This window comes from Miscanthus floridulus, chromosome 5 (genome assembly GCF_019320115.1).
Source record: "Miscanthus floridulus cultivar M001 chromosome 5, ASM1932011v1, whole genome shotgun sequence".
NCBI classification, from domain to species: Eukaryota; Viridiplantae; Streptophyta; class Magnoliopsida; order Poales; family Poaceae; genus Miscanthus; species Miscanthus floridulus.
Window position 1 is genome coordinate 135,409,108 of NC_089584.1, and position 70,257 is coordinate 135,479,364.

The 70,257-nt window shown below is 48.0% G+C and overlaps 5 protein-coding genes and 2 pseudogenes across 6 annotated transcripts; 3 read left to right on the top strand and 4 right to left on the bottom strand.

Moving 5' to 3' along the window:
* Positions 1 to 3,618: 3,618 nt before the first annotated feature.
* On the top strand, positions 3,619 to 6,418 carry LOC136455414 (uncharacterized). The gene is made up of 4 exons (XM_066455449.1): positions 3,619 to 3,783; positions 3,940 to 3,953; positions 4,646 to 5,065; positions 6,322 to 6,418. The coding sequence occupies exons 1-4, from the start codon at positions 3,619 to 3,621 to the stop codon at positions 6,416 to 6,418; spliced, it is 696 nt and encodes a 231-aa protein (XP_066311546.1).
* A 4,170-nt stretch (positions 6,419 to 10,588) lies between these two features.
* Positions 10,589 to 11,479, bottom strand: LOC136455415 (uncharacterized). Its single transcript, XM_066455450.1, has 2 exons — positions 11,334 to 11,479; positions 10,589 to 11,018 (listed from the first exon to the last, which is right to left on the bottom strand). The coding sequence occupies exons 1-2, from the start codon at positions 11,477 to 11,479 to the stop codon at positions 10,589 to 10,591; spliced, it is 576 nt and encodes a 191-aa protein (XP_066311547.1).
* An 11,935-nt stretch (positions 11,480 to 23,414) lies between these two features.
* On the bottom strand, positions 23,415 to 26,548 carry LOC136453733 (uncharacterized; annotated as a pseudogene).
* Positions 24,112 to 24,775, bottom strand: LOC136455417 (uncharacterized). The gene is made up of 3 exons (XM_066455451.1): positions 24,443 to 24,775; positions 24,230 to 24,333; positions 24,112 to 24,160 (listed from the first exon to the last, which is right to left on the bottom strand). The coding sequence occupies exons 1-3, from the start codon at positions 24,773 to 24,775 to the stop codon at positions 24,112 to 24,114; spliced, it is 486 nt and encodes a 161-aa protein (XP_066311548.1).
* Positions 26,549 to 30,881: 4,333 nt separating the features above from the next.
* On the top strand, positions 30,882 to 34,208 carry LOC136450881 (PHD finger protein At1g33420-like). Its single transcript, XM_066451541.1, has 5 exons — positions 30,882 to 31,376; positions 31,744 to 31,867; positions 32,200 to 32,415; positions 32,525 to 33,133; positions 33,217 to 34,208. The coding sequence occupies exons 1-5, from the start codon at positions 31,043 to 31,045 to the stop codon at positions 34,061 to 34,063; spliced, it is 2,130 nt and encodes a 709-aa protein (XP_066307638.1). The 5' UTR covers positions 30,882 to 31,042; the 3' UTR covers positions 34,064 to 34,208.
* Positions 34,209 to 35,500: 1,292 nt separating this feature from the next.
* Positions 35,501 to 37,642, top strand: LOC136455418 (uncharacterized; annotated as a pseudogene).
* A 27,422-nt stretch (positions 37,643 to 65,064) lies between these two features.
* On the bottom strand, positions 65,065 to 66,569 carry LOC136453734 (uncharacterized). 2 transcript variants are annotated; one of them, XM_066454291.1, is made up of 3 exons: positions 66,307 to 66,569; positions 65,600 to 66,034; positions 65,065 to 65,453 (listed from the first exon to the last, which is right to left on the bottom strand). In XM_066454291.1, exons 2-3 carry the CDS (start codon positions 65,927 to 65,929, stop codon positions 65,295 to 65,297), a joined length of 489 nt encoding a protein of 162 aa, XP_066310388.1. In that variant the 5' UTR covers positions 65,930 to 66,034; positions 66,307 to 66,569; the 3' UTR covers positions 65,065 to 65,294. The 2 variants fall into 2 exon arrangements, with proteins under 2 accessions (XP_066310388.1, XP_066310387.1); XM_066454290.1 differs by having other exon boundaries at positions 65,600 to 66,173.
* Between the last annotated feature and the right edge of the window lie 3,688 nt (positions 66,570 to 70,257).

Genomic DNA, 70,257 nt, shown 5'->3' on the forward strand with positions numbered 1-70,257 from the left:
CACCTCTCCCGTGGGCTGCACCTCCTAAACCTCTGGTGTTGGCTGCTGCTGCTCGCTCGGTTCCTTGAATTCCAGCAATGTCACACCTTCCGGTACACCTATTGCATGTTGATGCACAAGATAAATATCATGGATGCATAAGGAATGACATGATGCTCATGATGAATGGGTCACAGTAAGTGTCTAACGAAACATCACTGGACACTCGTTTACCGATTAAGAATAACTCTATTCAAATCACTTTAAAGCATGTATCTAACTTAACTTGAAGAACAAGATCAACTTACCTAACTTGAATAACCTAAGATAAAGATGCTCATCTTCAGTTAAAGGCCTAACACCTAAGAACATTACCACAAGCTTAGGAAATAGTAAAGGCATACTTAAATCAAAGTTAAGGTTTTACATGCAAACGAGTAGTTCCTTAATTCAATCATAACCAGAGTTCTATAAATTCAAATGACTTGCAAAAGGACATTCTGGAAAGCTTATGAAATTCTCTACAATTCATTTATAAACATCAAAGCATGATTCTTATGTTAATCAAATCAAATTCAAGTAAACCTAGAATCTATCCAGAAATGACAGGTCTACTAAATTAATTATTTAGTGATGATGCAAAAGCATAATTGGATCAAACCAAGTTTACCAACTTGTTGTGCATACCAGAGGAACATCAGAAAGTATAGTGCCAACTTCTAAATAAATTATTTAATATCCTTTTCTAATTTATTTAGTTAATTAGGTGATTAAAGCAATATATAGTAAAACTATTCAGAAAAATCTACAAAAATTACAGTAGCTATCTCATGCTTCACATAGACTACCATAAAAATTTCAAAGCCATTGGGCAAGCAGAACTTGTTGTATCCAAAATAACTGGTGGCATGTCTATTTCTAGCATAATTAGGAAATCCTAATGAAAAGTGTCAAGCAACATATTTCACATTTTTCCGAGCATCATTTTAGCATAAGAATATCAGTCACCAAATTTTACCTTTACTAGATCTATAGAAAAATTATGAAAATTCACACAAGATCCATCCATGCAAACAAGAGAATTTTTTATCTCCTACATACAGAGTCCAAAATATATGAAAATTTAACTACAAGCTATTCATGATATGAGCAGTACACCATAAAAATTTCATACCATTTGGAGCTACATACAAAAAGATATAATTACCCCTATTTCCTTCATGATTAAAAGAGATATTTAGCAACTCCATTTTTCATAACAGAACATGGCATAAGTTATATTTTTAATAAAAACTATACATTATCATGAACTCAACAAAATTGGAACCACATCATTTGAATCTACCAACTAGGAGATACATATTTTTGAATCTACACACAAATTTGTGAAAAGAATAAACAAAACAAATTTGAAACCCTAACTCTACTGCTGGACTGGCCTGAAGGACACGGCGGCCCACGAAGCATGCGCTGGCGTGGCCTAGACTCAACGTGGCCCACGCTGGCTCCCGCCTCTGCTTCAGCGACTGACAATGGGGCCCCGCAAGACAGGGAGACAGGTAGGGGAGGAAGAAAAGACGGCAGCGTAGCTCGTCGCCAGTGACAGCTCTAGCGAGTCCAGCGGTGCTACGGTGTTTGCCTCACCCATGCGCATCTAATGGTGCCATCTATTGAAGCTATTGTCATGGCTACAGGGGGTGGCGATGATCATGGCGACGCACGACCACGACTTGGCTGGCTCCGGCGAGGAGACGGCATCATGGCCCTAGTGGGTGACCCTACGAGCATCAGTAGCATTCACAGTACCTAGCACAAGGGAGAGAGGGGATGGGAAGGCCACAGTGGCAGTTGGCCACGTGGAGCGCCAACTCCGGCGAGGTCCCGCCATGGCGGCGGTGGAAGAAATGGCGAATACGCCCTTACCAAGCCTCAAATGACCCGACTAAAAGGTGGAGGTGGTAGAGGAGATCACGACAAAGCTATGGGCAAGATGGCCGACGTATTTTTGCAGTGGCGAGCGTGCAAGGCGATGGCAACGCTCGGTCGGAAATGAAGGAGTTGCTGTGGCTCGTCGCTGCGCGTGGTGGAGGCGAAAGAGAAGCAAATGGAGCAGACGACTCGGTCGGGCAGGCGCGTGCGAGTTCAAGGCGTGGCTAGCAGCGCCAGGATGCTCGCGGCATGTGGCAGTGTGAGCAGAAGACCGGCGACGGGTGGCAAACACGTGGTGTTCATTTTCTAAAGACTGTCAGTTACTATAGTTCCCATTCAGACGACTTGAACCGCCTAACAGCGCGACTTCAACGTGTCAACACGGCTAAACCATTGATCCATTGCAAAAACTATGTACATGAAAAATGTAGGCCTACCATCCATCTACAACTTATTTTCAAGGACCATCATCTAATTCGCCATGGATCAGAAGTTACATCAAGCCAAAGTTGGCTCAATCAAACTGAAAATGCAGTTAGGACTTAGAAATATTTTTTAGTGTTGAATCCACCATCAATAATGACTTGTGGGCCATGTTTGAACATGTTCTAGCCATTTTCATGAGTTGATCATAAAACAACTTTTGTTCCTTGATAAATTGGCTACAACTTTGGTAAAGGGTGCACAGCCATGCAAGGTCTCTAAGTTGGTCTTTTGAATCAGTCAAACAGTGGCACTCTAAGGGTCATTAAAAGTCAAACCTCCACTTGAGGGCATTTTTGTCATTTTGATCCACATGAACAATGTCCCATCAATTTCCCTAAGTGTAGTTAAGGTGTATTAGACCATAATCAACCACTTTACACAAGTGCTACACCAACTTCTACTGATCACATGTGATGAAGCAACAAAACAATCCATTTCACTCTAATGTTGCAAATCCATGTTTCACATGTTTCATGACTTTGTTGTTATTTTATACTTGTCATATTACTACCATGTTGCCATGTTTCAAGGTATGAGAAACTCATGTTGCATTCACATGTTTCACTACTACCATTCACAAGCAAATCAAGTATGAAACAAACAGAATCGCGAATGTTGCATATGTATGTTTCAGTGACAATGGCATGATGAGATAAATGATGCATATGTTTATGAAATGAAATGCAATTTTGTGGAAGCCAAACACCTAGGGTGTTACATCGTGAGCTTCATATCCTTTCACGAGCGCGGCCTCGGCCTGTCGGCAGACCGATTCATACGGGCGCTCCCGCACAACTACAGAGTGGAGCTCCACAACTTCAACCCCAACTCCATCGCGTAGGCGGCCATCTTCGTCGCCATCTACGAGGGGTACCTAGGGATTGCTCCCCATTGGGAGCTATGGCTCCACCTTTTTCGGGCAGGGCATACCACCAAGCCGACAGGCACGTCGGGCACAAGGAAGACAGTGAGGGCTAGCAGCTGCACTCTCCAAGTGCGCTAGGACCGTCAACACCTGTACATCCCAGCCTAGCTCGCGTCAACCAATCGCCGCTGGTACACCAGTTGGTTCTATCTCCGCAACGATGATGGTGGACTTCCCCCTACACCGAGCGGATCATGGAGAGCTGTCCGAAGAAGTGGAAGTATGGCGTCCTGAAGGAGGATCAGCCCAAGCTGCAGCCGCTCCTGGAGGGGCTGGAGAGGCTATAGAGCCGCTGCCTCATGGCGGCTGTGGTCGTGGCTGCCTTCCACTACCGGAGGGTGTTGCCGCTGATGGCTTGGCGGTGGCACCTATTCGAGATGAGACCGGATGAGCCGATCAAGGGCATCCGGATGTCCGCCTCCGCCCTCTTCGACGAGGAGATTCTTCGTCGGGTGAGGGAGACGGTAGAGGAGAAGCTGAGGAGCGGTGGCCTAACCCCATCGTGATGCGCTCGTCATGGAGGTAACTCACCCTGGTAAGTCATGCGCCATTGCAGCCCCTGAGGCCTCCCCGTTCCTCAGTGTTTCCTATTCCCTTACCTGTGTTTACCATTCCTGTAGGGGATGAGGGACGTGTGAGCCTCTTCGCCGCCTATTCCCGAGGACACAGAGCGGCGAGCGGTGAACCGGGCGCACGCCGAGGCGCAGAAGAAGCGGAAGGACACCGAGCAGGCAAAGCGCAAGAGGAAGACCCTTAAGCGCGAAGAGCTGGAGAAGCACCGCTGGCGGCAGAGGTAGGAGGGCCTCTCGGTGGAGGCGTCTCCATCATCGTCACTATCGACGGATTCTTCGGGCGGTGATGACACGAGCGAGCTAGGGCGGGGTCCCCTGGACCATCTCCCTGACGTCGGGGAGACTGTGCTCGGGGCATCGGTGAGCAGCCCGGTACTCCTAGGAGGAGGAGGAGAGGGCGCCTTGGGGCCGGTGATCGCCCACCCTGGGGCCGAGGCCGACATGCCCAAGGCGCGGGCGTTGGGAAAGCGCACCATCAGCCCAGTGGGCTCGATGGCAGAGGTGGAGCGAGCAGGGTGGGGGCGACGCAACCGCCCCCGTAGAGGGTCGAGGGGGCACCGGGGTTCGGCGAGGACCGGTCGGCACCGATGGATACAGAGGCGTGCCACCACCGCTGCCACCATCGTTGCAGAGGAGGGTCGCAGTGCCGAAGTGGTTGCAGCCCCGCTCGAGGTAAGCATTTTTTCGATAGAGTTGCAGCATCTTTCGTTCATTCTTTGGTCGCATGCTGAACCCGTAAGTATCTTGTCTTCAGTCGGAAGCGTCCTGCGGAGGTGCCTGCCTTGGCGCCACTTAAGGCGCTCAAGGTGAGCCCTAGCTCCACCGCCCACTGGGTGGTGGAGGCACAAGCCGCCATACAACGTGGTGCGGCGTCGACGAGGGCCGACCCGAAGGAGCCGGTCACCCAAGGAGAGGCTGCCAAGGCAGCCCCAACACAGGTAGGGGAGGGAGCACCTACGCCCCACGAGGCCGAGGCCCGTGGGTCAGGTGAGGCCGAGGCATCCTTGGCCGCTGAGGCCACCGAGGTCAAGGCCCCCTGGACCTCTGAGGCCGAGGCGACGGAGGCCGGGGTGCCCAGGACCGCCGAGGCCGTGGTGGTAGAGGCCAGAGCCCCCAGGACCACCGAGGCCACGGTGGCGGAGGCCGGAGCCCCTGGGTCCACCAGTGCTGGGCGGTGAAGGCTGACGTGAGCACAGCGAAGCCCGCAGCCCAGGAAGTGGAGATGAAGATGGCAGAGGCCTCGATACCGCCCCTGGTCCAAGGCCTACCGCTGTTGCGGGAGAGTGCCCGAGAAGTGGAGGTCCATTCGATCTCCGGCGATACTTCCTGGGGGAGGGAGGGGGCAGATGCTGAGGCGGTTAGCACTGTGGAGCAGCCTGCTCCGGCCTTTGGTGAGGGAAGCTCGACCCTCGTGTAGGTGCAACCCGAGCCTCGTGGGTGGGATCACCCACGTGTCTTGTGGCAGAGCCAGGACGACCCTAAGGGGGAGCCTCTGTTCACCCTTGAGGACACGGCCAAGGGGAGGCACTAGGACACCTTCGAGCAATACCACCAGCTGGTGGCGCGGTCGCTGCGGATAGCACTGTCCGTCGTGGCTGACGATCTACCTAGGGTCACCCAGGTACGCGCCTCCTTTTCTCATGCGGTGTCGTCCTTTTCTGAGTTTTTTCGCAGTGCATGACCCCTATTCTGTCTATCCAGGATCTTGAGACCTAGTCCCTTGGGAAGTCAGTGTTCCTCCAACAGGAGAGGGATGTTTGGGACCAGCTCTAGTGGCAGAAGGACCTGCTCGCTTGTGCCAACTAGCTTCTGTCGGCACGAAGCGTGGAGGTGGAGGACCTCTGCCTATGTGGTGCCGATATGAAGGCTACGACGATAGTGGCTCAGGAGCAGGTCACCCCCTTGGTGGCGCGGGTTAAGGAGTTGGAGGAGGAGCTGACCCACGTAGCCAGCGATCGGGACGCCTTCAGGTCCTAGGCTGGAGAAGCCATGGCCTTTGTCAAGGCCCTTGCTGGATAGCTAGGGATAGAGTAGGGTGCGCACCAGCTGATGAAAGGTGCCTTGGATGAGGCCCTCAAGGTGGCTGAGGCCTCCCAGACCGAGGTTGTGGTCTAAGGGGAAAGGCCGAGGGTGAGTCCTATTCCCCTTGTTTTATTTGTTTTTCTTGTGTTCGGCCCCTAACTCCCTGGTGTGATGTAGAGCTGGAGGAAGAGGCTTCCAAGGCAGCCGAGGCTTCCTGGGTCGAGGCCCAGCACCTAAAGGAGAAACTCGAGGCCTCTTAGGTCGAGGCCCAGCACTGGAAGGAGAAAGCCGAGGCCTCTCGGGTTGAGGCCCAGTGCTAGGAAGAGAAAGCCGAGGGTGAGTCACGTAGTTCTTTGCCCTTGTCTAGCTTATTTCCTTTCATGCTTAACCCCGTCCTGCTTGTCTCAGTGCAGGGTTGGAGAAGGAGGCTTCGCAGGCAGCTGAGGCTTCTGTCGCGGTGCAGGTGGTGCTCGAGGCCGAGATCGAGGGGCACAACACGCTGTGAAGCACTGCCTGCACTGCCTACGAAGCCCTAGAGGTCGAGGGGGTCTAGTCAGGCAGCTCCCTTGGGAGCCGCCTGATTGCGTTGAGTGGCCAAGTGCGCAAGCGACTCCTAGGGGTGCTGCACATGGGCGTTAAGCGTGCCCTGGCCGTCATTGCCTCGCACTACATCGGCGTTGACCTCAAGGCCATCAACGATGGCTACGTCCTGTTCGATGATGATGGGGAGGCCGATGAGGAGGTTGCGAAGCTGATGGAGGTGGCAGAGGGCCCCACCACGGTGCTGGCCAAACTGTTTGAAGATGAGACAGTCCCTCCCACGCCATCCGCCAATGCTGGAGACCCTGAGCCTTGACCTGGTCCCAAGAGGCCATGTAAATAGATTAGGGATTATGTTACCCTATCATAATGCTGGTGGCCATCGAGGCCTTTTTAAAGTAATCGTGCATCTATGCTTCTTTAATCGTTTTTAGTGTATTTTCGAGCCTCTGCCCTCTGTCTCGTCTCTGAACAAATCTCTTGCAAAAAACTTCCTCGGAGCCTAAGCTGCCCCTCGGGCAAAAGGTGGTGAGGGAGTGCCGTAGCCCGAAGGCGTAGGCCATCTCATGACTCAGCCAACCTTTTGGCCTTGAGACAGTCTTTCGGTCCTTAGGTTTTTTTACAATCGATTTGTTAGAGAGCGCTAGAGAGTTTGGTGTATAATTTTTTTTCAAAAAAATAACTAAAAAATGGTGCGTGGGACTTAGGGGGGAGTCCCCCCTTCTAGCCCCCGAGGGAGGCTCGGTTCTGTAGAGGTAGAGCCGAGTCTCGCTAATGGAGTTATCATATCGCTGAGGCCCTTGATGGGCCCGAGGGGTTTCTCGAAAAATTTGAACTAAAGAACATTTCTTAATTGTATTTCGAGAAACAAGGTATACAGTGCTTGGAAATTTAAGGGTAAAAGTGACGTAGCTGTTCTATGTTCCAAGTGTTGGTGAGGATTTCACCCTTCTCGTTGGCTAGCTTGTAGGTCTCGGGCTTCAGCACTTGGGTGACGATGTATGGTCCTTCCCATGGCAGGGTCAGCTTGTGGCGGCCCCTATTGCTCTGCCTCAGCCTCAGCACCAGGTTGCCCACCTTTAGGTCTCGGCATCGAATGCATCGGGCTTGATAGCGTCGTAGGGTTTGCTGGTACTTGGCCGAATGTAGCAGCACAACGTCTCGGGCTTCCTCCAGTTGGTCGAGGGCGTCTTCATGGGCAGTGCGGTTGCTCTGCTCGTTGTAGACCTAAAGCCTCAGGGAACCGTATTCCAAGTCAGTGGGGAGGACGGCCTCGGCTCCATAGACTAGGAAGAACGGTGTGAACCCCGTGGCTTGGCTCGGGGTGTTCCTCAAGCTCCAGATGACTGACGGGAGTTCAGCAAGCCATTTCTTGCCAAACTTCTTCAATCGGTTGTATATTCTTGGCTTGAGGCCTTGTAGGATCATACTATTGGCTCGTTCTACTTGGCCGTTTGTCCTAGGGTGTCCTACGGCCGACCAGGCCACATGGATGTGGTGGTCGTCGCAGAACGTCAGGAACTTGCGACCGGTGAATTGCGTCCCGTTATTAGTGATGATGGTGTTTGGAACCCCGAACCTGTGGATGATATTAGTGAAGAACATCACCGCTTGCTCGGATTTGATTTGATTGATCGGACGAGCCTCGATCCACTTGGAGAACTTATCGATCACAACCAACATATGGGTGTAGCCCCCGGGGGCCTTCTATAGAGGCCCAACCATGTCTAGCCTCCACATGGCAAAGGGCCATGTAATGGGGATGGTCTGGAGGGCTTGAGCCGGGAGGTGCGTTTGCCGCACATAGTACTGGCATCCCTCACAGGAGCGTACTAGCTTGGTGGCGTCGACAACCGCCGTCGGCCAGTAGAACCCTTGGCGGAAGGCGTTTCCGATGAGTGTCCGAGGCGCTGCATGGTGCCCATAGGCCCCTGCGTGCAAGTCCCAAAGTAGGGCTTGGCCTGCCTCAGTGGTGATGCATCGTTGGAGGACGCTAGATGGGCTTTGTTGGTACAACTCGCCGTTGCTGAGGACATAAGTCTTGGCTCGTCGCGCGAGCCGTCTAGCTTTAGTCCTATCTACAGGGAGCTCTCCTCGAACGAGGCAATCAAGGAATGGGACCTGCCAGTCTGTGCCTTGGTTGGCCTCAAGAGGCTCCGTGTTGACTTCCATCACCTCAGGCTTGGCCGAAGGGGTCTCGGCGACAGAGGGGGCCTAGAGTCCTGTGGTGGGCTCGACTGGTGGGCCCTCTTCCACCATTGAGGCGTAGTTGATGGAAGGCTTGTGGAGGTCTTTAGCAAAAATGTTTGGGGGACCAGGGCCCACGCCGATGCCATCTTTGCCTGTTCATCCGCGGCCTCGTTGAATTTATGCGCGATGTGGTTGAGTTCGAGACCGTCGAACTTATCTTCAAGGCGACGTACCAGCTTGCAGTATGCCTCCATCTTGGGGTCGTGGCAGTTCGACTCCTTCATCACCTGATTGACGACGAGCTGCGAGTCGCCCCACATGTCGAGGCACCGTACTCCAAGTTCGATGGCGATCTGCAAGCCGTTGACGAGGGCTTCGTACTTGGCTGTGTTGTTGGAGGTGGCGAAGTGGAGCCGAATCATGTAGCGCATGTGTACCCTGAGGGGCGAGATGAAGAGCAGACCCGCGCTCGCCCCGGTCTTCATCAGCGACCCATCGAAGTACATGGTCCAGCATTCCGCCTAGACTAGGGTAGGTGGCAGTTGGATGTCGGTCCACTCTGCCATAAAATTGGCCAAGACCTGAGATTTGATTGCTTTCTGAGGCACAAAGGATAGTGCCTCCCCCATGAGTTTGATGGCCCACTTGGCTATCCTACCCGAGGCCTCCTGGTTATGGATTATCTCCCTAGGGGGAAAGACGACACCATGGTTACTGGGTGGGATTCGAAGTAGTGACGTAGCTTGCGTCGAGCCAAGACTATGGCGTAGATTAGTTTCTGGATGTGGGGGTAGCGTGTTTTGGTCTCGAAGAGTACTTCGCTAATGAAGTAGATAGGTCGTTGGATGGGTAGAGCATGCCCCTCTTCCTGCCTCTCGACTACTATGGCCGCGCTGACCACTTGGGTCATTGTGGCAACGTAAAGTAAGAGAGCCTCGCCCTTGGCTAGCGGTACTAGGATGGGAGGATTGGTGAGCAACACCTTGAGTTTGGCGAGGGCTTCTTCGGCCTCGGGGGTCTAAGAAAAGTGCTCCGATTTCCTCAAGAGACGGTATAGAGGCAAGCCTTTTTCGCCAAGGCGCGAGATGAAGCGGCTCAGGGCCGCAAGGCATCCCATAACCCTCTATACTCCCTTGAGGTCTTGGATCGGCCCCATATTGGTCACGGCCGAGACCTTCTTTGGGTTGGCTTAGATGCCGCGTTCTGAGACTATGAATCCTAAAAGCATGCCTCGGGGGACCTCGAAGACACACTTTTCGGGGTTAAGCTTGATGCCCCTTTCCCTAAGGCATCTAAAGGCTATTTCCAAGTCGCTGACAAGATCACTGGCCTTCCTAGACTTGACCATGATGTCATCCACATAGGCCTCGATGGTCTTCCCAATGTGCTCACCAAAGACATGGGTCATGCACTACTGGTATGTGGCCCCTGCGTTTCGGAGGCCGAATGGCATAGTTACGTAGCAGTACATGCCAAATGGTGTGATGAAAGAAGTCGCGAGTTGGTCAGACTCTTTCATCTTGATCTGATGGTACCCGGAATACGCATCAAGGAAGGATAGGGTTTCACATCCCACAGTAGAGTCGATGATTTAGTCAATTCGGGGTAATGGGAAAGGGACTTCTGGACATGCTTTGTTTAGACTGGTGTAGTCTACACACATTCTCCACTTCCCATTTTTCTTCTTAACTAATACGGGATTAGCTAACCACTCCGGATGGGACACTTCTTTGATGAATCCAGCTGCCAGGAGCTTCTGTATCTCTTTGCCAATGGCTCTACGCTTTTTCTCATCAAATCGGTGTAGGCGCTGCTTCACCGGCCTAGAGCTGGCCTAGATGTCCAAGGCGTGCTCGGCGACCTCCCTCGGTATGCCCGGCATGTTCGAGGGACTCCACGTGAACATATCGGCATTCATGCGAAGAAAGTCAATGAGCACGGCTTCCTATTTGATGTCGAGGGTGGCACTAATCCTCAATGCCCGGTCGTCGGGGCAAGAGGGGTTGACCGAGACAAGCTTGATGGTCTTCGTGGGCTCAAAAGTCCTGGCGTGACGCTTGGAGTCGGGCACCTCGCTACTGAGTTGGTCGAGGTTGACGATGAGGGTCTCAGCCTCTATGATAGCCTCGGCATACTTGATGCACTCGACATCGCAATCGTATGCATGCTTGTATGTGGACTCGATGGTGATGATGCTATTGGGGCCTGACATCTTGAGCTTGAGGTACGTGTAGTTGGGGACCACCATGACCTTGGCGTAGCTCGGCCACCCTAGGATGGCGTGGTAGGTTCCCTTGAACCCAACCACCTTGAAGGTGAGGACCTCCTTGCGGTAGTTGGAGGGAGTACCGAAGCAGACGGGCAGGTTGATGCGCCTAAGGGGCCACGTGCGTTTCCCCGGCACAATGCCGTGGAAAGGCGCGGCGCCACCCTAGAGCTACGACTGGTCGAGCTCCAGGAGCTCCAGGGTGTTGGCGTAGAGGATGTTGAGGCCGCTGCCTCCGTCCATCAATACCTTAGTGAGCCAGGTGTTGCCGATAATGGGGTCGACGACAAGTGGGTACTGCTCGGGGTTTGGGACATAATCGGGATGGTCGTCCCGATCAAAGGTGATTGCCTCCTAAGACCAGTTGAGGTATCGAGGAGCGGCCACCTTCATCGAGAAGACCTCCCGGCGCTCCCTCTTCTACTGTTGTGCCGTGAGGCACGCCGAAGGCCCGCTGAAGATCATGAAAGCATTGTGCACTTCGGGGAATCCGTCGTCCTTGTCGCCGGCGCCCCTCTTCTTAGCATCATCGTCGGGGAGCCTGAGCTTGGCGTAGTAATGCCAGAGCATGGTGCACTCTTCGAGGGCATGCTTCACCGGGCCCTAGTGGTAAGGGTAGGGTTTCTTGAGCATGTTGTCGAAGAGCCTGGGGCCTCTGGGGCCTCAAGGATTTTTGCGCTCTGTGGCCACGACTAGGCCAGCCTCGAGGACTTCCTACTTCCCCTGGCGACCCTTTTTCTTTTTCTTGGGGAGGTGGGGAGCCGAGGCCCCAAGGGCCTCATCCCTTTGCTTCCCCTTGGCGTCGTCGTCGAGGAAGATGGCCCTAATGGCCTCTTCGCCCAAGGCAAAGTTGGTGGCGATGTTGAGGAGTGCAGCCACCAAGGTTGGTATGTTCCGACCTAATTCTCAGACCAGGTCTCAGTAGGTGGTGCCGGAGAGGAAAGCCTGGACGATCTCTGAGTCACCAACGCTTGGCAACTCAGTGCATTTCTTGGAGAAGCGCCGGATGAAGTCTCGGAGAGACTCGTCTGGGTCCTGGCGACAACTTTTGAGGTCCCAAGAGTTCCCAGGGCGCACGTACGTGCCCTGAAAGTTCTCGACGAAGACCCTTACCAAGTCGCGCCAGTCGTGGATCTATGAGGGAGGGAGATGTTCAAGCCAGGCTCGCGCCGAGTCTGACAGGAACAACGGGAGGTTGCGGATGATGAGCAGGTCATCGTCCACGCCACCTAGCTAACAAGCCAGGCGGTAATCGGCTAGCCAAAGTTTGGGATTGGTCTCGCCACTATACTTCATGAGGTTGGTCGGTTATCGGAATAGGACCGGAAAATGAGCAGCGCGGATGGCTCTGCTAAAGACTCGAGGACCAGGTGGCTCAGGGGAAGGATAGTAGTCTTCCCCGCTATCGTAGCGGCCACCTCGATGCGGATGGTAGCCCTGGGTAGGCCCCTCATTGTCATGTTGCCATTGCCTGCTGACCACCTCGTGGTCGCCCTGTGCCTCGCATCGGTTGCCGAGGCGGTCGTGCAGCAAGGGGACCCTGTTGATTGTTGGTGCCTGAGCGGGCTCGGGACAAACCGAGGCCTCCCTATCCTACCAAGGCGGTGCCGTGGGAAGGTCCGAGGTGCCTCCGCGCCGTCGGGAGGCAGAACTCTCAGCCTACTGCACCACGGCGGTCACGAGGAGATCTCGGAGCTTGCCGCGGACCCGTTGCCTCTCCGTGGTAGAGGGCTCAGGCATCGTTCGGACTAGCATCGCCGCAGCCGTGACATTCTGGCTAGCACGATTGAAGATTGGGGGTTGCTCACCCCCTTCGTCATCGTTGATGCGGTGGTGGACATCGCGGGCCCTCCGCCGGGCTCCTCCGCCATCACCGCGACCCTGCTGCAACTGCTCAAGAGTGTCTCTGAGCTGTTGTAGAAGGAGTTGATCTTGCTCGACCTTGGCCTGAAGCTCATGGAGCTGCTCCAAGTCCGGGCGTCGAAGTTGTCCGAGGGCGAGGCTCTCATTCCACATTACCGGTGGGACAACGCGTGAGGGTATAGCATTGCCTGCTCCCTAGCGAAGTGGGGTACGATTGCCTACCCCCTCGTCCTCATCGCCCGTGCTTGGCATCCCGAGTCTGACGTGGAAGCACTCACGAGTGGGATCGTAAGTGCCTTCGTCATCAGAGTCAGAGTAGCCGAAGCAGTAGTTGCTCGTGGCCAGGAAGCGGCGCATGGCTTCAGGGTCACGAAGTCTGGAGAAGTCTACTCCGGCCCATGCCTCATCATCCTCCGAGGAGTCAGCGTGGGTATGAGTCGAAGTCGTGGTGCTAAAGTCGAGGGCGAAGCATTGGTAGCGTCCTAAGGGCTCCGCGTGAGCAGAAGCATATGCAGAAGCATAGGTGGCGGTGGCATTTCTCAACCCGAAGGGGTATGGGGATGGTGCCATCGCCAGGCTTTGCTCCATCGAAGTGGACTCCTCAGGACATGGCGGGGCAGAGCTTGATGACGGGGCGTCGTCATGCGCCATCGGCGTCTTTCCCTTGTCTAGGCTCAGGCTAGACAGGTCCCCAACCAGGGACCTTGTGCCAATAGCTAGGCGTGGGATACCGGTGGAGCGTGGCATGTTGCCCTGAGTTCGCGTGGTGTCGGGGTGGCCCCGCTCGCATCATGCCTAGCAAGCGCGACGAGAGCGGCTGCCCGGGCGCCGCCTGCGCCTGGGCTGCGGGTGCGTAATGTCGTCATCGGTCGGTGGGGCTCAGGGTGTGAGAAGTACCATATCATACTCACATCCTAGAGACATGAACTCTAGGCTCCCAAAACAGATCACCGTGCCGAGACGCAGTGGTCGTACAGGATCTGCCATCCATAACTCATTAGGGAGATAGAGCTGACACATAGAGCCCCTACCTGGCGCGCCAACTGTCGGTGTTTCGGACCGGCAGGCCCTCAACCAACTAGTAAAAATGTACTGCGTGCCCCTAATCCCGGATGGTGATGCAAAGAGACACAAGGTTTACACTAGTTCGGGCAATGGGTGCCCTACGTCCAGTCTAAGATATCGATCTTGTATTCCTTGCACCGAAATGCTCGTAGTAAGGGGTTACAAGCAAGGCGAGAGAGGGAGCTAGTCCCAGGTCTCTGCATGGAACGACGTGGATTGCTTGAGACGTTGGTCTCAGGCGGTGGGGAAGCGTGCGCGTCACAAAGTGTCGAGCGTGTGTTCGTCTACCTCGTGTGCTTGTCTATGCCTGGGTGTGTGCGGGCGTGAGAGTAAGTCGGTTCTCCTCTACGTGTTCATCTATCTCGTGTGCTCGGGGCTTAGAAACGGCCCCGATCCCTCACTTTTATAGTTGAAGGGGGACAGGGGTGGTACATGTGTCAGCTACGCGGTGTCGTGCGAATAGAGGTGGCGTGTCCGAGCCCTGTAGCCTATTACTGTGGCGGCATGGTCGATGGAGTGGTCCTACCCTTGAAGTGCTGGAGCAACGCGCTGGTCACATCCGATCCTGTACGACGTGGGAGCTCCAGTGATGGCTTGACGCAGGGCCTGGCAAGCGACGTGCTGGTTGCTGTGCGTTGACTGCGTGAAGAGCCGAGGCTCAGTTGATGCCGAGGCCAAGCCGTCGTGGGGGGCTTGGCGGGCGTGAATCCCGAGGTTGCCGAGGCCCCGAAGTAGACTGCCGAGGCATGGAGGGAGCAGTTGGTCCTGTACACTGACTCCAAGGCTATAGTAACCCAGACCTGACTCCGCACGCCGCGTTGTTCCTGGAGTAGGAGTTAGGTGGCGCAGCGCAGTACGGGCGCCGGTCATGGGCACAGCACCGAGCACAGCGGCCGGTAACCCCTGCCCTGTCCTGACCTGGATGGTATGGCTTCGATGTGACTGGCGTCCAGTCGGCCACTCCGCTGTGTCGAGCCATCGTTCGGCTGATATCGCGGGAGCGGTTGAACGCACCGGGGGGACGTGACATCTTGTCCGAGAAGTTGGTCGAGGCGGAGGCGACGGGTTTGTTTTGCCGAGCCGGCCTTGAGCGAGGCGGAGAATCGGCGTCTCGTCTGAGGCTGTACGCGCGGGGCCTCGGGCGAGACGGAGAATCGGTTCCCTGGTCGAGGCCTTTCGCGCGAGGCCTCGAGCGAGGCAGAAAATCGGTAGGTCGTCCGAGGCCTCTCGTGCGAGGCCTCTAGCGAGGCGGAGAGTAGGTGGCCTCGGACGTGGCCGAGGTTTAGCCAATAGTTGTCTCTTGGCTTTGATTTTGACGGGGTATAAGCGATTTTTTCGATAGTTGCTTAGGGGACTCCATCTCATGGTACCCGACAACGGTCCTGCGTATACCTGGACTAATAAACGTTTTGCCACTAACCCAACTTATGAAAGGCTTGATCGCGGTCTTGGAAATGCAGAATGGTGTGTAGCTTTTCCATCAACTACGATCTACCATCTCCTGATGCTTCGCAGTGATCATGCTCCTATTCTGGCTGTTCTTAGTTCTAAAAAAAAGGGCAGCCCCAGTGCACGTAGCTCCCGCTTGCGCAGGGTCAGGGGAAGGGTCCGACCACTTGGGTATTTTGTACACAACCTTTCCCTGCATTTCTGCAAGAGACTGTTTCCAGGACTTAAACCCGTGACCTCATGGTCACAAGTCAGCAGCTTTACCACTGCGCCAAGGCTCCCCTTGTTTTAAAACTAACCGACCGTTTCGTTTTGAGAATTGGTGGCTCAGGGAACAGGAATACCACATGGTTGCTCACCAAAGTTGGCAGCGCTCAGCTACTAGAACTGTTACCCAGAAAACCAAATTCCTGGCCTCTGATCTTCGGAAATGGAGAAAAAGCAAACCAAGAATTCCTGATCAGCTTGCTGCAATTGAAACCCAACTTCTCCAGCTTCAATCTAAGCCTCCCAATCAGCAATACCACTCTCTGCAAAACCACCTTACCCACCAGCACCACGAACTCCTTGCCAAAGATGAGATTTATCACCTACAAAGAGCTAAAAAGGATTGGGCTGCCAATGGAGACCGCAATACTACTTTCTTCCACCTCTCCATAATTAAAAGGAATAGGAGAAACCGTATAACCTATCTCCACAATCTTGATGGCTCTCTATCCACCACTCCTGACCAGTTAGCCAACACCCTCATTCATTACTTCCAGTCCATTTTCACTTCGCAGAGCCAGCCCACCAATCAACCTACCAGTACCCAGCAGCTCCCTCCCTCCCCTGTTACTTTACCTAGCCATGCACCCAATGCTAATATCAACCACCACAATCCTGCCTGTGAGAGCACTGCTGTCTTTACAAGAGATTCGCTGGTTTCCCCAGCTAATGACACTTACACTAACTCCATTCCAGATATGCAGGAAATATATGAAATTGTCAAACAGATGAAGAACAATGCCAGCCGGGACCCGATGGTCTCAATGCAGCTTTCTACAAATTGGCGTGGTCGTGGATCAAGCAGGATGTTATTAAACTGGTAACAGATTTCTACTACTCTGGACATTTCCGTGATGACATCAATAAAACTTATATTGCCTTAATTCCTAAAAAAGACCAACCTCAGATTCCGCAGGATTTTAGACCCATAAGTCTTTGCAATGTCATATACAAAATTATAGCTAAGTCCCTAGCTAATAGAATTAAACCTCACCTTCCTAACACCATTAATCATGCTCAGGCGGCTTTTATTACTGATAGGCATATCTCTTCTAATGTCATCATCACCCAGAAAATAATTCACTCCTTCAACCTTAAAACCTGGAATCAGAAAGCTTTTCTTTTAAAATTAAACCTTGCTAAAGCTTTTGATTGGCTAGAATGGGGTTTCATAGAGACGACCCTCCGACGTCAAGGGTATCATGATTATTTCATTAACCTCATCCATGAATGCATTTCTTTGCCGTCTTTTTCTGTTCTGGTTAATGGTGAACCTTCTGCCACCTTCTGCTCAGAACGTGGCATTCGTCAAGGCTGCCCCCTGTCACCGTATCTTTTTGTCATAGCAATTAATGAATTGTCTATTCTCTTGCAAACTGAACTGCAGAACAGGAATCTTTCAGGCATCAGCTTGGGGCCCGGCTGTCCACCCATCCACTCCCTCCTTTTTGCCGATGATCTGATTCTCTGTGGACAAGCATCTGCTGCTGAGGCTTCCACTATTAATTCCCTTTTCCATCAATTCTCGCAGTTATCCGGGCAAATTCCTAATTACCATAAATCCTCCATCCTCTTTAGCAAAAATGTTGACAGTACCACCAGATCCCAAATTAAAAGCATTTTTCCTGTTCGGGACTTGCTTCCTAATACTATGCACCTTGGTCATCCAATGATTTTTAGTCACAGGGATAGGAATAAGGCTTATGATTTCATTCTCAACAAGTTCCGCTCCAAATTCACCACTGTCAAAGCCAATAAACTTAACCATGCTGGCAGACTCACCTACATCATATCTGTTCTTGCCTCTATTCCTATATACTACATGTCCACTGTTCTTTTCTCCAAAACTTTTGTTGAAAGGATCACTGCTATCATTCGGAGGTTCTGGTGGGCTGGAATCCAGGATGATAACTCGACCAATCCTATTGCCTTCCGCTCCTGGGACGATATATGTCAATCCAAAGAAAATGGGGGTCTCGGAATCAGAGACCTTTTCACTGTCAACAAGAGTCTAATCACCCACGCTGCATGGAACATTGCCACCAATAAAAATCCCTTTCTCACCAGCATCTTAAAAGCCAAATATTTCCACTCCAACTCATTTTGGACGGCCAGAGCTGATGGGCCTCGCTCTATCTTCTGGTCTTCTATCCTCCAGATTAAAAATGACCTTGTCCAGAATGTGATCTATCAAATTCATAATGGCAACATCTCTATTTGGTCCTCTCCTTGGTGTCAAATCTGGAATACCATCCATGACCACCTGCTCTTGCCTGTCACCCACTCTCCTCTTCCGAGTGTGGTTTCTGATCTATGGATCCCTAATACTCATATTTGGAACATGGATCTCCTTTCCACCATCTTTGATCCTCAGGCCGTTCAAATTATTTCCCAAATTGTGACGGTGGACAGCCAGCACCAGGACATCCTCCGATGGACTCCGGCAAGAAAAGGAGACTGCAGTACTAAAAATATTTACAGATTTTTACGTTCACAGGATCAGGTTCAACTTCCACTCACAGGATCAAGGAGCCTACAGCAACAGGCTAACCAGATCCTTCAACGGATGTGGAAACTGAAAAACCTTCCTCCACTTATCAAGACTTTCACCTGGAGACTTATTCGGAGAGCTCTTGCCACCGGATGCCGAGCTGCAAGATATTCAACCCATATCGATGAGCATTGCAGTGTCTGCGGACTAACTGAAACTGATGCACATTTATTTTTTTCACTGTGATTTTGCCCGTGCAGTTTGGTTCTCAGCCACTCCGCCTCTACGCGCTGACACTACCAAATGAGGAGGATGGTGTACAGGTTATTCTTTCGGTGCTTGTTACTGATTCAACTGAAAACTCCTTAATGCAAAAAATACTGATAACTATGTGGTATCTATGGAAAGCCCGAAACGATCAAAGATCTGGCAGGAAAACATGGAATACTTGGCAGGTACACCATGCTGTGGCGGCATTTATCAACACTGCAAACTCAGCAATCTCCACACACGATGAACAGGACAATCCAACACAGGAAGCAATACACAACACTGAAGCTGTAACCTCAAGCATCAACGCTTCCATTCCAGGCATCAACAATGGAATGACAGGTATGACCACCTTAATTGCAGGACATAATATTACACCGATAAATCAGATGTATAGGAACAACAACTTGGTGGACAGATTCACAGTTCATCTCCCAAGGCTATTGACAGGAGTAAGGTGCTACACTGATGCATCACTAACACCTGATCTTCAATCACTCCAGCCCAGACCTGCAGGTATTGGTCTCTTTATTATTAAGGGCCTGTTTGTTTCCACGATGCCGTATCGCGCGTTCGCGTTTGAGCGAACGCGGCTCCGAGGCCGCGTTTTGGGAATCGCCGAGCCGCGTTCATTTTCTGCTGCGAAACGGGCGAGCGCCGCAGACCGTTCGGCGGGATTATCTCGCGTTTTCCGCGCATCTCGGTCGCCAACGCGCTTATGAGCGGAAACAAACAGGCCCTAATACTCAAGTTCAACCTACACCAACCATCTACATCAAGGCGAAGATGACAGGGGCTACATCTGTGCTGATGGCCGAAGCTGCTGCAATTGCCCTTGCTGCAATTGTCACTGATCGGCTAAATCTACAGCAAATACATTTCCTCTCAGATAACCAGCAGCTTGTGCAATTCCTTAATGCCGTGGACCAAGGAAACCCACCAGATTGGAGGATCAAGCACTTTACTCTAGTGTTCACTAATCACACAAGGCATGGAGACAAAAGGATCCTCAAGGTGCACAGATCCCAGAACCAAACGGCTGACAACTTAGCTAGGCAGGCACTATCACAATCTCAGCCAACTTCTTTTGCATTGGCTTGTACCTGCTCTAATAGAGCACATGTAACTCAGTGCCCATTACTGGATGCACTTATGTCTGTAGCCTTGAACTCTGTAAGGCTGTTATCAGCTTCATGCTGCTGAAAATAAAGGTGTTTGTTGTCAAAAAGAAAAAAAAAACAGCATCCTTGAGCCACGTGTCCCGCTAAATTTAGGCGCGAGGGAGAGGAGCCCGGATGGCCAGAAGTCCTGGGCGTTTCGGCTGGGCGCCCGGCGATGCTGCAGGAAAACTGGAGACGGGGCAGCTTTTCATACTTTGCCGGGCATTTTCGTCCATCAACGGACCAATTATTTTGGTCCGTTTCAGTTTCCACATCTGCCCTCCCGTGCTGAACACCTCAACTCCTCTGTTGCAGCTTTCCCTTCTGAGTTCTGCAGCTCCGGGCGTGCATAACTAGCATGAATTTCAGTGCCTTTTCTAAATAATATTTTCTATAAACCTTGTTAAATGTAAGAATCTGTTTTTTAAATAAAAATAGTACTGTTTTATTAATTAATAGAAACATAAGTTTCGGCACCGAATTGCATTATCACTACATGTGCCATTGTTCATCACCCCCCGGTTAGCCACCTATGAAAATATGGCTTCAAGTACTTTCTTCTTCGATCGAACATGTCACTTATGACTATAAGTATAGCTCGTAAAATCTTAAAATAAATCCAGAAGAATGAGTACTCTCATAATCACGTCAAGTCAATGATTTGAATCCGAGTAGGCAGATTCTAGTTCCACCACATGAAACAGGGCGTGGTTGGGTCTTCGGTGAGGCTTCCAACTAACGTTGTCCAGCTAGTAAATACAATGACACAAGGTGTTTGGTTTTCAGACTATGCTCCTCGGGGTCTGAGCTAGCAAGAATTTTGCTTGCTTGCGTAGGAGAGGGATTTTAGCTCGCTTGGACTAGCAAGTCGGGGCTCGCTCGCACAAGCGAGGTGAGGCAGCGCAGCGCTTGCCTAGAAACTGAACATGAACAACTGAGCTGTGATCAATTCACGGTTAGCGGCCTTTACAATTCAGCTTGTAAAAGTTGTAGCCGATGAAAGCAGGTCTAACTTTATGATCCCTTTTGAACACAATAATTTTATAGAAATTTAATATGAAGTTCTTATAAATTTGTTTATTTTCATAGGAAAAATGCATTCAACATGGGAAATCCCAGGTTCCAATAGAGACTATATTCCAGGTTTTAAATCTATAATTCTCTCTCTCTCTCTCGGTTTTTATCCGATTGAGTCCAATAAATGTTCCAACCAATACAGACAGTGCTGCCTTTGCTTCAGTTTTTAGAATCCACGAGCAACATGCTAGCTTTTATTAATCTCTGCCTAATTTAAATGGACCTAACCGTGTACTAAACTACCCACTATTCCCTTTGTTTATGTTTATTTTTAGAGTCTTTACCACGTTCTGTCATTTTATCAACGTATATACAATTTGACGTGGTACAATGTTCAAAATATGCATGTCCATAATATGAGTAGACGTAACCCGTTCTTCCCCATTTACTAACCGCATGGAGAACGATGCTGTGAATAATTCGGCTAATCTATTCACCTCCTGAAAGAATTGGTTAGATAGTTCAAAGTAAGCTATAAGCTAGGTTGTTTGAATCAGCTAGAGCTTTTTCAGCGGCTAGCAATTTATTTTAGTCAATCTAAGCAGAGACAACGTTAAACAAACTTTGTTTTTTCTTGAACATTAATTTTAAAATCAGAAATTGCAAAAAAAAAAAAACACTTTGCTTGTTAGTTTAGTTACAATTAACTAGATCAAAAGCTGAGATGATTGGATATTTCGGTGATTTTTAGCTACTCACGTCATATACTAGATATCACGATTTGAAAGAAATATTTCTTGGGAGTCAGTACAAAAGGAAGCAGTGCTGAGATTTAAGGTGGATAGAATTGAAGAGCAAATTGATATCTATTGGAAGCAGAGAGCCCATGTGAATTGGCTAACGACGGGAGATAGAAATACAGCTTTTTCCACCAAGCTTGTAAAAGGAGGAGGCATAATAGAATTGGAAACTTGAGAAAGGAGGATGGGGATTGGGTGGAAGATGAAGTACAGAAGCAGAATTTTATCACTAACCATTTTAAGCAACTTTTCAGGTCTAATGGTTTGAATGACTCCCAACAATTGCTGAATGCCGTTGCACCTTGCGTCACAGAGGCAATGAATGAGTATTTGTTGGCTGAGTTCAAGGAGGAGGAGGTCGTGGCAGCCCTGAACTCCATTGGCGATTTGAAGGCTCCCGGTCCTGATGGGATGCCGGCTTCTTTCTACAAATTTTTTTGGGATATTGTTGGTGTTAAGGTGACCTCTGAAGTGATGCAAATTTTGAATAATCGGCATGAAGTTCTTGAGGAGTGGAATCAGACAATAATTTCTCTAATTCCAAAGGTCAAAAAACCAGAGAGGGTCACAGAACTACGGCCATCAGTCTTTGCAATGTGCTCTACAAGATTGTATAAAAAATTTTGGCTAACAGGCTAAAGGTCATTTTACCGGAGATTATTCCCCCTACCCAAAGTGCGTTTGTGCCAGGCAGACTAATTTCAGATAATATCCTAATAGCCTATGAGATGACACATTATTTGCTCAACAAAAGAAAGGGTGTGACCAGCTACGCGGCCATTAAGCTCTATATGAGCAAGGCTTATGATCGGGTTGAGTGGTCTTTCTTGGAGGATATGATGATGAAGATGAGTTTCCACAGAGATTTTTTATTTTATTTTGAGTAAACTGCACTGTGGGTACCTAAACTATTAGGTGTGTAACACATAGGTATTAAAACAAAAAAACGTAACTCGTAGGTACTGGATCTACAATTTTGGCTCTCCAATGGTACTCGCACGGAAAGGACCCAAATAAGGCTGGACATCTCACGCGGGCCTCTAGGCTGTTTTGCGAACCCCCCCCCCCCCCCCCCCCCCCCCGCTGAATCATCTCCTTCTCCTCATTCTCAGTCCCGTGGCCTTGAAGCTCTGTCTCCCTCTCTCGCCGCCCGTCTGCCATCACGCCGCCCGTCTGCCTCCCACTCACGCAAGCTCGCCGGATCCATCTCCCTAAGCTCGCCGCCGCACCCTCCCCCAAGTCGTCATGCGAGCGTCGTCCGGCCATAGCGGCGCTGGGAGCTCTGGTTACCAGCGCCTGGCGGACCGCGGGGAGAAGACTGGGCTGCCGCTTGTGCCCTGCCCCACATGCGGTGCGGAGGTCTTGGAGCTCGTCTGTGGTCCCGGATCTAAGGTCCCTGGGGCCGTTTTCTTCAAATGACGCTTTCATGAAAGAGATGTAAGTGCATAGTGCCATTTTTTGTTGTAGGATTGGTGTTCTTGCCTTGTGATGTGGTGAACAATTTGCCTTGTGATGCAGGTGCCAGGAACGTGCCCGTGGTTCTTGTTTCAAGACAAGTATGAACGTTTGCTCGTTGCAAGGGGACTAATTGGAGGCACCAGAGAGGGAGGCCATGAACAACAAGTTGTTGTGAATCATGATGAACTTGGAGGATTGCAGGGAGAAGAACATGATGTGGAGGCACTGAAGAGTGGGATTGCTGGTTTGGATGCAAAGCTGAAGAAACTTGTAGACCTAGGTCAAATTGGAGTTGTGTGCTATGTGGTTGCTTCAGGGTTTGTTGTTGTTGGTGTCATCGGCATGATGCTCAAGTAGGAGTAGGAATTGTAATGTAAATTTGGTGCAATGAACCTGATTCAAATCAGTTTGGCAATGAAATGGAATGTGTTTTGTCCATTCAAATCATTTTGGCTCATTGAATTGTGATGCATTGGTGTTTATTCAGTGAATACAATTGACAGATGTGAGCTGAACAAAGTGAACTCAAATAGCTTTTTTCACAGGAAATTTTGACAGCAACATTTGGCAAGGCAAGTTAAAAACAAGAGTAATTCACAGGCACCTAAATATGAGTAATTCACAGGCACCTAAAAACAAGATAATTCATATTTACCAACATTTAGAGATTGATCCAGTGACATATAGTCACTAAAATAGCATCCGTACATTAGAGATTGATCCAGTGACATATAGTCACTAAAATAGCATCCATACATTAGAGATTGATCCAGTGACATATAGTCACTAAAATAGCATCCTACATTAGAGGTTGACCTAGTGACATATATAGTCACTAAAATAGCATCCATTACATCTTAGTTTTGGTGCTTGCAGTACACATCCTACCCACCAGTGCACTACACCATACTAGCTACATATGACCTATACCTATATGATCACTGCACAAAAGAAGGCAAACTTCAGCTGCTGAACAAAAGGCAACTGTATTTGCTCGACAAAAGCCAACTATCTGTGATGTACAAAAGGGCATCGACACACTCCATAATCCTTCCTACTGTCCAGCTGGACCTTTCTTGGCATTCACTGTCTTCTTTTTTTGGTTCACTGCTTTCTTGGTCCTTGATGTCCTGCCAGCTTTGGTAGCCGTTGTCATCTGAATTTGCCTTGCTGGTGGAACATTGGAAACGATGTAGGCTGAATCTAGTATAGGTTGACTGACTGGATGCTGTCTCATAGTCTGTGAGGCCTGGAAAGGGTCCAAACAAGTTTGTAAGCTAAATTGTGTGGGCCAAAAACAAAAATGATGATAATGAGGGAGTTGTGGTACCTCATCCAGTAGTTGAGACAACATAGGGTTGTCTACTTGGGACATGGTTGCTTCTGTTTCAGCTTCTGCAGTATAGACCTCCTGAAACACAGATTCTAGTGAAAATAGGTATTTTGTACCAAATAAAGGGGACAGTCTGGTTGCACATACCTAATATTCTTCTTGATGCCTTGCTTCCTCATGTGCTTGTTGAACAGCTGACCTTTTCCTTTTCTGGACAGCTGGTTCTCCTGCTTCCTTTGCCGCACATCTTGCTACATTATGGTCAGGTTTTCCATAGCGACTGCAGTGCATTGTTACTCCATGTTTAGATAGCCTTGGTCCATTTCTGCCTTGTTGTTCATGTGGTGCTTTCTTCCTTGCCTTTGCTGGCCTACCTGGTTTCTTCTCATATTTAGGTGGCTTCACTTCTGTGCCTCCAACATTTTGCCAATTAGTCTTGTCAGAGCATGGAAAAATTTGGAAGTTGTATGCATTCTGGAAAGCTTCAATGGAGTAACAGTGTGGGAGCACTGAGTCTTCTGGAATTCTTTCATGCTTAAGGCAAGCAATTGCATGACTACATGGTATGCCTATCAAGTCCCATCTTCTACATTCACATTTCTTAGCTGCAATGTCCACAACATACTTCCATTCTCTGTCATGAACCTCAAAAATTCCACTCCCACTAGGTAATGGGTAGCATGTGTTGGACATCTCTGCATGCCTAGCTAGCTTCTTTCTAAGTTTTGGGCATATGACCATGTGTCCCCACTTCTCAGTAACCTCTTTCTGCTTGGTGTAGTGTCTGGTCATAAGCTAGACCTTGATCTTTTGTAGCATGCTCAAAATAGGCAATTCTCTGGCTTCCACTATGTAATTGTTGAAAACTTCATAAGTGTTGTTCAAGAGGATATCACACTTTGGGTACTCACTAAAGAAAGCCCTAACCCATGTATTTGGTGGCATCTTTTCTAACCATGCATGGGCATCCTTGCTGAAAACTCTCATTTTGTCCATCTCCTGGTTCCACCTCACCACTGTACTAGCTCTTGCACACCTCCAAAGCTGATTCTTGAAGTTCTCTCCTCTGAATTGGCTTGAGAAGTTATGGTACAGATGTCTAACACAGAACCTATGTTCTGACTCAGGAAACACTTGCTGAACAGCAGGGATAAGACATTTTTGTTTATCTGTCATGATGGTCCAAGGAGTTGTGTTTTCTATGCCAATGTCCTCTTTTAGTGTCTCTAAGAACCACTTCCATGATGCTAGGCACTCAACCTCCACCACTACTATGGCCAAAGGAAAAATGCAATCATTTGGGTCTATACCTATTGCAGTTAGCAGCTACCCTCCAAACTTTGTCTTGATGTGGCAGCCATCTAGACAGATAACAGGCCTGCAACCAGTGAGGAAACCTCTTTTGCATGCATCCATAGACATGTAAAGTGTACTGAAGAAACCATCAAGGCATGTTAGAAAGAAGGTACTACCAGGATTTGTCCTCCTAAGTTCATTCCCATAATTCCTCAGCTCATTGAATTGCTTCACTTCATCCCCATAAATGATCTCCCATGCCTTCCTTCTTGCCCTACACAGCTTCATCCTAGAAATGGTCAGGTTTAGCTCTAGCTGAACAGTCTTCCCAAAATTGGTCAGGCTCATCTTCTCATCAGCCCTAAACCTATCCAAGTACTTGTTAGCAAGCCACTTTGCAGTGCACCTCTTCAGTTCCCACTTCTTCTGGCATGTGTGATTCCCAACAAAAGATTTGATCATGATACAACTCATCCTTGTGTCCCAAGAAGCATACAAGTACCATGGACAATTTACATCACAATGAGCTTTGATTCTTTTCTTGTCATTCCATGGCATCTTTATCTCCACCCTCTCTTTGATACTGTATTCTGAAATTGCCTTTCTAAGCAGTTCTATTGAATCAAACTTCATTCCTAACTTGAAAATTGGGTTCTCAATATCCTCTGGCCTGAAGGATGACATGTTAGCCCTAACCTTACCCTCTCCATTAGAATCAGGTAACTCCAACTCATCCTCATCAGTTGATATCTCATCACATTGCCTTTCTGCCATGTTCTCTTTGCCAACTGGGGCATTTCTCTTGTACCCTTTGCTGACTACAATGCCCATACCTGCCCCCTCATCAACCACCCCATCATCAACATTGTCCCAGAAAAGATCATCATCCTCATGATCAACTTCATAATCACTATCCACAAAATCCCCATCCACACTACCATCATTGTCACTAGCCACAAAATCCCCATCGTCATCATCATGCCTTTCAGCTGCTGGCTTCCCTGGATTGACCACATTGTCATCCCAGTCAGATGTCTTGAATGACTTGTAGATATCAAAGTAGAGAACAAAATACTCAAATTGTTAACATGGTATGCAACTTGCTTCATGATGAGTGTTTCTGCATCTGAATCTATCTCTACATCAAATTGAAGCATTACGACACCACAATGATCCAGAATGAACTACATGGACAGGAGAGTAGCCTTCGTGGCACTAATCGTAATTTGGTGCTGGTGCTCCTTCCAATCGACGGACACCGGCCATGGTGCCACGCCGCTGCGCACCGCGCCTCACCGCACCGGATGCGGCGGGGCAAACCCCCCAGCGGACCTCACCCTCTTAATGCGACGGATGGGCGGCGAGAGTGGGAGGTAGACGGGCGGCGTGATGGCAGACGGGCGGCGAGAGAGGGAGACAGAGCTTCAAGGCCACGGGACTGAGAATGAGGAGGAGATAATTCAGCGGGGGGGTTTTCGCAAAATAGCCTAGAGGCCCGCGTGAGATGTCCAGCCTTATTTGGGTCCTTTCCGCGCGAGTACCGTTGGATAGCCAAACTTGTAGATCCAGTACCTACGAGTTACGTTTTTTTGTTTGAGTACCTATGTGTTATACACACCTAATAGTTTAGATACCCACAGTGCAATTTACTCTTTTATTTTTAACACTTTTTTAAAACTATTTTCAAATCTAACATTATTTAATTTTTTTTTTCAAAACTAACACTTTTGACCGCGCCTGTTTACATAGCGCGGCAAAATCACTCCGCCGCACCATACATGGCGGCACGTCTGGAGTGACTACGTGGTAATCAGCCGTGACATTGGCCGCTAACATGGTAGATCTACCGCGCCATCCATCAGGGCGCGGAACTGCCGCGCCATTCATCACGCGCGGCAAAAGTCTGCAGCTGCCAATTATTTGCACTCCTGAATGTGATGTGTCGAGGAGCCATCCGTCCGGTGTCCGCGTTCCCTCCAAGCTAGGAACTTCGTCAGTTTATGGAGACGTGAATGGCCATCTGACACCTCGTTCATCGTTTCCCATGACGACGTGGGAGTGTAGGTGGACAGTCTGAGGCAGCAGACGTTGCACCAGATTAAAGATGAGAACGCCCCGATACCCGATACCCGACGGGTATTTGATCCATTAGGGAACGAGGATGGGATCATATCTTTACTTGTGGGCATCTAAATGGACAAGAATCCATCCCCGACGGGTATAGTAGGTATGAGAACGTTCCCTGTTTACCCGTCCCCGTTACCCATTGAAGAACCCGACTATTTGAGCGGTCATACGAGTATTAGGCCCAAAGAAGCTCAACATAGGTATTTTAGCCCAAATCTGAACAATCATATATAGTTTGTGTGTTCTAGGAACCCTAGTTCAATTTTTCCTCACCATCTCCGCTAGCAGCACAAGCACGCCTGTCTCACGAGCGCTCGTGCCCCTCGCTTCCTCAGTTCGGTCTCTCTGCCACCTTTGCTTGTCCTCCTCGCAACCTCGCTCCTTCTCCTCGGCATCTCCGAGACTCCAACACTTATACCCGGGTGAAGAAGAAATGTCTCCGATTGTAAAATTGCGACCCCAAGTGTCCTTGTTTATCGGGTATGCAGTACCTGTCGGGTATCTGTTACCTGACCCCCGACGGGTACGGGGATGGGCAAGAATCTATACTCGAGATAGTTAACGGGGACGGGGACGGGATGAATTCTCCGTAGCGGGAAACAGAACGTTCCAGCGATACCCGATGGGTACATCCCCGTTGCCATCCTTACACCAGCTACGGCGGATCCTGACGACTCGCCATACGGCTCGGTGCTTCCTCTCCATCAGTATCACCGCCGACTGACTACCTCTATGAATACATACATATCTTTGAAAAACTAAGCTAAGAAAATATGGAGATTCACACGTGATCACAAATGTCTCGCTATTGACAAGTATGTCGCTGTCAGGTTCAGAGTACCTGAGCATTCGAACAGCTCAATAGTTCTAAAACCCAACAGCTACACAGATCATACACTTTAATACTTAGCGCACGTTAGAGCACCCGTCACTCTCGCCACTTCGGTTCAGAGTTCGACCGGGCCTCTAACACCCCCTTTCTCATTCGTACTCGTTTGTAACCCCACAACAAACTTCGAGCATCTGGGCTCAGGAATAAAATCACCGACTGACTGAAACTGGACGTAGGCCACGTTGCCTGAACCGGTATAAATGCTATGTCATTGAGTGCTAGGTCACATCCGATCACAACGCACGGCAAAACTATAAATATTTACTTGTTGTCACTTTTCGCATCGACAGTCGCTTACCACAGAAAAATCACTATAGATCATTAAACAAATCTAGAAAATACGAACGCTCATGTCATGTCTCGTAGTCGACGAGAGGTAAAATTTAACTCCCCACGGATGAAAAGCGAGTATCACCGCCGGCTGACTACCTCTATGAATACATACATATCTTTGGAAAACTAAGCCAAAAAAATCTGAAGATTCACAAGTGATCACAAATGTCTCGCTATTGACACATATGCGCTTACCACACAAAAATCACTATAGATTATTAAACAAATCCAGAAAATACAAACGCTCATGTCATGTCTCGTAGTCTAGAAGAGGTAAAATTTGACTCCCCACGGATGAAATCTGGTTTGAGAGGAAGCACCGAGCCGTCTGGCGAGTCGTCAGGATCCGCCACATCTGGTGCAACGTCTGCTGCCTCATACTGTCCGTCTGTCCGCCTGCACTCCCACGTCGTCATGGGAAACGATGAACGAGGTGTTAGATGGTCATTCACGTCTCCATAAACTGACGAAGTTCCTAGCTTGGAGGGAACGCGGACGCCGGACGGACGGCTCCTCGACACGTTGCATTCAGGATCACAAATAATTGGCAGCTGCAGCCTTCTGGCGTGCCGTGGCGCGGTTACCCCAAACGCATCGCCATGACGCATAAAGTGATTTTGTCGCGCTATACGAATAGACGCGGTTAAAAGTGTTAGTTTTAAAGAAAAAAATAAACAATGTCAAATTTAGAAATAGTTTAAAAAAATATTAAAAATAAAAAATTCTCCACAGACGATGGATTGATTTAATCATGGGTATCATACTATACTATCATGGGCCAAGTAGCTAACTTATCGAAAAAAAGTAAAGTGTACCAGCGGTCTCTAAATTTATACCGCTGTGTTATCCCGGTCCCTAAACTCGTAAATCGACCGTTTAGATCCTCAAACTTGTTCATCTATGTCATCTCGGTCCCTAAACTTGTTCGCCTATGTCATCCCGGTCCCTAAACTTGTAAATCACCCGTTTAGATCCTTAAACCTGTTCAGTTGTGTCATCCCGGTCCCTAAACTTAGTTTTGAGTCTCATTTGGGTCAAAACATGGTGATATAAAAAATTTATATCAAAAAATAAATCATAGCTTTTTCATATGAACTCGAATGAAGACAAACTTTATATTAAAATTGTAGCCCTCGATGCGATCTACAACTTTGCAGTTGAAAAGTTTTTGAATTAAAACTGTTTAAGGTCCCAAAATATTATTGTATGTTTATAGATTTTGAACTTTGAAATTTAAAATTATCAAACAATCTAGGAAATTGATATGGTCTATATCAAAGTTATAGTTATCAATACGATCTACAACTTTGTAGTTGAAAAGTTTTTTGTTTAAAGTCATTTAGTGTCCCAAAATATAATTTTAAATTTCAAATTTCAAAATTTATAAACATACAATAATATTTTGGGACCCTAAACGGTTTTAATTTAAAAACTTTTCAACTACAAAGTCGTAAATTACGTCGAGGGCTACAATTTTGATATAAAGTTTGTCTTCATTCGAGTTTATATAAAAAATTATGAATTATTTTTTATATAAAGTTTTTAGATCGACTTAGTTTTAACTCAGATGAGACTCAAAACCAAGTTTAGGGACCAGGATGACACAACTGAACAAGTTTGAGAACCTAAACATGTGATTTGTAAGTTTAGGGACCGAAATGACACAGCCGAATAAATTTAGAGACTAAGATAACATAGATGAATAAGTTTGATATCCTAAACAGTCGATTTACGAATTTTAAAATAGAAATGACAAAGCCATATAAGTTTAGGCACCGCGGCCTTTACTCGAAAAAAAAATAGCTCTGCGAACGAGCTCTGCGAACGATGGGGCAGTTGCGTAATTTGACCTACAAGGGTACGTTGATGTGACGTACTCGACCTCCCATCGAGCCATGCGTCCAAAATGACGATACTGCCCCCGAGCCTTTATTCCCTCCCATTTCTCGCGCTCTCTTTTCGGAAAGGTCTCGAACCCCACCACCAACCCCACCCCACCCACGATTAACCCTGGTTAGCGCTCTGCCACGACTTGACGAGCCCATCCCACCATAACATGCATAGACCCACTCCACTGTACGCCCTGCACGATTACGTGGACCCGAAATTTATTTCATCCCTCTGGTGCACAAAGACCAGGCGTACCTGATCGTGCTTCACCTCGAAGGAATCGACCCCATCACCTTCCTCCTCGTTATCTCGCAGCCGCCGCCGCCGCGAACCCTAACCTGAGTTCCGATCCGGTTAATCGACGACGAGGAAGACGACGGTGAGTTGCAGATCTGAGGGATCCGACGGCGGCGGAGGGGGAGATGGTGGTGAACGGCCGGCCGCTGAAGAGGGCGAGGGCGCGGGTCGAGGCCACGGACTTCGCTAGGTTCCCGGCGGCCGGAGACTGCGGGGCGGCCGGGACGTTCAGGGAGGCGGTGAGGGGGTTCCTCGCAAAGCATGCGAGGCTGCTCCCGTTGCCGTCCATCTTCTCTCCGGCGGCCGCGGCCGCCCCGCCGCACCTGCTGATCTGGAGGGTGTCCCTAAGGGTCGGGGAGGCGGGGGAGGAAGAGAGCGGCGGCAGGGTGGAGCTCAACGTCGTTGAGGAGGATGTGCTCCGATCCCGATCCGTGTATTGCGACCAGTGCAGAGTCGTGGGTAAGTTGCTTTCCTCTCTTTTTCGTCCTTTTTTCTCTGATATTTCTCTGATTTTTTTGAAATGGACTTAGCCATTCGGTTTTTTTTTCCCGATCTGCTCTTTTTTCTTGTCGGTCGATTTATTGAGCGCTAGATTTTGAAATCCAACGACTCTCAATTTCCTTCGAAATTTTATTGATTTTTTGCGGAGGGGATAACACCGCCTTCGGCCAGTTTTTTCATTGAAATTTCTGCTAGCTTTTCGTCTTGTCAGCCAATCGTTAGGCTGTTGCTTTCAGTGTGCAACACCCATTAGAATGATAGATTGAATTGTCACATACTACTGTTACAATGGAATCTTGCGTCTGATTTGTTTGTTTGGTTGCAGGTTGGAGTGGGCACCCGGTCTGCGTGAAGCGGTACCATTTCATCATCGAGAACGACAGCATTTCTGGCCGCCGGCGCACCTGCTGCCTCCGCTGCGGAACACCCATGGCCGCTGGAGAATCAAGGTGGGAGGCACATTTCAGAAAAAAATATACATTCTTGCATAACAGCGAAGGGGAATGGAACATGCTTGTGCGTTGGATGTGTATAATGCCGAATCTTAATACATGACCACTGGATGGATCCAATCTGAATGTAGGGAACTTCATATAGGTTTGTGTTTGGATGGGTCGGGCTTGTTTGCATTTGTAATATAAGATGAGAGTGCAGAAGTGTTTCTATTTCTATTCATATAGGCAGCATAGAAAATTCCTCAGAATGAAGGATTCACCAAGTAACCTTGTGATGCTCCAGATATGCAACATACTCTTAACTCTGAATGCACTGTCTTCTCCAGGTGTGCTCTGTGCAATTTCGATATGGATGGTGAGGAGGTCGAAGAGTGTGCATATCTGCATCTGGATGACTCATCTCACTTGTTGCACGCTGTGGTGCATGCAAATGGTTATGGGCACCTTCTCAGGGTAAATGGGCGTGAAGGTGGCTCAAGATTCCTCACTGGCCGTGACATAATGAGCTTGTGGGATCGCTTGTGCAAGGTGTTACATGTGAGGTAAATGGAATTTTCGCTGGCCCAAATAGCAGAACAGTTGCTTGATTGGGATTGACCTCTTTCCATGATGCTTTTTTCAACCTAATAACCATCATTTCTATTACTGCAGGAAGGTAACTGTCATGGACATATCCAAGAAACATGGAATGGACTACAGGCTTCTACATGCAGTCACATCTGGGCACCCTTGGTATGGCCAATGGGGATACAAGTTTGGTGCTGGCAGCTTTGCTCTCACCTCAGACACCTACCAAAATGCAGTAGACATGCTTTCCAGCATAAACCTGGCGCTGTACTACTCACACCGCAGCCCAATTAGGACTGCATTGCAGAACACAATTGCTCTTTATTGGGCGCTCTCTAATCGCCAACTAGTGACCCTCCGGGATCTTTTCCGCTTCATTATGCACCTCCTTCATCAAGGTCAAAAGATGTCAAAACCCTCAACTGACAAGCACAAGGAGCTTACATCTAATGAGCTATGTGCATGGACTAAAGAAGATTTACATCGAGCAGAAGGTGCAATGCTCAAGGTTCTCCAGGTTGTCCAAACTGGACAGTGGGTATCTTGGCGCGCACTTAGGGGTGCTGCGTCAAAGGCTGTTGATTCGCAGGAGCTGCTTGATTATTCTCTCCGAGAACTGGGTGGGAAACAACTGGATAATGGCCTTTCTGTTGCTGTCCGCTGCAATGCTGAGACTAGTGCAATTGAGTACAGGTGAGCACTGTTTGCTTTCTCTTTGTAAATTTGCTGAACTTGATCTGGAAACTTTCTTGACTAAATTTTTTCATGACAAGCAGGCTGGAATCTTCATCCATTCGGTCTCCAGCAAATGCAGCTACATTTGGACCTTCTGTTGAACAACTGTTGCATGATCTTAGGTTCCTCTATGACGCTTTGCTGAACCCAGAGTCCATGTCGTCACAACCAGAGGTGGTTGGTGCATCAGCTCACAGCGCAGCAGCAAAGATTATTGATTGCAAGCAGTTCATCAAACATTATGATGAGCATGCGCTGCGGGCTCCTTCAAACCCATACCTGCTCTGTGTGAGGTGCTCCATTGAATTGCTTGATCACCCAAAAGATTACACAACACCTCCAGAGGAACTTGTACTTCTACCAGCAAGTGCTACCCTATGTGACCTGAAAGTGCAGGCTTCAAAGGCTTTTCAAGAAACGTACCTCATGTTCCAAAGCTTCCAGACTGAACAGCTCCCTGACTTCCCAAACTTCAGTGACACAACCCCTGTGAATCATGTGCTTGGATCAGGCCAGTTGCTTCGAGTAAGGGGACGTTGCACTGGGGATTACAGGAGGATTGTACAGTTCAGGATGGAGAGGGGTTTGGAGAACTGGACGGTGGACTGCTCATGCGGTGCCAAGGATGATGATGGGGAACGGATGCTAGCATGTGACATATGTGGAGTCTGGCAGCACACCAGGTGCTCGGGGATAAGTGATTTTGAGGAAGTCCCTGAAAATTTCATCTGCAGAAAGTGTGCTGCACGCAAAGGAAAAGGACGTGGGGGTGGGGGTAGCAACGGTGATGGAACAATGGAGGTTAGTGCGGCTGGGAGGTGCAAGGATGAGATTGGATCATCTGTTGGTGGTGCAGGCAAGTTTGGGCGCATGGCAACAGTTGGATGATTGTACATAATGTAGTGAAATGTAAATAGTGAGATGGAGAGTAGTAAACTGCACCTAAAGGCTTTTGTGGACCTTTGAGTGGTTAATGGATCTTGTCGCTGACCACTGATGTGATGATAATCTATTCTCCTTGCAGTTGCACCCATTGCCTGATGTCCATCTCCTGTGATGTTAATCTATTCTCCTTGCAGTTGCACCCATTGCCTGATGTCCATCTCCTGTTCTGCGTTGCACCATTGCATAATTATATCAGATCAAAGCATGAAAAACATGAAGCTGAAAGTGCTGCAATACATAAACATAGCAAACAACCATACATCAACGCTTTCCAACACGAATTGACATTCTGTGGACAGCATTGCTAGCTTGTGACGATTATATGTTACCCAATTCTAGGTGGAAACGAAAAAAATAAAGATAATAGTTATCTTGCAGAAAAAAATATCATACCATGTTTATTATCAATTCAAAATTATACCATGGTTAGGGATAAAGGCTGCCTATTCAGTTTGTTCGGACCTGTCGTTTGGATGTAAAAACCGAACCAAGACCCAACTGAACTAATATAAAACACAACTTATAAAGTGTATCAAAACAAGTAATTAATAATGTTCAGACTTCCATTTCATGTATGCAATGTTAAGACTTACTAATTAGTATACAAGGTTAGACTTAATTACCGAAGCATATCAGATTTCCTTTTCATGGCTGCCTACTAAACACCATAAGAAAATCCAAGCAAATGGTGCCTGCAAATATCAATCAAAAACCTTTTATCGTAAGAAGCATATGGAAATACAAGTGAGACATAAAGCTGAAAAGCGGAGTTGATGAGTGAATGACTAGTGTAAATATGTCGGCAAAATCACCATACTAAGTTATCTATGTTATAAAAACTATTTCCCACTGTGATCGGTTAATGAGGCTCCATGAACAAATAGATCTTACCAAATATTTATGTAGATTAAAACCATGTGTACAAGAGTATATGGAGCATGATTTAAGTAGGCCATTTTATGATCTAGAGGCATTAGAGCTAGTTCAACTTATCTGGTGCACATCATGCTTTTGAAATGTAGCCCAAACATTTCCAAACCCAAATCATGCCACAAAGTTGGAGTATCAGTTGACTGTCACATATACACATTTAAGGCTCCTCTCATAAAAGGTATAGAAACTCAAGACCATCTGTTCTAAAATTGGCAGTGAAGGTAGCTGCTCTAAATATCAATACCAATATATTCATAAACTTTAGTGCCCCATTAATCTTGGATAGTAAGCAGTACAATGCATCAGACTTTGCAAAGGTCACGTGAACTCCAGTGCCTCTTATATTATTTTGTTGTTACAAGAAGGAATCTAATAAAATGGACCTCTACTGATCATAGTAGGTTAATTATTCATACATGTTGCAAGCTTCAATGACAGAATGAGAATATGAAGGTTGGCTGGTAATACACATGCTACGAGAAACTGGCGTCATATTAAACAGCAAGAACTTCAATAAATATATTTACTATTTGCAAAGTGTGATTTTTGTTTGAATAGCCTATGCATCTTTGACACTGGGGCTTTCAAAGACAAGTTGATTTGGCGGTTTACTCTTTGTTGCTCGGCTTTTAGTTGCGGCTATATATCCTTTGTAACTCTGCTTGAACTGTGACCTGGCATTTTAGGATACAGTTGAAGTTCATCATACAGTTGAGTACAAACCCCAGTCAAGACATATAACTAGATAAAATCTTATCTAAGAACATTTTTGGGATTTGTACCATAACATGCTTCCTAATGTTTAGTAGCATTGTAGCTATACCGCTAATCTATGAATTTTGAAATTCATAGAACCATTGTATCATCCTTCTAGATAAAATTAAATAAGAGATAGGAATAAGAAATAACCCCAAGGATTTGACAAACAGAAACTGGAAAATAAGAAGTCCTTTTGTCCAGCATAACTTGAATATAATTACCAGAACAGAAGAGCTGGCTTCAAATATATCCAAAGCGTATTGAGGACATACTCCTCATCTTTCCAGCACCTGTCACAAGAAAACTGCAAAATATTAGGTTCTGAGGCAGTCTGAACAAAATAAACAAGTTTCATCACAGTTAAAGCTTTAGAAACTCAAAATTCCCAATTAGTCCAATGTAGCTATCCATCAGGAATATCAGCACAAGTGATTCAAAATGAAATGCTAAAGACTGAGTTCTACTATTCAAAATACAGACAACAAAAGAAAAAATTTTGAGCTATGATGCTAGCAAGAACCACCAATAGCCTTCAATTCAACCAATCTAAGCATGAAAACACAAAATTTAGTACCAGATTTATAGGTAACCTAAGTTAGGAGATCAGACCAAGCTCAAAATTCGACAGTGAAGAAAAGATCTAACACTCTAGATAACAGAAACAAGCAAACCGCATAAAAATAACCTACTAAAGCAATAGGCATATTTAGCCCGCTGCCAATTGAAGCCGGGAGCCCTATCGCTGGCGCCAAAGTAAGCAATACAGGCTGCAAACCAGAAACTGATACAAGCACGTATTGAATCCAAATCAAAGCCCATGTATGCAGGCACAAAAAAAAAAGGAAACCATCAGGTTACGCTAAAACCAGTTCCGAAACAAAATGCTTCAGATGCAGCACAAATCAAAGCACCCAAGTTACCTAAATGCGATCGGGATGAGCCATGAAAGGTCGGACGCGATGGATTCCCAATTTGCGGCGCCTAACTCCAATCACCCTAAACCTAAGCAGAGAACTCCCCAAATTTCAGCAAGGCCGCAACCATAACAGCTCAACCGTTAGCAAATTCGATCCGGATTAAGCTCAATTCGCAGGCTCAAGCGCCGAAAAATGGGAACTAGGGAGGATACGCTCCAACTTCGCACAAGTCTATCATCGAACGAAGCAAACCTAAATTGGACCCCAGCAAAGCATTCCACCCTGAGAAAACCAGAGTCCCTAAGCACCAGCCCCACCATACACGAAGCAGAAACAGAACGGAATTAAACCTGAGCAGCGATTAGGGCTGCAACCACCAGGCGCCGAGACCCAGCCACCGACCTTGCGGCAGCCGCGAGCTCGAGCTAGCGCCAGCCTCGGGCCCTAATCCGCACCGCCCGCCGGCCCCGATCAGCGCGATTGCTTCCTGGGATCCAATGAGGCGTGGCGAGCATCGGGATGGCGTCGCGCATGGAGCTGCTCGAGGAAGGGAAGGGAGAGAGAGAGAGAGAGAGAAAGAGGAGAGGGAGGTGGGGGACGCAGACGAGAGGGGGAAACCAGTTGTTGCCGCAGTAAAAACGATGGGCTCGTTCGACCTCGTTGTCCCGTGTCTAGGGTTCTCGCCCCGCGCGGCGGCTGCGTCGCTGCACGTGGGACCAGCCTCCACCTTGGCCTCTTGTTACCCTGCACAGCAAGCTGCATGCACCGGGTTGGCGCGGGTCAACACGCAGACGGTAGGCAGTCCCCGCTTTCGGAAAGACAGGACTCGTCAACGTGCCTGCTGATATGGCGGCGCGGTAGTCGGTACCCTCCGCCTCAACGTGCGCGGCGTCGAAACGTCTGCGCTTGCACTTGCACTTGCACGCGAATAGTTTGGCTCGTTTTGGAGACCAGGAGGCGTGCATACAGCTACTACGAGTAGCCTACTGCTACGTACTAGGTTGCCTAACATTCCATTCCCGTGCAACGTCGCAGTACAAGGGCCTTTTGACATGTCAAAGTCGTCTCTCTTTTGGTACCTTGACGCGTGCAACTTTTGTGCGCGTAGAAGGAGCTCGTCGATCACGTTATGCGCAGATGCTTTTTTTTTCCATATTTGTGCAAGGCGTGCATGACGTACGGGCTACGGAGACGCTGCCGTGCACAACTGCCGTCTGCCGAACAAGGTTCGTTCCTTCCGCAGCAGTTTCTGGGCGCGAACGAGCGAGTGCGTTGATACGACGAGCGAGATAAACATCCCGGGATAGTGCGCGTCATGCTGTATTGCTGTGCGCCCTGCCGCTCTAAAAGTGTCCCTTTCTTCATCCATGCAATCTACCTCGCCCCCACGCAGAGATAGTGCGCGTAGGCAGGTAGGCAGTGAACTTTCATGAACGAAATGGAAGATCAGTATCTGGTATTAATCGTAAAAACATGATTAGCAGCAAGTAGTTCGGCTGGCTGATTGCCGGCCGGCTGGCTGGCTCTGTCACTCACGAAATCACTGTTTACGTCCTACCAGAACAGTATTTTTCTCTCACAACAATCAGCCAGAACAGTATTTTTCAGTCCTGCCAAACAGGCCCACGTACGGTACGACAGTGCCATCTCTTTGTCACGTTATGGAACCTACTACTATACTACAGAAATATTGCGATCTCGGGCCGTTCCGATGCCACATTCTACGCGGCGACGATTTTTTGCCACGGGCGAGCGAAGGTCGAATGAACCGCATGGGCGTCTTCTGTTCAGGGACCAAGATTTGCGCGGACCTGTCCTGCTGTCCATTACGTTACCGCCAAGGCACCAACCAACACCAATACACGTACTCGAGCGGCGAAACAAGCGGAACGGGCGTGTGGGCACAGGTAACGACGAGGCGTGGGCGCTTGGCGTGGCCGGGCGACCGCCGCGAGCAGAGCTCCAGCTGCATGCGAACGCGCACGTAACCCGCCGCGCCGTCTCGCGTGCGCTGGCCTGCCTGCCGGCGCACCGCGCAACCGAGCAGCGTGGCCGGCCACCAACCGTTCGGGAGCCGGACCCGCGTGGCGAAACGTACGGTCTAGACCCAACGGTGCGCAGCTGCGCACCAGGCCTTCCTGGATGCCCGGGTAAAGCGGACGACGCGAGGCCGGACGGGAAGAAGGATGGCTGCTGTCGCCCGTCCCGCCGTCCGGTCGGCGGTCACCACTAAAAATGGCAACGGGTATAGAAATCATAAATCCGCACCCACGACAATATATCTGTGCCCACGCCTGCGCCCGTCACCCGCCACGGGCAGCACTATGCGCCCGCGCCCGCTATCCGCGGGCATGCCCGCATATCCGCCAAAAGTATAAATAGATGACATTTAACATCACAGCTATCACATAATGACAAAAGTATAAATAGATCACAACGTTCAATTATTCATCACACGTTCATAATCTCAATTCATCACAATCACAAATCACGCAACACAGTTCAATAGTTCACCACGGTCCACACATTCAACAATACAGTACAGGCCTACCATACAAGTACACATTGTTCAATTGCAAAGTCTTCCAAGTGATGCAAATAAACAAGACATGAACAAGTAATTAGTCGGATCCGCTCTAGTGATGCAAGATTCATCTTTCAGATCTTCTTCATTGTCTTCAAGGCATGACCAAAAGCTATTGAACCTTCCATCACCCTCATCTACATTCAAGTTCAAACATTAGTAGCTGCAGTATACAGTCCATGTATTAATGAAAAGAATTCATTGTAAATGCACATTTTTATACCTTTGAGATTGTGACGAAGCCAACTTTGGCTGCACATCAAAGCTTCCAACATTTTAGGAGTAAGACGACTGCGATGCTCACTTAAAACCCTCCCACTAGTACTGAAAGCCGATTCAGAAGCTACTGTGGTGATTGGAATAGCCAAAATGTCACGAGCAATTAGCCTCAAAGTAGGATAACGAGCTCCATTCAACTTCCACCAGCCAAGGATATCAAAATAATCATTCTCATCATGAGGAAGAGTTTCCTCTTCCAAGTAGCGATCAAGCTCATTCTTACTTCTAACAAAGCTTGTAGTCTTCTTATTTGCAGCAAGTGTTTTAAATATGGACAACACAGCAGTTGCACTAACTGTAGAAGAGGCACCACTAGAGGATGTAGCCACAGACTCTTGGTCTTTCACATGATAATGTTTCATTAAACCAATAAGCAATTTCTGGGCCTCTGTAACATATTTTCCAGCAGACTCTTCTCCAAAAAGGACAATATAGCAAGCATGTAACATTATCATCTTAAGACGTGGATCAAGAATAACAGCAACAGCCACAAGACCATGGATGTCAGCCCAATACCTATCATACTTTTCTATCATGGCAGCAGACATGTTCCTAATAGTTTCATTTTCATCATGACCCCAAGAGTTGAATTTAAGTTTAATCTCACATACTTTAAAGAAGAATAGGTTAGCTGTAACATATTTTGTCCTAAAAAACAGCTCAGTAAGCTCATAGAATAACCCTAATTTCTCACAAACATTAGTAGCAAATGTCCAATCATCTGCTGTTGGACAATCATAGTTCCTATCGAGCTCACCCAAACGTTCAAAAACCTTCCTATAAGGTATAGCAATGCTAAGCATGATGTAGGTTGAGTTCCATCTAGTTTTGCAGTCTAAATGCAACTTCTTGATCAATTCAACATTTTCATCTAGAGCAGTTTTCTCAAACTTTTCATGCCTTTTTGGAGTAGCAATCCAATAAGCAACACTTTCTCGGATGTGCGCAACTGCAGTTCCAATTACTGCCATGCCATCTTTCACAATGAGGTTGAGAAAATGTGCACAGCACCGCATGTGCAGCCATTTTTCTTTCAATAGCATATTAGCCGCCCCAAGCCTTGTTTCCATTAATCCAATCATGTTATCATTGGCACTACAATTGTCAAGAGTCACAGTTGATACCCTCCGATCAAGATCCCAACTCTGGAGGCATTTATGCAATGCGTCACAAATAACCTCTCCTGTATGGGGGCATGGCACATACATAAACCTACATCAAATAATGCAATAATTCAGCTGGACAGTTCATAAAATGTCCTGCACAACAAGCAATAATTTAGTTGGACATAATTAACATAATTATACAATCTGGACAGCAAGCAAAATTAAGATATTCACCTCAATATGCAGCTTCTAAGCGTCCATGAGTCATCAATAAAATGTCCAGTCACTGCCATATATCCTCTCTTTTGATTTTCAGCTGTCCAAAGGTCAGTTGTGATAGCAACACGACAATTTGTCCTTTGCAAGAATATCCTAGCTTTCCTTTTCTCTCCCTCATAGAAACTCACGATGTCCCTTCTAATAGCGTTTCTAGTTGCCATTTTGAACAAAGGTTGTAATGCACTAACAAATTTACGAAAGCCATGGTGATCAACAATGGACAACGGGTACTCATGCAGTATAATAATGGAATAAAGAGCTTTTCTAGCTACATCTTGATCAAACACATAGCTTTCTACATCTACTTTCCCCTTTTGAGTGGTTCCAAATCTCAAATTAGTTTGAACTTTTGTTTCTGCCTTCTTGTTATTGTAGGGACAAGTTTTCAAATGAGTTTTCAAGTGAGTTGTACCATTTCTTGATGTGGCCGAAAGCTTCTTGTTGCAGTGGTTGCGCTTGGCCTTCCAAACTCCATCAACACGCACGTTTTCAAAGTCATTACAGACTACAGAGGTGAGCTTTCTCTTTGAAGGCCTCCCACCATCATCCGAGTCCTCCTCCCCCTCTGATACGTTCATAACATCCACGGCTTTGTCCTCCTCAGTACCAACTACAACAGTTGCATGGGAGGTTTGCACTTGGGAGCTACCAGGGGTCGCCATTGTAGCTGCACATCACAGTATGTATTAAATTATCACTTGATTTGTTACTCCAGTAGATATGGATTTAGGGAAGTTACTTGCCTTCTTTCTTTTCCCCCAAAAATCACCTGTACGCCAGCAACTACTGCAAAAACACCAACGATTCACAAGACATTAGCATCTAGTACAGTACCAAACCGAGAGAGATTCAAAGTGATTAGCGAGATCTGTAGCCTGGACTAAATCGAATACCATGATTACAGGAAAAGGAGAGATTTGAAGGACAGAGGACAGGGGTAGAACTCATCGGTATGGCTGTGCCCTTGCATGCACCGAGCTAAAAGGGCAGCGCGGTTGCTCTAGCACAGTGTGCGGAATGCGCAACCAAGAGCTTTGCGGCGTGGCTGCTCGGGTCCAGCGTGCGGAACACGCATCCAGGAGCTTGACGACGATGGCGCCGCACCAGTCGACCTAGCAGTGAAGGCCTAGAACACAGCTAGAGCGGGAAGGCCGGCCACCGTGGGGAACTAGGGGAGCCGCGCGTGAGGAACTGGGGGCTAGGGATCTGACTGTCTGAGGAGGCCGGAGTGGAGGAGCGACGACGCTGGGGAGGCCGGAGCCCGGAGGTGCGATGCTGGCCGCCTTCCGCTGGGGTCTGGGGAGGCGCAACTCCGATGGGGAGGCCAGACTCCGGAGGCGCGACTTGGGAAGGGATTGGGAATTTGGGATGACGGATGAGTGAACTGAAACCCTAGAATCTGAAGGTTATATAGCTCTTACGCAGTGGCCCCACATGTCAGTGCGAGTTTCACGGGTTTGCGGATGCGGGCATGCTCTTTTTTTACCCATTTACCTTTGCCCGTTGGGCACAACTCTATGCCCGCGCCCGTGCCCGCGGGCACAGATTCGCGCCCGTATCCACGCCCACCGGGTCGGGTGTCCGTGGGTATGCGGATTTTCTTTGTCCGTTGCCATCTTTAGTCACCACTGGACACCCATAATGCGCGTTGCGCGGGCGAATGGGACGGGAGGGCCCCGTTGGTTGGTGCCCAGCCGCATGGTGGGCGTCCCGCGTCCCGGTCTGTGTCCGTGGCGGCTTCGAGGCTAGTAGAAGACACATGACAGGATGGGTGGTGCTGGCGGCCGGAGATGGCCAAGGCCGAGTAGGCAGTCCCGTGCTGTGGCTAAAGCATTTGGTCTTGTTCGTTTGGCTTATTTGGCAGATAAGTCATGACTGAAAGTACTGTTGGCTGATTTGGTGTGAGAGAAAAATATTATTCGTTGGCTGAAAAGGTATGGCTTATAAGCCAAATAAGCCCAAGCGAACATGGTGTTGATTAAAATTAGTACCAAGTCGTGTTTATGAACAAATGACTACCGAAAGTTGCATCCGCACCTCGCACAGCTCTATTTAACTATGATTTTTTCTAGTCTTGAATAAATATTAAGTTTTAGAAAAAGGTCGAGTGGTCCAAAAACCTTAGGCCCTTCCAAATGGAGGAGAAACACGGGAAAAATGTAGGATTTCAATTCCTAGGATTTAGTCTAGTAGCAGCCTTTGATAAAGAAACGGGTTGTAGGAAAACTAAAGGAAAGTTTTCTTTCCCTCTAATTCCATAGAAAAAATAATAGAAAAATAAGGCCTTATTTGGTAGAGCTCCTCCTCAAGGGCTTCTTCAGAGGAACTGGAGCTATTTTGGTGGCTCTAGCTCCTCTTTTTTCAGTGAAAAATGACTTCTCCTACTAAACCGTTGGGTAGAACTCCCCCACAAGAACCAGAGCCGAAGCTGGAGAGAAGCCATATCAAACGGCCCTAGAATCCATTGATGCCTAGTGGAAGTTTTCCTACGCACAAGCAACAAGGACAAGCAAGGCATTAATAGATGCAATTGGTTTCTAATCAAGCAACTGCTTTTCATCGGTATTTTATTATGACAGGATACCTGACTTGAATAAAGAAGTAACATGAATTAGTTTGAAAAAAGGAGTAATATAGATTTGTTTTTAAGATTCCTTTAGAATTACTTAGTTTCTCTTGTACCCAGTCAAATGCATAATCCTACAAGATTCCTATGTTCCAATTGCTTAGGATTGCATATACATTCCTATGCATTCCAATGAAGGTCTTAGTGTGTGTTTTGTTTTGGAAACCAAGTGGAACTAAATGGTTCTATCCTATTTTTGGTTAGATTGAACTCATCTTGTGTTTGGTTAGAAAGATAGAGTTGTCCTAGATTTTCTATTTGCATTGATTTGAAAGCAAATGGACATGGGTTTAGGATTTTGACATCTGGACCCGACGCTGCCGTGTCGCCCACTCGATACCCGACACCAAACATGTGTCCACGCCTGCTTTGCCCCACAAGAGGTCCACCGCGCCACAGAGCTCCGGCCATGGGAGCACCACTGCACCCCAAGCCGCTCGGGCGGAGCTCCACTACACCCTAAGGTCCACTCATTGGAGCATTGAGCGCCTCCAAGCTCTATCTCGGGAGCTCTGTTGTGCGCCTATTCTACCCCTGAGGTCCACTCAGTGGAGCTAGTCACGCCCCAAAGGTCCTCTCTCTGGAGCTTGCCCCGGAGCACCATGTCAATGAGCATCGTCGGACCACAGACCTTGAGCACCCCCGATTGCCGTCGATCGTGGACACGCAGTGGGTTCGTCCGGTTTCTCCAACTTGGAGAAATGTGATGAACTAGTATCTAGAGAAAATATTCCTTTTGCAAAATGAACCCAACCCATTTGGTACCGAACCAAACACTCTAAATTTTGGTCCAATAGCCAAACGCACGCTTAGTTGGCTAGCAGAAAGAGCTCGAATTAGATGTGATAATACCCATAATTTGTATTTGACCCCTACACAAACTTCGTCTTCATGAAGGCCCTCAATTAGGGGAACATAGCAGGGGTGTGGGGTGCCTGGGAGGCGAGCAGAGTTACACGGTGGCATGCTGTAACACCTCGGGTGTTTAAATACTAAAAATAGGACATGTCATCATATGCATTACAAGGCATTTGGTCATATTGCAAACTTTGATATGCATTCACTAAAACAAGTTTACATTTATGTTATGAGTGTTGAATTGAATTGTTTGAATCAAGTTAAAAATTTGGTTTGGATTTGAATTTTCAAGAAAACCCTGATTTTCAGCATTGAAATCTTACCCTGAAAATTCATTTCATAATCTAAGCATATTTTGAGGTTGAGCCCAAAAGCAAAAGTGTAGAGCTTGTCAAGTTATACAAAGTTTGTTTTTGGAGTTTTCAAAGTTGTTATGAAAAATTTGAAGTAATTCGAAAAGGCGTAATTCGTTAAATGTCCCCTATTTGAATTCAAAAGTTCATTTCAAAATGTAGACCGAATTAGGGGTTGGTTATAAAAGCAAAGTTGTAGAACTTTGAATTTTAAACAACTTTTATTTTTGGAGATTTTTGAGTTGTTATACAAATTTGGGAGTAATTTGAATTTGAAAATGAATGGCAATTCTGTAATTACTCTGAACAGTGTTCACCACCCAAGCTACACCGCCGGCGACCTTCGGCTTGCTTCCAGGCGCGTCGTGGCCGTCTGTGGCGTCATGCTAGCGCGAGAAAAGGCTCCATCATGGCTTCCTCTGGCTTCCTTGGCCGCTCTATAAAGACCGAGACGTCGTCGTCGTCGTTTTTCTTCCTCCTCTGTTTTCACCGTCGCCACCGCCGCAGCTTCGTCGAGCTCTCACCATCGACCTAGCGCCGTTGCCATCTCGGTAAAGGCCATCCCAGCTCTGTCTCTTCCTTGCAAACCCATCTAGCCAACCTTGGTCACCTGAAATTGCCGAGAACCCGCTGTCCACGCCTTTCTTCCTCGCGGCTGGCAACCTCACCGCCGCGGGCGTGTCATCGTGGCCAGAGCCCGCCGGTGAGCCGTTGCCCTTGATCGGTGTACCTATGGCTTCATCTCGATGCCATGGTGCTAAATACCTAGTTGATTTATCATTTTGCCCACTGCAGTCATAGGAACACTGCCACCGACGAGCTTCACTCCGCCATGGCCGCTGTCAACGTTGACCGGCGTCGCTGTTGCTCCTTCGGCTCGGTCTTTGACTCCAATGTGTTCATGGTGAGCTACTGATGCTCCCTGGACTCTTTGTTTCACCATTACCGGTCTTGTTTTGCCGGTGTAGCATCGTCATGCCACCACATCCGCCATGGCCGACGTTGAGCTAGTATAGGGTCGTAATTAGTGCTAATAGGGACATCAGTAAGTGCGCCTTGTCTTTGTGAACATTTTGGTACCTTGGCAGTCGTTGTTGGACTCACCGCTGGCGAGTTAGCGTCAGTCAGCGTCGTCGCCGCCGTGGTCAAACGCGCGAGGTTAGGGATGACAGGTGGGACCCGATGTCAGTGACTCAGCGTTCAAATGGAATTTTTTTTCTATTTTCTGAAATGAATGAATAGTGTTTGTTTTTGTTATTTTTGTGTAGAATTATTTAGAGCTCCAAAAATTATGAAAATTTTTGTGTGACCTCTTTGTGATGTATATTATTTAAGAAAAATATGAAATGTTATTTTCAGCACATTTTGAATGTGATGAAAATTGCTCAATTTATTAATAAATGGATTTCCATGTTTTTTCTAGGCTTATTTAATTGTCCAAAAATTATGAAATTTGTTTTGCCACTTACTTATCATGTGATAAACATTTAAAAAAATTTTGAGGTCAATTAGAACAAGTTGATTTATTTCATAATTCTTAATTAAATAATTAATTCATAAAAGCAAATAGTAACTTTGAATGATCTAGGTTTTGATTGAGTGATGTCCTTGGGTCATTAATTGGTAATGATTCTTGGCAATTGAATTAGGTGTTATGAAAAGGTTTAGTTAGTTTGACTTGCAACTGTACCGCGAAGGAAAGTTGTATTCGAATTGTTAATTTTTGCATCCATCATCAAGCATCATGTTTCGTATTCCACGTCATGTTAAACATGGCATTGTTACTACGTGTAGTGAACGAAGGTGAACACGTGGTAGTTAATCAAGTTGCGGAGGAGGTTAATCCGTCTGTTGAGGTCGGATCGAATACTTGTGAAACGTCGCAGAAACTGGACTTTTCCGTCAACGAAGGCAAGCCCCGGATGCATACAACCCTACCTTGTGTTTTGCAAATTAATTCCGCTTTTGCTTTTCTATATTGCATTAAGTGATTAGGAGTTAAGTAAAAGCCTAATTGGTGCATTACCAACATTGTTTTTCTGTATCTACCTTGTTACCAGTTTTACGTCATAAATGTCTAGTTATGCTTAGCCATGCTTAGACAGATCAAAGTCGGGTGATTACCTATCACCTGCGAGTTTCAAATGAATCTTTGGTTACTTATGTTATCATGAGATATGAGAATATGAAGTAATAAATCTAGACCGGGCGGATTCGGTATGTGAGAGCCACAAGACGTGGAGGTCTTATGAGCGAGTTCTTCCTGCCTGTGTCAATTAAGGTCCGTCCGTTGTTGAACTACGTGAGGTGAGACTTTGTAGTACTAACCACATACTCTGGTAAGCCTTAACTTGGTTATTCTATTACGAGAATGGCTACTCGCGCACAGGGAGTGGAGAGATGGCGGGAATTGCATGTACTCATGTGGCAATGGGCTGTATTGGTGGAGTACTGTATTCTCAGGTGGCGCGAACCTGTTCTTGTTTTAGAGGATCCGAGAGTAGGTTGGTATATGTAGGTCGGGGACCTGCTATGTCGTGTGGTCTGGAATTCCCAGCTGGGTTTTTAATCGGTTCGAATTGTCGTTGCTCCTCGGTTATGGAGACTCACTTCTCTGTTCATCATCGTAGTTTAATAACTAAACTTGAGAAGGTGTTGGATATGAAGTTTCATGATCTCAATACGGATCGTGTGAGCTTTATATATGATTCAATGAAGTTTTTTTTAATGTTGATATAAAGAATTTTGTTAAAGAGCGTTTACATAAAAGAACTTTGATTATTGCTAAAGCCATACCTTGAATCCCTGAGCCTGCATTCCTGAGTTTATCAGTTCTTATCTCGGTTAAGTCTTGTTGAGTACTTTTGTACTCAGAGTTCGTTGACCCTTGTTGCAAGTGAGACTCATGAGCAGATCTATTTTGGATCGTGCTGCATGACTATTGTTCGATCTGACGATGAGAAGTAAATATGTGGCCCTTGGACAGGGCAGTTTAATTGTGTGTTTCGTATATTGTTATAATACCACTCCACTGCTTTGGTTTGTAATAAGTATCGAACTTAGTTGTATGGTTTGAAACAAATGGTTTGTAAACTATGTTATTGTAAGTCTTCCGTTGTTTTTACTCTGATGTATATATTTGAATAAATGTTGTAATACTGTAATGACTCTGTAATGTGATCCTGCTCAGAAATCGTGGATGATTCGGGGTTCCCCGAGGACACCCGACAGTCTTCTTAAGTTACCGGGAACATATGCATAGATGTCAAGGGTCGTTGGATAGTGACAGATGCATGTGGGCCCTATAATTTAGGAGGTTCTACCACAGAATGGTATCAGAGCGATTGTTACAAAGTTTTTGTTGTATTGTTTTACAAAAACTTCAAAATGATTTGGGATGACTAAATTTAACTTGTTAATTTGGTCCAAATTGCTTCTGACTTATCTTATTTCTTTCTCAACATTCCTTATTTGATTAAAAAGATTTTGTGTGGTGGAGTAGTAATCTTACTATGCCCTATATAAAAACAAATGTTGTTTATGTGTATTATAAGCTTTGATGATTTTGTTCGTAAGAACAATTCATGCATCATGATTAATTCACTCGTTACTTCCTTCACCTCTGAGCCTAGAGAAAGAAGGTTCTTTGGGGTTGACCTTGTGAAAGAAACAGAAGACAAGGTTAAGCAAATACAAAGTAATTTGAAGATAGCTCAATCCCGACAAAAGAGTTATGCGGATAGACGACGTAAACTATTGGTGTTTAACAAAGGAGATTTTGTATATCTGAAAGTGTCACCAATGAAGGGAGTTACCCGTTTTGGTGTTAAAGGCAAGTTGGTACCTCGATATATTGGACCATTTCAAATTTTAGAGAGGTATGGAAAGGTGGCATATCACTTGAAATTACCAGAACATTTATCAGTTGTACATGATGTGTTCCATGTTTCTCAATTGAAGAAGTGTCTCCGAGTGCCTGAGCAGAATGTTGAGGTTGAAGGAGTGGAACTTGAACCAGATTTGACTTATTTCAAATATCCTATCTGAGTTTTGGATTAGAAAGATCGTGTTACTTGAAGGAGAACAATCAAGTTCTACAAGATACAATGGAATCAACATTCAGAAGAAGAAGCTACTTGGGAATCAGAAGATTACTTGTTAGAAAAATTTCCAGAGTTTCTTGCATCAATATAGAGTAATGTAAGTTGAGCTCGGTTGTTACCAGTTGTGTTTTGTAAAGGGACCTCAGCTGTTTTATGGATAGATTTTGTATGTGTTCTTGCGACATATTTCCTTTTCCATTACTTACCCTATGTCTTTGAATCTCGGGGCGAGATTTCTTTTAGGGGGAAGGATTGTAACACCTCGGGTGTTTAAATACTAAAAATAGGACATGTCATCATATGCATTGCAAGGCATTTGGTCATATTGCAAACTTTGATATGCATTCACTAAAACAAATTTACATTTATGTTATGAGTGTTGAATTGAATTGTTTGAATCAAGTTAAAATTTGGTTTGGATTTGAATTTTCGAGAAAACCCTGATTTTTAGCATTGAAATCTTACCCTGAAAACTCATTACATAATCTAAGCATATTTTGGAGTTGAGCCCAAAAGCAAAAGTGTAGAGCTTGTCAAGTTATACAAAGTTTGTTTTTGGAGTTTTCAAAGTTGTTATGAAAAATTTGAAGTAATTCGAAAAGGCGTAATTTGTTAAATGTCCCCTATTTGAATTCAAAAGTTCATTTTAAAATGTAGACCGAATTAGGGGTTGGTTATAAAAGCAAAGTTGTAGAACTTTAAATTTTGAACAACTTTTATTTTTGGAGATTTTTGAGTTGTTATACAAATTTGGGAGTAATTTGAATTTGAAAATGAATGGAATTCTGTAATTACTGTGAACAGTATTCACCGCCTAAGCTGCACCGCCGGCGACCTTCGGCTTGCTTCCAAGTGTGTCGTGGCCGTCTATGGTGTCGCGCTAGCGTAGGAAAAGGCTTCATTGTGGCTTCCTCTAGCTTCCTTGGCCGCTCTATAAAGACCGAGACGCCGTCGTCGTTGTTTTTCTTCCTCCTCTGTTTTCACCGTCGCCACCGCCGTAGCTCCGTCGAGCTCTCGCCGTCGACCTAGTGCTGTTGCCGTCTCGGTAAAGGCCGTCCCAGCTCTGTCTCTTCCTTGCGAACCCATCTAGCCAACCTTGGTCATCTGAAATTGCCGAGAACCCGCTGTCCATGCCTTTCTTCCTCGCGGTCGGCAACCTCACCGCCGTGGGCGTTTCATCATGGCCAGAGCCCGTCGGTGAGCCATTGCCCTTGATCGGTGTACCTACGGCTTCGTCTCGATGCCGTGGTGCTAAATACCTTGTTGATTTATCATTTTGCCCACTGCAGTCATAGGAACACTGCCACCGATGAGCTTCACTCTGCCATGGCCGCTGTCAATGTTGACCGGTAGCGTAGTTGCTCCTTTGGCTCGGTCTTTGACTCCAATGTGTTCGTGGTTTGCTACTGATGCTCCCTGGACTCTTTGTTTCACCATTACCGGTTTTGTTTCGCTGGTGTAGCATCGCCGTGCCACCACATCCGCCATGGCTGGCGTTGAGCTAGTATAGGGCCGTAATTATTGCTAATAGGGACATCAGTAAGTGCGCCTTGTCTTTGTGAACGTTTTGGTACCTTGACAATCGCTGTTGGACTCACCACCGATGAGTTAGCGTCGGTCAGCGTCGTCGCCGCCGTGGTCAAACGCGCGAGGTTAGGGATGACAGGTGGGACCCGATGTCAGTGACTCCGCGTTCATATGGAAAATTTTCTATTTTCTGAAATGAATGAATAGTGTCTATTTTTATTATTTTTGTGTAGAATTATTTAGAGCTCCAAAAATTATGAAAATTTTTCTGTGACCTCTTTGTGATATATATTATTTAGGAAAAATATGAAATATTATTTTTCAGCACTTTTTGAATGTGATGAAAATTGCTCAATTTATTAATAAATGGATTTCCATGATTTTTCTAGGCTTATTTAATTGTCCAAAAATTATGAAATTTGTTTTGCCACTTACTTATCATGTGATAAACATTTAAAAAAATTTGAGGTCAATTGGAACAAGTTGATTTATTTCATAATTCTTAATTAAATAATTAATTCATAAAAGCAAATAGTAACTTTGAATGATCTAGGTTTTGATTGAATTTTTGATTGAGTGATGTCCTTGGGTCATTAATTGGTAATGATTCTTGGCAATTGAATTAGGTGTTACGAAAAGGTTTAGTTAGTTTGACTTGCAACTGTACCGCGAAGGAAAGTTGTATTCGAATTGTTCATTTTTGCATCCATCATCAAGCATCATGTTTCGTATTCCGCATCATGTTAAATATGGCATTGTTACTACGTGTAGTGAACGAAGGTGAACACGTGGTAGTTAATCAAGTTACGGAGGAGGTTAATCCGTATGTTGAGGTCGGATCGAATACTTGTGAAACGTCGCAGGAACCGGACTTTTCCGTCAACGAAGGCAAGCCCCGGATGCATACAACCCTACCTTGTGTTTTGCAAATTAATTTCGCTTTTGCTTTTCTATATTGCATTAAGTGATTAGGAGTTAAGTAAAAGCCTAATTGGTGCATTACCAATATTGTTTTTCCGTATTTACCAGTTTTATGTCGTAAATGTCTAGTTATGCTTAGCCATACTTAGACAGATCAAAGTCGGGTGATTACCTGTCACCTGCGAGTTTCAAATGAATCTTTGGTTACTTATGTTATCATGAGATATAAGAATATAAAGTAATAAATCTAGACCGGGCGGATTCGGTATGTGAGAGCCACAAGACGTGGAGGTCTTATAAGCGGGTTCTTTCCGCCTATGTCGATTAAGGTCCGTCCGTTGTTGAACTGCGTGAGGTGAGACTTTGTAGTACTAACCACATACTTCGGTAAGCCTTAACTTGGTTATTCTATTACGAGAATGGCTACTCGCGCACTGAGAGTGGAGGGATGGCGAGAATAGCATGTACCCACGTGGCAATGGGCTGGATTGGTGGAGTACTGTATTCTCGGGTGGCACGGACTTGTTCTTGTTTTAGATGATCCGAGAGTAGGTTGGTATATGTAGGTCAGGGACCTGCATATGTTGTGTGGTCTGGAATTCCCAGCTGGGTTTTTAATCGGTTCGAATCATCGTTGCTCCTCGGTTATGGAGACTCACTTCTCTGTTCATCATCGTAGTTTAATAACTGAACTTGAGAAGGTGTTGGATATGAAGTTTCATGATCTCAATACGGATCGTGTCAGCTTTATATATGATTCAATGAAGTTTTTTTTAATGTTGATATAAAGAATTTTATTAAAGAGCGTTTACGCAAAAGAACTTTGATTATTGCTAAAGCCATACCTTAAATCCCTGAGCCTGCATTCCTGAGTTTATCAGTTCTTATCTCGGTTAAGTCTTATTGAGTACTTTTGTACTCAGGGTTCGTTGACCCTTGTTGCAAGTGAGACTCATGAGCAGATCTGTTTTGGATTGTACTGCATGACTATTGTTCGATCTGACGATGAGAAGTAAATATGTGGCCCTTGGACAAGGCAGTTTAATTGTGTGTTTCGTATATTGTTATAATGCCACTCCACTACTTTGTTTTGTAATAAGTATCGAACTTAGTTGTATGGTTTGAAACAAATGGTTTATAAACTATGTTATTGTAAATCTTCCGCTGTTTTTACTCTGATGTATATATTTGAATAAATGTTGTAATACTGCAATGACTCTGTAATGTGATCCTGCTCGGAAATCATGGATGATTCGGGGTTCCCCGAGGATACCCGACAGTCTTCTTAAGTTACCGGGAACATATGTATAGATGTCAAGGGTCGTTGGACAGTGACAGGTGCATGTAGGCCCTATAATTTAGGAGGTTCTGCCACACATGCTCGTTGCCAGCCCCGAGTGGCGATGTGGCAGACGGGCTTCGAGTTACGGTTTTAACTTTGGACAAATCTCCAATGTCCTCCGGCCTTAGAGCGATGGCCAGGGGCGATGATGGCACCGCCGGCCATGCAGAGGAAGACAAATGGTGGGCTGTGAAGTCGCCTCTCGTCTGTGTGGTCATTGGTGGGGAAGGAGCAGTTGGGGAAAAGGAGTGGAGAGAAAAATACGAAGAAGATGAGCACAAGTTAAATAAAGGGCCTGGGTAATACCGTTGGATTAAGCTTTTCCTCTTGTTATTAACCAGCTCGTGCTAAATCAATTTGTATTTTCGCTTTTAAAATCAAAATAACTAAGAGCAAGTATAATAAGGGGCTGTAAGCATGCTGAATGCTGAGGTGGAGGAGAGAGGTAAGGAGAGAGAGGAGAAGCGGGCTGCAAGGTTACAGCCGACTTAGACAAAAAACAAAAAAACTCTGTGAGAGAGACAGGTGGACGATGTATTAATAGTGAAGATGTAACTACTATATAAGTAGACTAAGAGATAGACTGTAAGAATTTATACAGCCAGCTGTCGGCTGTATTATTCGTCTTGCTCTAACCGTGCGCTAAATACTCGGATAGAAACGGCTACCAGTTACAGGTTGCTCTTTGACTCGTTAACTTGGATCTCGCGTTGCAAATGCGCAAGGCACGAGTCCTGGGACCTTGTTGCTTTCACATCCAACAGCCTCCGGAGCCCTGTGTTGGCCTAGGAGCCTAGGAGGATACACCGGGTACAAATTTCTCCTTTGATTCCATACCTTGCCTGAAGGGCAGGGACGCAGGCCAGACCAGAGCATCCCTCTGCTCTCTGCAAGGTGCGTGCTCATGGATCATGAACTCATGGTATGGTGCCAGTAGTATCGAGCTGCCTGCCTACGTTGTGAACTGTATCAGCACATGGCATGCACGGTGTACTTGTCGTTGTGGAACACTTTCTGCACACGTTCCAATCACGCTACAAACTTGAGTAGCCAAGCCCCCTGGTGGCATCGGTGATTACATGCTAGATGCAGAAAGCAGAAGTGTCCGGTATCAGTACTAAGATATTTAGGAGCAGAGAGTGTGGGCTCCGTTATGTCTAACCCCGAGGTCGCAGATTTCATCTCGCCAGATCCCTCGGGGGCAGGCTCTGTCATGTCTGACCCCGAAGGGTGCGGGCTCCGTCACGTCTGATCCCGAGGACGCGGGCGTCGTCTCGTCCGACCCCGAAGGCGCGGACTTCGCCTCGCTAGGCCCCTCGAAGGGGGATTCTGCCTCGCCCGACGGGGGTCCGTACCGCCTCCAACCACTACGGGTCTAAGAGTACGAACCCAGGACCAAACTTCTGACACCAGAAAGGGAGTAGGCGCGTCTTGACGTGACCCGCGGCCACGATGAGCCATACCTGAGGACTCACGTCGCCAACATGTCGGGCATGCCGGCGCTATGCTACATAATCCCCATCCAACTTCCGACGGGGGTATCTGCTAACCATGCCACCCGCCGGGACGGAATGGAGCGCCGTGACCGGCTGACGACGCCCGCGTATAGCAGTAGTGATGAACAGGGTTGCGACGTGGAGCCGTTCCCATCATCATCTATAGGACCGACGGGACCCGTATAAAGGAGATGAAGGGTGCCGCGACCCCAGAGGCCTTCTTCCTCCTCGCTTTTCTCTCTCTCTCTCTCTCTCTTTCTCTCGTGTAACCTGCGCCTTCCCCTTCATCTATAAAAGGGGAAGCAGGACGCTCCACGAAGGGCAGGATGAACGGCGGAACGAGCACAACAAGACTCAACTCCGTTCGACCATTTCACCAGAGAGTTAGGACCAGCTCCCTCTCTCGCCCATTTATAACCCCTACTACAAACTAGTGCCGGTAACACGAGCAACAACAGACTGGACGTAGGGACATTCCGCCCGAACCAGTATAAATTTTTGTGTCCTCCAAGCACACCATCCGGGCCAGACGAGCAAATCACAAATTTACTAGTCGGTGATTCGAAACACCGACAGTTGGCGTGCCAGGTAGGGGCCTTTTGCGCGTCTCGTCGTCCACAACAGGCCACGGATGGCTAGCCACGACGTCAGCTAGGTCCCGGGCGTGCATGTGCGCTTTGGGAGCCTAGATTTCTTCGTCACCGCGGAGGGAGATTTGGCGCGGGGTCCTGCCCCCGTCCAACTTCTTCGCTCCACCGGCCTAGACACAACCGTCGAGGCCCTCGAAGAGCTACAGCTGCACGCCTCGGAGGCCCGTGCCCCCAGGAGCGACCAGCTCCTCGGCTTCAATTACGGGAGGCTAGAATGCCAGCTCGACGCCTTCCTAGGACCCCGATCGTCCCGGGAGGACCTAAGCTGCCTCACCTTCTCGTTCGCCTACGTCATGACGCAGCTCACCGGAGGGGAACCGCTCTTCCCAAAATACCTCACCCGGAGCGCCTCGATAGCATTCCTATTCGGTACGCGCAATGCCGCAAGGACTATTGGTCACCTCACGGCACAGCGCATGCACCCGTCCTCCACGGATAACGAATTCATGGGTATGACAAACTATGTCGTGGAATCTTTCCACAACCTTCTCGCGAGAGATTTAGAGACGATCTCCGACTCTGACTCCAACAGGGGAAGCCATCACCCCTCGTGAGAATGCTTTATGGCAGGCACCCCCGAGGGATGCGTCAAAAGCGTCCACGAGGGAGGGGCTACTCCTACGGATGACCCCGACGATGAGGTCGAGGGAGATGCAGGGGCCTCGCCTCACCTATGGGTGGAGCAGCTGAGGGCACGACACAAGGAGATCGACGATGCTCGACTCTAGCTGGAGCAGGAGCGTGTGAACCTCGAGCGCGAGATCGAACACCACGAAGACGGTGGCCGTGCACGCACCATCGCCCGCGACGTAAATCGGAGGATCATCGAGTACGATGGAGGCCTCCCGCACTTTGCCCGGGCAAGCCAGAACTTAGCTGCCGCGACGGGCTTGCTTCGAGGGCTCTCGGAGCCCATGACACCCTAAGACCATCAGGCCCATCACGAGTTCTACACGCTGCTCGAGCGCACAGCGGTGCAGCAGGCAGAAAGCTCGCTGTCTCGGCGATGTGAGCTCATTGCCAGTCAGTGCGTGCCTTTGGGACGACATGGCTAGGATGTATCCGTCCACCAGGCACTGCATGATGGCGGGGGGGCTTGCCATGGTCTCAGTGCATGAGCATCTCGGGCCCAACTGTGATGCACGTAACACCCTAGACGCCCGTAGGCGTGGACGCGGGGACAAGAGAGAGGAGGCCGGCCGCGGCTACCACCCACATCGTGGCAGGATGCTACGACAGTGGCGAGGACCAGAGCTTGAGCCCTGATCTATTGGGGCCCTAGGCTTTCGGCCGGCACATCCTCAACGCGGCTTTTTCACCGTGGTATCGACCACCGACCAACATCCCGAAATACTCTAGGGAAACGAACCCCGGCTTGTGGCTCGAGGATTACCGGCTTGCTTATCAAGCCAGTGGTACGGATAGTGATTACTTCATTATCCACAACCTTCCCTTGTTCCTGACCGATTCGGCACAAACATGGCTGGAGCACCTTCCGCCCAGCCGAATTCAAAGCTAGGTGGACCTAAAGGAGATCTTTGTGGGAAATTTCTAGGGCACCTACATGTGCCCAAGGAACCCCTAGGATCTAAAGAATTGCCGATAGAAGTCCGGGAAACTCTCCGCGAGTACATCCGACGCTTCTCTAGGCAATGCAATGAGTTGCCCGACGTCGCCAACGCCGACGCCGACGTCATCAGAGCTTTTCTATCCGGGACCACCTATGAGTCCCTGGTCCACAAGCTGGGACACAAGGGCCCTCGAACCACCAAGGAGCTCCTTAGCATCGCGACCAGCCATGCCTCATGCGAGGAGGTGGTCGGAGCGATTTTCGAGCCCCCAAGGGCAAAGCGAAGCGACACAAGGACGTCAGCGAGGGCGCCTCCAACCGCTTGAACAAGAAGAAGAACAAGCAGTGACATAGGGGCTCGCTTGTGGCCATTGTCGAGTAGAAATGCGGCTGGGCACCCGCCAAGGGTGCTATCAACCACTTCGAGAATCTACTCGAGGGGCCATGCCCGAACCATGCATTCTCCATCAAGCACAAGTACAAGGACTACGCCCTCATGAAGCGTTTCCTGTCCGGCGGCTCCAAAAAAGGGGACCAGAGGAAGAAGCTTGAGCCAATGGTAGACGACGCTGAGGGGAAGGATGGTGGCTTTCCGACGCTAGATGGCTGCCTCGTGATCTTCGGTGGGGCGGCGGCCTACGGTCGATCTGACCACCCATCTTTCCTCCGGTGGTCGGAGTCTGCCATCACCTTTGACCGATCCGACCACCTAGAGAATGTCCCGTAGCTAGGAAGGTACCCACTCATGGTTGACTTGATCATCAACACAAAGCAGCTCACCAAGGTGCTGATGCATGGAGGCAGCGGCGTCAACATCATGTACGTTGAGACGCTTGATGCCATGGGCATTGACCGATTGCGTGTTCAACTGATCGGGGCACCTTTCCATGGTGTCGTGCCAAGGAAACAAGCCGTACCGCTTGGGTAGATTGACCTACCCATCACCTTTGACGATCCAGCCAACTATAGGATGAAGACCCTCACCTTCGATGACATCCTAGGACGACCGTGCTATGCAAAGTTCATGGGTGTCCAGAACTACACTTACTTGAAGCTCAAGATGCCAGGCCCACATGGGGTCATCACCGTCAGCACCTCCTTCTAGCACGCTTATGAGTGTGAAGTTGAGTGTTGTGAGCATGGCTCGATGATTATCGTCTTCGAGGAGCTCGCGGTCATCAAGGAGGGGACCGCCGAGGAAGAACCCGACTCCAAGCGGTCAACTAGATCTTTTGAGCCCATGGAGGGTGTCAAGGAGGTCCTCATAGACCCCAGCAACTCTGAGGACAAAGTGGTGTGTATTGGCACCACACTTTCCTTTGAATAGGAAAGCACGCTCGTCGACTTCCTCCGCGCCAACAGAGATATCTTCGCGCTGAAATCCTTGGACATGCCATGCATTCTGAGGGAAGTCGCCGAGCATGCCTTGAAGATTAGGCCAGGCTCCAAGTTGGTAAAGCAGCACCTATGTCGCTTTGATGAGGACAAGCACAGGGCCATCGGCAAGGAGATCATGAAGCTTTTGGTGGACGGATTCATCAAGGAAGTGTATCATCCCGAGTGGTTAGGTAATCTCATCCTCGTATGAAAAATAATAGGAAATGGAGAATGTATGTTGACTACATGAGTCTCAACAACGCGTGTCCAAAGGATCCGTTTCCTTTGCCACGTATAGATCAAGTAGTCAACTCGACCTCGAGGTGTGAAATCCTCTGCTTCTTTGATGCATACTCTAGGTACCATCAGATCATGATGAAAGAATTCGACCAGCTTGTGACTTCTTTTATCATGCCATTCGGATCATTCTGATATGTCATGATGTCGTTCAGTCTAAAAAACGTAGGGGCTACATACCAGCGTTGTATGCTCAAGTGTTTCGGGGACCTCATCGGATGAACCATTGAGGCTTACGTAGATGACATCATGGTCAAGTCCAAACAGGCTAACTGGCTCGTAGTAGACCTAGAGCAAACCTTCATGAAACTCTGAGCAAACGACATCAAACTCAACCCTAAGAAATGCGTTTTTGGGGTCCCGATGGGTATGCTGCTTGGGTTAATCATCTCCGAGCGTGGCATCGAAGCCAACCCAGAGAAGATCTCGGCCATCATGAAGATGGGCCTGATTCAAAATCTAAAGGGAGTACAACGAGTTATGGGGTGCCTCATCGCGCTTAGCCATTTTATCTCATGCCTCAGTGAACAAGACCTCCCCCTATACCGGCTTCTGAAGAAAATTGACCGATTTGCGTGGATGCCTAAGGCTCAGGTGGCACTTGACAAAGGTCAAGGAAATCCTGATGAAAGCCTCGATTTTGGTCCCACCGATCGATGGCGAACCACTCCTGCTTTACATTGCGGCCACCACACAAGTGGTCAGCGCCGCCCTAGTGGTAGAACGGGAAGAAGAGGGACACGCCCTCAAGGTGCAGCGTCCTATATACATTGTTACCAAAGTCTTGTCTGATTCCAAGACTCGCTACCCCCAAATCCAGAAGCTCTTGTACACCATCCTGATCGCCAGGAGGAAGTTGTGTCACTACTTCGAGTCACACCCAGCGACGGTCGTGGCATCCTTCCCTCTCGGTGAAGTTGTCCAAAACTGGGATGCCACAGGAAGAATCACGAAGTGGGAACTTGAGCTGATGGGCCAAGGCATTTTATATGCCCCTTGGATGGCCATCAAGTCCCAAGCGCTAGCCAATTTCATTGCAGAATTGACCGAGATCCAGATGTCACCAGCAGTCATCGACCAAGAGTACTGGACAATGTACTTCGATGGATCGCTAATGAAGAAAGGCACTGGTGTGGGACTGGTCTTTGTTTCACCCCACGGGGTGCGCATGAGGTACATGGTTCGCATTCACTTCCCTGACTCCAACAATGTGGCCAAATATGAGGAGCTCATCAATGGCCTACGCATCGCCATCGAGTTGGGCATCCGATGGCTTGACATCTGAGGCGACTCATAGCTAGTCAATGATCAAGTCATGAAGGAGTCAAGGTTCCATAGCACTAGGATGCTGCATACTTTCAAGAAGTCTGCTAGCTGGAGGACAAATTCGATGGCCTCAAACTCAACCACATCCCGAGGCGGCTCAATGAGGCGGTCGACACGCTAGCAAAAATGGCGTCTGGCCAAGAGCTAATGCCAATGGGTGTCTTCACCAACGATCAGTATAAGCCCTCAGTCCGCTACGAGAAACGGGAACAAACCAATGATGGCCCACCTGCCCTAGCTCTAGGGTTGATCGACCGTTGGCTCCTTCTGACCCCGAAGTCATGGAGATCGACGAAGATCCAATGGCAAAGCCTGACCCTCTAGCTAACTGGAGGACACCTTACCTCGATTATTAAGGGGGACAAAATGGACAAAATGGAGGCCCGACGAATCGCCTGCCGCGCCAAGTCCTTCTCATTATTAAGGGGGAGCTCTATAAGCGAAGCCACACCAAGATCCTACAGTGTTGCTTCCCCATCGAACAAGGGAGGCTACCATTGAAGGACATCCATGGTAGGGTCTACGGACATCAAGCTGCACCCTGAACCTTGGTCGGAAACACGTTCCGACAGGGCTTGTACTGGCCAACCATGGTGGCCGATGCTGAGCAAATTGTGCGCACCTACGGAGGGTGTCAGTACTACGCTCGTCAAACCCACCTGCCGCCCAAGCGCTCTAGACGATCCCTATCACGGGCCGTTCATGGTCTAGGGGCTTGATCTAGTCGGACCCCTTAAAAGAGCATCCGAAGGCTACATGCACTTGCTTGTTGCCTAGACAAGTTCACAAAATGGATAGAGCCTTGGTTGATCTCCGTGATTAAATCCGAGCAAGCCATGCAATTTTTTTTCTCGACATCGTCCACCGCTTTGGAGTCCCAAACTCCATCATCACAGACAACGACGCACAGTTCACCAAAAAAAATTCCTCCGATTTTGTGATGACTACCACATCCACGTTGATTGGGCCGCTGTGGTGCACCCCCGCACGAATAGGTAGGTTGAGCGCGCGAATGACTTGGTCTTGCAAGGCCTTAATCCTAGGATCTTCAACCGACTAAACAAATTCGATGGACAATGGGTTGCAGAGCTTCACATGGTACTCTAGAGCTTGAGGACGACCGTCGGCCAGGCCACCGACTACACACCTTTATTCATGGTCTATGGTTCTGAGGTGGTCCTCCCAACTGACCTTGACTACTGAGCACCGAGGGTTAGGGCGTACGATGAGCAGGGAGTTGAGGCATACCTCGAGGACGCCATGGATCAGCTCGATGAAGCGTGCAACGTTGCCCTCCTCCGCTTGGCCAAGTACTAGCAAGCGTTGCACCGGTACCATGGCCATCAGGTGCGAGGTTGGGCCTTCAACGTCGGAGACTTGGTGCTCCGCCTCGTCTAGAGCAACAAGAATTGCCACAAGCCCTCTCCGTCGTGGGAGGGACCATACATCATCGCGGAGGTGCTCCGATCGAGCACCTACAAGCTTAAGACCATCGATGGCAAAGTCTTCATCAACGCCTGGAACATCGAACAACTACGTCGCTTTTACCCCTAGCCTATGCATATACTTGTGGAAATTAAGAATGATGTTTCTGAAATATGAAAACATTTTTTCTTATCGGTTTCACTATTTGTCACCTCGATCTTCAGTGACACCCGACCCCAACAATGACAAGGGGTCGGGCCTCACTTGAGGGCTGATAGGAGTATATCAACCCAAAAATATTCTCTACGTTTGATCCTCTCTTATGTTGAGATCTAGAAGCAAGGGCCGCGACAACAAACGTTGAGTAAAACTGGTCAGATCGCAAGAAACCTACATTCCAACAGCTACAACGTTTTTGCTCACCAGCATGATCAGAGTTTTTTCGTCCGCACCCCGAGCTTTATAGCCTTAAATAAGGAAAGGGTCGAAATGCATTAACCTTTTTATACATAAAAAGGGAGAAGAACCAAAAGTTTGTTTGGCCATAACAAAAATTAAAAACTTGTCTACTTATTACAAGTTCGCCACCTGGCCTAATTAACTAACCCCTTGGGAGGATGACCTCATCCTAAATCTTGATAGATAGGTCCTGTGCCAGGGGGCCACCGATTCCTCGATCTCTTCTAGCTCGGCCTCGGAGTAACCGGGTGCTCCTCGAAGGGTGCATCGGACAGCGGTTCACCCCCTTAATGGGCCGAAAACCACTATAGGTAAGAAGGAATAAGGAGTTGAAAATGCTCCCAAGACCCATTAAGGCCCAGGAGTTCGAAGGTTGGCCCACCGATGGGTTCACAACCTCTTTAGGGCATCTTTAGAGTGAGGGGTGGTAAGGGATGGGCTCGCTAGAGGCCGGTACCCAGACGCACAAGCATCATGGGCATCTCGGTCCATGTTTGGGTCTTGGTCAGAGCACGGTCCATGGTTTTTCTTCGAAGAAAGGCAACGAGCCCTTAGGACTGGTTGAACGGATCCAAGAACTATATGGATTGGCCGCTAGGAATCTGAAGTCAGTCACCAGCTGACCCATGCCGGACCCTCGTGAATAGAAAGCTAGGCCCCACTGTAACTAGCCCGTTAATAGCTCACCAAGCACCATGATTCGTCCATCAAGGGAAACATGGCACGGCTTAGCTCCTCCATTTTATCGAAAAAATGCTTGAGGGAGGACGACCACAAGATGAGCTGACCCCTCGACCAAACCCTTGCTACACGTAGGGGCTTGGGGGAAGTTGGTAGGAGACCGAATACGAGGTCGTATGACAATGGCAGATCGATCGGATCCTAGGGAGGGATCAGAATCAAGAGGGATGTTTTTCAACCCCCGAATCCCACAGCCATATGCTCTCGAAGAGTCCGAACACGACGGAAAGGAATCGCAACCCTACCAAGACATCACATGGTCCGCAAAGGGAGATCAAGACCCTCAGAATCGTTCGGTCTGAAAAAACCTTAGGAGTATCCTACTCCTCTATAAGCTCGGGGGTTACTGTTGGGTATCAGTATTAGGGATACCTGAAAGAAGGAAGCTGATGGCCACAAATGCAAACTCGCCCGGATGGTCAAGAGCGTATTTTGGTTTCGCTCGACCCCGAAGGTACGGGCTCCGTCTCGCCCGATGCTGAGGGTGCGGGCTCTGTCTCGCTAGACCCCTCGGGCGTAGGCTCCATCATGTCTGACCCCGAGGATGTGGGCTCTGTCATGTCTGACCCCAAGGGCGTAGGCTTCGTCTCACCCGACCCCTTGGGCGCGAACTTCGCCTCGCCAGACCCCTCGAAGGGGATTCCACCTCGCCGGGCAGGGGTCCGTACCACCTCCAACCATTATGGGTCTAAGAGTACGAATCTAGGGTTAAACTTCTAACACCAGAAAGGGAGTAGTTGTGTCTTGACGTGACCCGTGACCACGACGGACCATACCTGAGGACTCACATCGTCAACAGTGTCGGGCGTGCCGGCGCTATGCTACCTAATCCCCGTACGACTTTCGACGGGGGTATCTGCTAACCATGCCGCCCTAAGGATGAAATGGAGCGCCACGACCGGCTAACAACGCCCGCGTATAGCACTAGTGATGAACAGGGTCGTGATGCGGAGCCATCCCCGTCATCATCTACAGGACTGGCAGGACCCGCGTAAAGGAGATGAAGGGTGTCGCGACCCCGGAGACCTTCTTCCTCCTCGCTTTTCTCTCTCTCTCGTGTAACATATGCCTTCCCCTTCATCTATAAAAGGGGAAGCAAGACGCTCAATGAAGGGCATGCTGAACGGCAGAATGAGCTCAACGAGACTCAACTCCGTTCGACCCTTTCACCAGAGACTTGAGACATGCTCCCTCTCTCGCCCATTTATAACCCCTACAACAAACCAGTGCTGGTAACATGAGCAGCAGCACACTGGATGTAGGGACATTCTGCCCGAACCAGAATAAATTCTTGTGTCCTTCGAGCACACCATCCGAACCAGACGCGCAAATCATAAATTTAGTAGTCGGTGATTCGAAACACGGATAATAAGCAAGCTAGCGACTGGTTGCATGTCATAAGGATGTGCAATGGAGTTTACTGGACCATCCTCTCGATGACCAGTATTGCTCTACCCACTACCGGAGACGGCTTCTTTGCCAAGTGTCCCAGACTTTGCCGAGTGTTTTTTATCGGGTACTCGGTAAAGATGCTATTTGCCGAGTGCCATATAGAAAGCACTCGACAAACAAATGGCACTCGGCAAAAAGGTGGTTTGCCGAGTGCCGAACACTCGGTAAAGACCAGTTTTGCCAAGTGTCAAGCAATAACACTCGACAAAGGACCGCCGCCGTTAATGGCTGACAGCCGCCGTTAATTCTTTGTCGAGTGTCTTCTCCTGACACTCGGCAAACCATATTTTTTTCACTTTTGACCTCCAAACTTTTTCTACAGTCCTCAGACAATACCTGGTACTCCATGTTCCAATGTGGCACATTTCTCGGACTTTTTCTATATTTCTTTAATTTATTTCATTTAATTGAATTTTCTTGGATAATTCAAATTATAACTGCTAGTCATTCGAATACTAAAAAAATGAATGGAAAAATAATGTTCATGTTATTTAGTATAATGTGAGGCTGTATCCAGGATCAGACCACCAATTTCGAACATCTTGTTCACGAAACATGACCACGAACTTGCGGTCGAGTTGTTTTTAAATTCTATAAAAAGCAAACGAAGTCCAAAAATCATGAAACTTGTCAAGATGTCAAGATATCGTATGTGTTGGTTGTGATAAAAAATGGAGGAGGTTTCGCGCAAGTTGTCACGTACGATGCTTGCAAACCGAAGTCGGCCTCTTCACGAAATCGACGATGATACTTGTGGTTGTTAATGATACTTCTATTTGCAATTGTGGTTGACGATGATGGAGCACTTGGATTGCTTGTGAACTTATTTGTGATATATTATGAGACATGTGACGTTTGTGATATATATGTGGTGTTGGTGATATATATGTGATGTTGATGATATATATGTGATATTGGTGATGTTTGTTATATATATCTTCTGTTTGTTTGGATGAGATGTAAAAAAAATAAAAAGGCTGTTCTCAGTCACTTTGTCGAGTGTAATGGCCATGACACTCGACAAAGTGACCATCTGAGAACTAACTAGGAACATGCTTTTGCCGAGTGCAATGAGCATTGCACTTGGCAAATATCATAAGTTTGTCGAGTGCTACGGGCTAGGCACTCGACAAAGGTCGCCACTTTGCCGAGTGTCTTGTCGGCGACACTCGGCAAAGTGGCCACATTTGCCGAGTGTCTAAGTCAACGGCGCTTGGCAAAGCAGGTACCTTTGCCGAGTGCTTGACCTTGACACTCGGCAAAGCCGACGTCACGGTGGCGCTCGCCATCACGGCCACTTTTCTTTGCCGAGTGTCACGACACTCGGCAAAGAGGTCTTTGCCGATAAATTGTTTACCGAGCGCCTACCGAGTGTATATCGGCCTTTGCCCGCCTCCGGTAGTGACCACTGTTAAGCTGTTAGCGATCGAACAGCTGCATATTCTCAGCCTGATTGCCGGTTAACCTGGACGGTTGCGCCTGGACTTTGGCGAATTCGACATCTGAGAGGACAGTGGCACAGTGCACATGGACACCATGTTCATGATCATGTCAGCCATGCTTATCAGCCATGATATATTATTTTTCTCTCATAATAAAACATCATCAGCCGTACACCAAAGAAACGAACAGAATGCAGGCACAGCAAGGACAGGACGTCCATATCGGATTCGCGATCACCTGCATTTACAACCTCTCCACTATAGTACAGCGCAACGAACGAGTACGTCGTACGGTGGACACAGCATGTGTTGTGTGCGTCGAAACACGCTCTCGTGGTCGTGGAGGATGAGATCAGGGTGGCATGTACGAGTTGTGGTGGTCGTGCGGCGGCCAATGCACACCTTCCCTGGAGCACGACGGCGGCAGCGGCGCCGGCTGCGCCAGGTACGTCGGGTACCGCTGCCCCGGCATCAGCACCGACAGGTCCGCCGCCTGCAGCACCGCCTCCACCTGAAAAAGAGAAAGCATGCCAAGATTACACCCAGTGCCAGTGGGTATCGTATCGCAGTCCCTCCCAGCAAGTAACATGCACCGCAAATCCACAATGCATGGTACGCGACAACGGGTGATTGCCAAGCAAGCTTGGCTGATCTTACCATGGGCGGGCCCCGGAGCTTGCCGGGCGAGCGGCGGCCATGCCGGTGGCGGACAGCAGCGTGCGGCCGCCTGCCGTCGGGGGAGTCTGACGGGAAGGCCCGGGGCTTGATGAGGTGCTCGAAGATGGCCATGAGGAGGAAGAGCGAGATGAGGATGGCCGTGGCCGCGAACCCGAAGGAGATGGCGTCCATGGACGTGCCGAAGTCCCTGAGCGTGGACGCCTCGCCCCGCGCGTCCGCGGTCGCGGCAACCGCGGCGGCTGGCTCTGACGGCGTGGACGCGGGGTCCCCTGGCCGCGGCCGCGACGACCTTTGCCCGATCCCGCTCATGTCTGAGTGATCTTGGCGCTCACGGCTTCGTTTATTTGCGATCAGGCGTCGCGTCGATCTCCCAGAAGGCCGTGTAACTTTCACTTTGTCGCGTAACCTTACTTGCTGAAGAAATAGCCAGTGTCAGTTGCGCGGCATGGTTTCTGCTCCATGGCCAGCAACTGAATGCTTGACTTCTTTTTGCGATCAATGGAGTCTCAAAGAATCATGGATCACATGTTAAAACTCATTCGAACCATTCACCCTAAAACATCATCAGAAGAGAAAAAAAAACTGGAACATCAGAAAGAGGACCTGTGAAAGACTATGATACCACCCATCCAGGATCCAGATTTACGTTCATTATTGCAGACATACAAAACAGAGCATGTACATACCTTCAGGGTTCTCGCAGCGAGGCTTTAGCGGTCCTCTCTGAACTGAAGAAGGCAAGAAAGAGCTAGCGATCCACGGCCTATAACTCTATGTATGCTTTGGCTGTGCTCATGGGGATGGGACTGGGATCACGAAAGGCCAGTGGCGAACGCCAAATGCCAAGAGGAACCTACAAGAAGAGGTCCAGCTCGGCTGCCTCTCTACTTAAAGCCAGTGACTGAGCTGAGTCGAAAGTGAGATCTCAGCTGATCTGGTGGTGGCAATGTGGAGGCAGCGAGAGGGAGAGAGAGAAGAAAGTCTCGGAGGAACAAAAAGAGTGCCGCGAGAAAGGCTGCCACACTCGTCTTCAACAGTTGATGCGATGGCAAGGCTGCAAGACTGGTACAAAAAATAATCCCAGAATCATGTTGGAGCACCTCCAAGGAGTGGCTCCCCAGCCGTCCTCGTCCCCACTCTCATGCACGCACTCTGTAGCAGCAGACCACATGATCCGCCTATAAAGACTAGTGTCCGTATAGCCGAGGAGGGAGGTAGGAAATGATTCATCAAAGGGGGGACGGTGGAGTAGTAGTCTGTAGTTGTATGAGCTGACGGCAAAGCGCAACGAAAGCGAAAGGAGTGGAATGGCCGGCCGGCAGGGGCGACGCAGGAAAAGCAGCTCGTGGAAAGAAGGGACGTGCCTTCTTTGTGCAGGGGACCAATCGGCCTCTGATGCGCACCATGGGCGCACGTCAGGTAACTTGCGTGTGCAGGATTTATCACATCTAGTAGCACAGCACAGCGCCAGAAGAACTTCGTCACATGTCAACCGACATGCATGTATGATGTATCTATGCTGCAAGTGTGTTAGTTGTTACGATGATTAGGATTGATGGGAATATAATTACTAGCAGACAGTGAGCCGATGCGTGTGCGTGAGAGTAGCTAAAGGGCTTGTGAGTCTCTGACTCTCTTTGCATTGCTTCCAAGGGAGTGAATTCATAGAAGTTCTCTTTCTGTTGATGTTCATGGGGAAGACGCTTATCGTTTGAAATCTGGGAGGGTGTGAGGAGGTACCCGTGGCCATCTGATTTTCTGAGGCTCAAGGGCACCCTACCAACAGATACATCTCTATGGACGAGTGGATAATGTGCACCCACACGACACGACGTCTTTACAAGCACAACTTGCCTGCCTATCAGAAGACCTCGTTTGGCAGGGCTGGCTCTGGCTTCTCGCGAGAAATATAGCTTCCTTCGGTTCCTCCTTATAAACTTAATACAAATTATTAAAAAAAACTGGATGGACACTTGTTTTTTTTCTTTCTTTATCTAATACTCCATCCGCCCTAAATTATAAGTCGCTTTGACTTTTTTTATGCATCCATTTTTTTTATGTATGTGGATATAATATATGTCTAGATATATGACAAATTTTATGTACCAAAAAAATCTAAGTGACTTATAATTTGGAACGAAAGGAATAGAAATAACGGTAAAGCTTTTGTCGTCCTTTTAAAAAAACGTTTTTAACAAATATTTTATAAAACAGCTTCGGCTCCACCAGAAAAAAAATGCTCTATACGAGAAGCCGGAGCCAAATTCTTTTTAGTAGGAACTGGAACCCTTTTACTGGTTCGTTAGCTTTGACTGGGTCGGTGTAAATTACTGAGACACTTAACATAAGAGAATTCTTTGTAAAAAGAGAAAGAGAGAGACTGAACATCTTTTTGCGAGAAGGGAGTGAGAGAGATAGGCTGAATATACAAAGCGTCTGTTTGCTGGTTGGTTTCTGGGCTGGTTTAGGCTGGCTGGTGCTGGTTTATTGTGAGAGGAAAACACTGTTGGCTAGCTAGTTTGGGCTGGCTGAAACCAACCAGCGAACAGGCTGAAAGTCGTTTTCCTCCCACTGTGCGTTTAACTAGTACGTACTTGGATATGATTCATTTATAAGGAACGGTTATTATCATCCGTGCAACTGTCGCACACAAACTGGGTATCTCTTGATAATATGATGTGACAAACGCTTTATTTGAGGATAATATAATGCTATAAAATTGGTTTGAATGTGATGGGTAATGCTATGGGTGGGGTGTCACCAGTGGCAGAAAAAGGAGCATCCAATCCAGCAACATGCAAATACCAAATGTCTGTGGATGCAGCGCAGAGCTATTCTCATCCTACTAAATTTTTTTGTATAGCTGTTTTTTTTAAGGATGAAGGTGACTAGTCCTTCAACTACTGATGGCCCTTTTTGATTTTTTATTACTTCCTCCGCTCCGAAAAGAACACCCTTCTAATTTTATTCTAATTCAAGACTAGAGCGTTTTTTTTTGGAACCGAGGCAGTAAGGGCGCGTTTGGCCGGGCTCCCGCCGGCTCTGACTCCCACACTGTAGCGCGCAGGAGAAAAAAAAACGAGCTTCTCCAATTCCGGCACTGTCAGTGAGAGAGGAAAGGAGGAGAGAGAAAAACGGCTCTGATGAACAGTGTCGCTACAGGAGATGAACATGAGAGGAGTCAGGAGAGCCGGAGCCGCTCGGAGCCCGGCCAAACGGGCTCTAAGTTTTAACCATTTGCACGGTTACGCTTCAACGGGGGGCAGTATGAGGCTATGAGCGAGTAAGATTCGGGTCCCTGGTGCACATTCCTATGCGATGATTCATGCAGTAAAATCTTGCTTAGGTGCTGCTAGTATCCTCTTAGGAAAGAGTGGTGGAGATAACTAATTAACTACCCAAAAGCTGCTGTCAATGTCGTCGTCAGTAGGCTGACCAATTTGAGAGCCTGCATCAATCAAGTAGTATAATCTATCCATCAAAGGTATTCATATGTATACTACAGTATGCGATGACAGTACGAAACCGAATGGTATTCATATGTATACAATGCATGGCCTTTTTAGCTGGGCAGTGCTGGTAAATGAGTAGCCGCAACTGATGGTTACACATGCAAATATAAATTATTAGCTCCTTTATCAGGTTAGTCCTCGACACTTGTGTGCTTATATATTCACAAACCAAGTTCATCCCCAAATCATCCTGTCTCCCTTCCTTGAACAAGCAACACGCATCCATCTAAACTAAGAGAGGAGGGTATTAAAAAATCGCCAATGCTTGCTTCCAAAGTTAGGGCTTGGTACTACTTATGAGTTGGGAGACAACTAATAAAGCGCGGCTGCATGCATTACTTAACCTTGATGAGAGCATTCGGCACCGGTGGCTAGCTGGCATGGAAGAGAGCATCAACAGGGCCATGTTTAGTATATGTGTTACTCATTGTATTCGTACAGAATTTATCGCCGGAACACATATAATTCTGTGAGTTATATATATAGTTGCATTGGAATCGTTGGATATAGAAATTAGAAGCATTCCAACTTGAGTGCTGGAGAGGCAAAGCCATTGGAGGGCAAGGCAAATGAGCTTAATTATGAAAGCATATCTTAGTTTGGACTTCATGCTCCTTCTTTATGCTGCAGCGCTGCCCTCGCTGCGCCCCAACTGAAGCCACATCCCAAGGAAAACAAAGGGATCGACGCAAATAAAGCATGAAGTAGTACGTACTCCAGAATAAAGCCAAACAGAGATGAAGAAAACAAATCACCTAGACCGCATTATCGGCGCGTCCATCAGAAAAAAAAAGAAACAGGAAAAGAAGAGTGCGCGAGATCGATCTGTAATGACTATATGCAGATGCAGTTCCCAGGTCACTGCATGGAAAACGGGGAAACCATAGGGAGAATTCAGAAACGCACAGACGATAGGCAATATGTCCTGGCCACTGCGGTAGGAGTAGACGAGTAGTACGTAGGAAGGTAATTGGGGCGTGTATCTAGCGCGGTCTATGATTGTAAAGCGTAGTAGATCGAGAGGAGGGGAGGTGATGATAGCTAGCGCGACCTAGAAAGGAGAAACGCGAAAGGGGAAAGGGGAAAATGCCTTTTCCCGAGCCGAAGACCGCATGCATGTGGATG

Excerpts from the sequence above, each read along its gene's own strand:
- LOC136455414 (XM_066455449.1), top strand. The coding sequence starts at position 3,619 with ATGGCGGCTGTGGTCGTGGCTGCCTTCCACTACCGGAGGGTGTTGCCG. Across the intron at positions 5,066-6,321 it reads GGGTCCACCAGTGCTGGGCG|TGCAGGGTTGGAGAAGGAGG; the intron begins GTGAAGGCTGAC and ends TGCTTGTCTCAG.
- LOC136453734 (XM_066454291.1), bottom strand. The coding sequence starts at position 65,929 with ATGAGCGGGATCGGGCAAAGGTCGTCGCGGCCGCGGCCAGGGGACCCC. Across the intron at positions 65,454-65,599 it reads AGCTCCGGGGCCCGCCCATG|GTGGAGGCGGTGCTGCAGGC; the intron begins GTAAGATCAGCC and ends TCTCTTTTTCAG.
- LOC136455417 (XM_066455451.1), bottom strand. The coding sequence starts at position 24,775 with ATGTCCAACACATGCTACCCATTACCTAGTGGGAGTGGAATTTTTGAG. Across the intron at positions 24,334-24,442 it reads AACCAGGTAGGCCAGCAAAG|CAAGATGTGCGGCAAAGGAA; the intron begins GCAAGGAAGAAA and ends ACCATAATGTAG. Across the intron at positions 24,161-24,229 it reads GGCATCAAGAAGAATATTAG|GAGGTCTATACTGCAGAAGC; the intron begins GTATGTGCAACC and ends TCTGTGTTTCAG.
- LOC136450881 (XM_066451541.1), top strand. The coding sequence starts at position 31,043 with ATGGTGGTGAACGGCCGGCCGCTGAAGAGGGCGAGGGCGCGGGTCGAG. Across the intron at positions 31,377-31,743 it reads CGACCAGTGCAGAGTCGTGG|GTTGGAGTGGGCACCCGGTC; the intron begins GTAAGTTGCTTT and ends GTTTGGTTGCAG. Across the intron at positions 32,416-32,524 it reads TGCAAGGTGTTACATGTGAG|GAAGGTAACTGTCATGGACA; the intron begins GTAAATGGAATT and ends CTATTACTGCAG.
- LOC136455415 (XM_066455450.1), bottom strand. The coding sequence starts at position 11,479 with ATGCTCTGGCATTACTACGCCAAGCTCAGGCTCCCCGACGATGATGCT. Across the intron at positions 11,019-11,333 it reads GCGTGCCTCACGGCACAACA|GCGCATCAACCTGCCCGTCT; the intron begins GTAGAAGAGGGA and ends GTGGCCCCTTAG.